Consider the following 72,089-nt stretch of genomic DNA (forward strand, 5'->3'; position numbering starts at 1 on the left):
TTCAATTCATAATATTTCATTTCATTTGTCAAGAGTCTCTCTGTTAAAGGGCATTGCAATCAACTCATCTCTGTCGAATTCCTTATCCTCACCGCCAACTTTATAAAACTCGTGATACAGGACAGGGTATATGCGTCATTGGCATTTTTCAGGAACAATAAAGCTACCTTGGCGTGTTTAAACTTAGCTCTTTTCAAGATTCCCACAAGGAACTTGCGCCTAGGTAATGTATAAAATGAGCATAACAAAACAAAATGAAGGGTATCCTGCAGAGACCTATTGTCGCAGCTGCAGGTACCCTTCTGCTCATCCGTTAAGGAAAAACCGGGGGGATCAGACAATAAATGATGCAAAATGTTAAACCTAAAACGGGTCATTTAAAATCGGTCTTGTGCGTTATGGGTCAGTGAGAGATAGGGTTTCATTCCACTTTCAATTTTCACTAGTCTATAAGCAACAACTGTGGATTTAGGCTCTTCAGTGGCCGCCCTGCTTACAGTTGTCCATTCCCCGTACATTTTCTTGACTCTTGTTTTATCCTGAGGGGTAATGGTTTCAGGCTTAGTGAAGAGGTTCTTACAACCGATGTCCTCTAATGTGCACTTTACATATTTTAGCCATGAGATAGAACTCCCTTTGTCTCTATTCAGACAATCTGTGATTATTTGTCTACTAAGGCCTGCCTCAGGGTTAGACCAGATCTTCACCCAGGCCAAAAGTGGCCTGACCTTGATTTGATCTTCGATATAGGGTTCTCCCAGTTCGTCATGTGTGATATAGGCAGATGTACCATGTGGGACTTTCAGTATCCTTCTAAAACATTTATTTTCCTCTGCCTGAACCTGATGTATATTTACGAAACCCCAAACCTCAGCCCCGTAGGCAACCTTAGCGCAGCATATTGATCTATACAGATTCATCACTTGCTCGGAGGTCCATCTTCCCAGCCTTCACCCATAACTCATTATTGCCCCGGTTGAGGCCCTCAGTTTTGAACAGTGTTTATCCACCAGGAGTCTAAACTTCAAAAGCCCATCAAATAATACACCCAAATAGGAGAAGGACTGAATCAGTCCAATTTTGTGGGTACCTATCTTATAAGAAAATTTCCTATCTGGTCTGGCCCCCGCAAGCATGACATAGGATTTGTCTAGATTTGCTGATAAATCAAGTGTGGTCATAAAACTTACAAATCCGTCAATCAGCCTCTGTAACCCCCGCGGTGTCCGGGCTAGCAACACCGCGTCGTCTGCATAAAGCAGGACGGGGACTGAACGGGTGCCTACTTGAGGTGAGTCTACTCGAAGTTTGCTTAGTTCACTATCTAGATTGTTAATATAAAGTGAAAACAAAAAAGGAGCTAAAATGCTGCCCTGCCGCACACCACTGGTACATGGGAATGATGAGGTCCTACTTCCGTCTTGGTTAAGACGGACGGACGCAGTGGTATTCCAGTACAGGGCTTTAAGGATGTTAACTAAATCCTAGTCCACCCATAGGCCTATCATCAGAGCCCATAGCTTCTCTCTGTTCACGTGATCAAAAGCCGCAGAGAGATCCATGAACCCCAAGTAGACCACCTCTTTACTGGCTATGGTGTACTTGGCGACCAGCAGGTAGAGGTTCAGGCATTGGTCCGTAGTTGACCTTCCCTCCCTAAATCCATATTGTGTATCCGTTATTAGCTGGTGGGTATCTGCCCATTCAGTCAGACGATTTAAGACAACACGGCCAAGCACCTTCGCCGTGACATCAATCAAAGATATCGGGCGATAGCATTGGGGGTCATCCTGATTTCCTTTTTTAAATATCGGGACTATTGTTGCAGAGGACCAAGAGCGCAGCAGACCCACCACCACTGCCGCGTTCAGGACCCTCGTGAGAATGGGGGCCCACAACTCCACTTTACGAAGGTATAGGCTGGGAAGTATGCCATCAGGGCCGGGCGCCTTATTTTTAATTAGTCCCAAGATGGCCCCTTCTACTTCTGCCAGGGTGATCTCTGGCCTTGCAATACATTTTAACCTCTGCCTTTCATCCTTATTAATTTCACCCGTATGATTATATAAGTTTTAAAAATGGGAATACCACTGCTCTGGCAAAATATTGTTTAAAATCTGTGGGGCATTTGAGTCCTGGAAACACGGTTTATTTATAATTTTCCAGAACTCAATCAAGTCTCTTCTGTCCGCCGCCTCCCTTAGGTCCTCCCAGGCTTCATTTGGAGGCTAATTTTATGGGTTTTTATTGCCTTCTTATATGTCAGCCTGCATTGGGCGATATATATCTTATCCCTAGGAAGCAATTTTAGGCTAGATTTAAGCTCTTTATGTGCCTTCGAACATTCTTTGTCAAACCATCTAGGGGTGGTAGTTAATATCTTAGTCTTAGTGGTCTTTAGTAGTCCTTCAATGAGGTGCGCCATCTCTTCAAATGCAGTTACTACCGCAGCCCCCTCGATATTGGAGTCGAGGCATATATTGAGTGCGTCTGCCCCTGTGGTTATTAAGGTTTTATAAAACCGATCCCTATCTATTTTGGACCATCTCAGTTTCCTTCCCTGGTCTGTTGTCTTTTCTACCGAACCCACCCCTTGTGCTCCACTTTTAATAGTTGGACCTTTTAGCACTAAGACCAGGGGATTATGGTCGCTAAATATGCTCCATTCTATATCAGCCTTGTTAACCCAAGCTATAAGTATAGACGACACCATGATATAATCAATGTAGGATCGACAACCTCTGCCCTTAAAGGTGAGATTAAGCTCCCCGCCGCTACCTAGTCCTACCAGGTCCATAGTGTGGACCAAATTGTGGCCTTTCAGCACCCTATCTAAGTCTGCCCCGCCAGGTGAATGCAGGAAGTGTGGCCCTTTCTCCACTGTGCAACGCGACCAGTCCTTATTAAGTGGTCTTAGGTTCGCACACAGTTGACAATTGAAATCTCCTACTAGAACTACAGACGATGCTGCTACCGACTTCGCAGCCGACAACTGAGCATTTAGGCGAGAGTCCAATTCTTTTATTGTATTACCCTTCCCATTGGCTCCCACCGCCTTGTACCAGTTAATCAGGGTGATGTTTACACCTTTTGAGCGGAATCCCAAAGCCTGCATACTATGAGATGTCCAATTGAGGTTAGACCAAACCCCTTCTATAAGAAGATCCACGTATACGATCAATCCTCCCATGGCTCTCCCTGAAGCCGACTTTTGGGCAGGGACTGAGAAGCACTTAAACCCCTCCAAGGAGAAATCGTTACAATCAATCATCCAGGTCTCCTGAAGACATATAACATTAAACCCGGTAATATAGTGCCTCCATTCCTGCTCCTCATATTTGGCAGGGAGTCCTGCTACATTCCAGGATATTATTTTTAAGCCATCCTGCCTACTAGTTCTTCTTGCCCTGGTCATGAGGGGGTGAGTAGTTACATTACCCTTGTGGTATTGGGTTCAAATCAGGCCTACATACTCTGCTAAACTCTCGAACACCTTAGTATAGAAGTTGGCACGGACACTGGAAAAGGTAAAAGACAATTTTATTAAGACCCCATGGGGTGGTGATACATTCCTACAGCACCCTTCGGTAATGTAAGAAGTAGCACACCGAACATCGGTGCGCGACCTCTTTTATATAGTTTAATAGCAATAAAAAGATAGGCGGTTACAAGTTACACATTTTAGGTACATATAAGGTCATTTTTGGAACACAGCCAACATGTGGGAGGAGTTTCAACAGCACTGGTCAGTTAGCGTGAACATTCCTGAAGAGTGACCAATTGGTGCGAAATGCGCGTGTGCGCTTGACCAGTACTAAAAATAGCCTGTTGCCGAGCAAACTAGTGACCATGGGTATCGAGAAAGGACGAAAGGGCACACTGACCACGAGGCAGCATGTTCATTAAAACGGAAGTCAGAGGAATTCAAAATGGCCCCCGTTCGTTTTGGTCAAGTTAACAGAAAAGACCGTGTAGCTGTGCTAAACGCTAACTCAGGAGCTGCCAAAACACGACAGACGGCCCTTTTAGCGTTTAGCAAAAGCTACCTCATAGTGGACATAGTCAGAACGTTCATCCTCAATGTTAATAGCCATAATTTTTAATACTTCATCATTGCTCAGTTTCTCTTGCTTGACAATAGTTCGTTTGGACGGAATGCAGGCTGTGATACATATAGAACATAATGTAGGGCCACATTGAATACATAGACAAAGGAAAAATAGTACTCCAATAAAAACACAGAGAATCGTTAACAATTTCCAGCCCCAAGTACTAAGCAGGGTCCAGAACCAACCAGAAAAGGTCCATGTTCCATTCTCTGGGTGGATCTCAGCAGCTATCTTGTGTAATTTTGTAATCGAATCATATACAGAAGGTGAGTTATCTGGTACGTACACGCAACAACTACTTCCGATGACGCGGCATGCTCCACCTCTATCAGCTAGTATCACATCTAGAACCATTCTATTCTGGAGCGCTACAATTCTGGTAATTTGCAATTCCTCAGTAATATTCCCTAAAGCAGAAGCAGTTTCGTTGGCAACGGCTTCCACCACACGTGTAAGCCGCCTTATCTTTCTACTATTCAGTGCAGCTCCTACGAATGAAAATAACCCCAAATTGAAATCTACATATTGTTGCAAAGTGGTATCAGTCTGGTCTATTTCATCAAGGTCTATTGATCGTTTCGCTCTATTCAATATGAAATCATGGTACAAAACATAATCATTGTGATACATGGGAGGAGCAATAAACACAGGTGGTAATACAAATGCTATATAACACGTTCCCAACCATCCCAATGGTAGACGATGGTATCCTTTATTTCCACAAACGAAATATGTGTTATGCGAAGCTACAAATGCAATTCCAGTTGGTGTATCAAAGGTAAGTGTAATATTACATTCACTGCGACCTACGGGGATTGTACCTTTATTTCTAATACACAAATCTGCTTTTGTATCGATGACGGTTATTATATGCATGTTCGTAACATTTATAAATCTTTGATTCGTATACACACGAGGTGTAGAAACATTGTCCGGACGATATTCTTCCCATTCAAATTTAGTTCCTTCAGCGTGTGGATAGCCATCTTTATCGTTATAGCATATTTTATTCAACCGAAAAAGTAATCCACCTTTCGTTGGCCATCGCAAAGTAAAAAGAAGAGTGTACCAAGCATAACAAGAACCATTATGAGAAAACGGGAGAGGAATGAGTGGTGTTCCTCCCTTCTTCTGATGTCCGGGCAACATTCCACATACCCAACAATTGGACGTATTGGTCATGTTATGAGTATGATGCAAAATCTTAATAAAACTGTTGTTCAAATAAGTCTGCCTATGTCTTTCTTCGTGGAAAGGCAGAGTAAAATGAAAATGTTCAGATGGACTCGGAGTGGTGGGCAGTAAATGTTCTCGTACAGGAAACAACAGTTCTATAGTCCAAGCTAATACTGCGATCACCACTACGGTCAAGACAAACAAAACAGCACCAAGAATTCTCCCTTTTCGTGTCGAAGGAGATGCCATGGTTCATAAAACAATACTCTTCAAAAAGCAACACTAAGCGAGAAAAAAAACGATGGTTCTGAACCGAGGCTGCCGTTGATTTGTTCTCCGGGATTCAAGACGGGTGTCGCTACACTGGGCAGAACTGATCCCCCCCCCTTGATATTCCCGGCTTCCGTTTTACAAACCTCAGAGCGGTTACCAACCAGTTTCAAAAAGAACACAAAAGGAAGCTTATTTCCTGGGGCGTAGATTATATTTCACTTTATCAGAAACAACGTGGTCCGGGAAGGCTCCCTCCAATTCATCGGGCGTGACAGCTGGGCTCTTTTCTGTATCCAAAATCTTTCTGTAGTCGGATAGCACCACAGGGCTCACCAGATCCGGAGAGACACGTCGGCAGTGCGTTGAATGAATCCACCGCTTCTTGTTGGTGACTCTCACAGCAGTTCGCGTAGCCAGCAGCACTTGCTCAGGGCCATGCCATCTCGGTTCCAAACTGCTGGATCGCTCAAAGATTTTGACCATCACGTGGTCCCCAGGACGGAGATCGTGAGCCTCACCAGCGGAGTTATCAGGGAGCGCCTCTCGAACCTGTTGATGAATAGAAAGCAAATCATTTGTTAATCGTGCCAGATAATCGTTCATCATTATACAAGGCATATCATGTATCAAACGAGGTTTTGGAACTCCCCAGATATTCATAGGCCTTCCAAACACCACTTCGTAGGGTGTGAGGCCAGATCGAGAATGTGGCACTGATCGAATGGACAGCAATGCCAAAGGCAAAGCGTCCGGCCATTTCAGAGATGTAGATGCCACTATCTTTGCTAGCTTCAGCTTCAGAGTTGCATTGTATCGTTCTACTAAACCTGCTGATTGCGGATGAAAGACAGCATGGAATCGTTGCTTGATTCCCAGTCCTTTCAGGACATATTCCACTACTTTTCCAATGAAATGAGGGCCATTATCACTCCACATAAGTTTACAAACACCGTAGCGCGGGAAGTACTCCTTCAGTAACACCTTAGCTGTTGTCAACGCTGTATTGTCTTTCGTAGGGTAAGCCTCAATCCATTTGCTGAAGGCACACACCACTACTAGAACATACTTGAGATTATTACAGCGTTCCAGCTGGATGTAATCCATTTGTAGTACTTCGAATGGTGCAGTAGGTGGAACAAACCCACCTTTAGGAGTATAAGTCCCTTGTCCAGGATTATGCTGCAAACATATCAGACAGGTCTGCACTACTCTCTTAGCCGTGCTAGCAATGTCAGCATTTTCCCAAACTCGTGTAAGCAATTTAGTAATTGCGAGAGCTCCAATGTGTGCCAGTCCATGTGTCATTTGCACCATTGTTTGTAAATAGGCCATGGGTAGTTTCCATCTCTCCATATCTTTACTACGCCAGCAACCCTCATCATCCAATACTCCCTCGGTGGCCCATTTCACAAGTTCTGCTTCTGATGCTGACTTCTGTATATCGAGTATTTCTTCTCTAGCATCATGCCACCGCTCAGCTTGTGACTTCACCACATACATGGGGAAATTATTTTGTAGCATAGCGGTCTCTCTTGCAATGCGATCTGCAAAAGCATTGCCCTGTCCTATTTTGTCCGTCACCTTTTTATGTGCACTGCACTTGACTATTGCAACTTTCTTTGGGCATAACAGTGCATTCAGGAGATCGCGTACCAACTCTCCATGCATGATGTGTACTCCGTGTGAAGTCAGGAATCCTCGTTCCTTCCAAAGTAGGCCAAAATCATGCACTACTCCAAAAGCGTAACGACTATCCGTGTAAATGTTCACACATAACCCAGCACTTAACTCACATGCCTTCGTTAAGGCTATCAACTCAGCCGCTTGAGCCGATTTTTGGGGTATCCGTGCTGCTTCTACCACAGTCTTAAGTGTCGTGATCGCATAAGCTGCGGAAGTCGTACCATCTGGTAGCCTCACACATGACCCATCAACCCACAGTTCCCCATCCACATCTGGAAATGGCGTATCCTGTAAATCGATACGACCCTTTGTCTGTTCCTCAGTCAGAAAAACACAATCATGTTGTTCTTCCTTCTGGGTCTCAGCAACAGGATCCGGCAGTAAAGTAGCAGGATTTAGTGCTGCACATCGTTTTAGTGTGATGTGCGGCGCCAACAACGTTAGCTCATATCCTGTCAGACGGGCACTGGTTAGATGCTGTGTTTTTGTTTGATTTAGTAACGCATCTACCGCATGGGGAACTAGCACCAACAATTTGTGTGACAAAACTATTCCCTCACTTTGTCGTATCGCAACTGCTGTTGCTGCAACTGCTCGAAAACATCCAGGCAATCCTCGAGCCACAGGGTCGAGTACCGCCGAGAAGTATGCACAAGGCCTCTGTTTGTCTCCGTGTGTCTGCACTAACATTGACAATGCGCACCCATCCTTCTCGTGTACATATAATGTAAAAATTTTCATGTAATCAGGTGTACCTAACACTGGTGCAGAACAAAGAGCTTGTCTCAATTGCTCAAAAGCATTCTGACATTCATCCGTCCATTCAATGGGAATCGGTGTATCTTTAGACAACAATGCTAACAATGGTTTAACAACATGTGAAAAACCCAGTATCCATTGCCTACAAAAAGACGTCAAACCTATAAAGGCGCGAACATCTTTCTGAGTGCGAGGGACTGGAGTATCTAGGATTGCTTGAATTCGATCTGGTGTCAATGCACGGCCCTCCTTAGACAAAAGATGACCGAGGTAGGTCACCTTGGGTCTACAATATTGCAGCTTTTTCTTCGAAACTTTATGATTATGGTTGGCCAGGAAGGAAAGCAAGGAAAAGGTACTCTTCTCACATTGTTCTGGCGTGTCTGCAGCAAGTAAGATATCGTCTACATATTGAATGAGAACCACTCCCTCTTGTAAGTCAAAAGAATCAAGCTGTCTTTTTAATGCTTGACTATAAATGCTAGGACTTTCAGTATAGCCTTGAGGAATTCGACAGAATCTGTACGATTTATTATTTAATGTAAAGCCGAATAGATATCGACTGTCAGGATGTACAGGGATCGAAAAGAAGGCATTCTTCAAATCGATAACTGTAAAAGTAGTTGCCGTCGATGGAACCAACGTAAGCAACGTGGTGATGTCAGACACCACTGGGTACTGAGGCACTACTATCTTGTTTATTTCCCTCAAATCAATAATGAAACGATAAACCTTAGTATCTGTGTCTCTCTTAAGGATCGGTAAAATTGGGCTATTGCAAACATTGTAAGAAACTTCCTCAACTACTCCTGCAGAAATCAAATCATTGACAATGTGTATTAATGCAAGTTCCCCTTCTCTAGAAATCTTATATTGTGGGACACGTGGTAAAGATACTCCCTCCTTTACAGTAATTCGTACTGGAGGGATTAACATCTGCCCCACATCCGTGTCAGAAGTGGCCCATAACGTATTTGGTAAGGAGGCCAATACTTCAGATTCATGGAGAAAACACACTCGCTCAAAGTCTGGGTAATTCTCATTCAGCACAACTCGCACTCCTTCTGGGGCACAGCGAATAGTAGCTCGAAAGTGTTTTAACATATCGAGTCCAATAATATTATCGGGTGTATTTGGGGACAACAAAAAGGGACAAGGGGCAGCAAATTTATCAACATGAAATGCAACAGGTTGAGACAGTGGGCTAGAAGTAGGTGTTCCATCGAACCCTATTGCTGTAATTACCTCGCCAGACAGGGGAGCCCTTGGAACCAAGTGTTTGGACAAAGCGCTACGAGTAGCTCCTGTATCGACCAGAAATTTATCAGTAGAACCCAAAACATGTGCTTCTATGTATGGACCCCTCTGATCGACTGGTACCTCAACCGATTCCACACCCCATCCTACGCAATCCTATGCATAATGCTCATCCCGTGGTTCAGCAGGATCACCCTCATTTATCTGATATTGATTGCGGTTATCAAACGTATTATAATCTGACTGACCACGACCCCTTGCTCCATATCCTCCACGGTCATTCATGCCATAACCTCCTCGATCATTCGTGCCATAACCTCCTCTTGACCCTCCATAATAATTCCTAGATCTCCCACTTCCTCGTCCCCTCAAATTACGCTGCTCTCGAAACACCGGACAGTCTGCAATCCAATGCCCAAACTGTTTGCAGTATGCACATTGATTCACAGAAATGTCAGAACGAGGGGGAGGAGCATTACTGTATGATCCTCGCCCTCCTCTATTGTTCCCTCTCGTAGCCTGAACCTGAGCTAACATTACCTTCGTCTTCAAATCCTTCGCCTTCTTATCACTACTTTCTTTCGCCTCTAATTCCTGTCTTTCATAATATTGAGCCATAGTCAATAAAGAAGCAGGGGTTGCTGTGGTCCATGAACTTTCACTCGCTTTTAATCGTTTTGCAATCTCCGGTAGGAGATTAGCTACATACTTATCAACGAATAGATGCCTGCCAGTATCTTCTGTCAATAATTGACCACTGTAATCATGGAACGCTTCCTCGAAGCGAGAGAAAAAATCAGAAACTGATTCATCCGCTTTCTGCTTACACGAGGCTAATATAGTCCAATCAATCTTTTTAGCGGGAGCAAGAGTCTTTAATTTTGTTAGTATGGCACCTGGAAGATCTAATATTAATTGACACGGTTTACATGCTGGTTCTCTATCTAAATCAGCCTGAACAATATCTTTCCAAGTGGCCCCGAGAGTCGTCTGGTCATCAAACCTACGAATTACTCTCCACATATCAGGGGGCAATATCAACCCGAAAAATAGATCAATATCAACTAACGTCATGATACATGAAGAAATTGCACTTTCAACATTTTCATAAAAAGCCGCAGGGTTTTTACGGGGATCAGGTAACGCATTCTTAAGCGCCATAACATCTGCTCTATTCCAAGGCGTATAAACCCAATTATATACAAAATACCCTTTCGCGTCTTTGGAGCTTTTATCATCATCTGTGCCATCCCCTTTATGAGGGACATATAAAGGCGCAGTTTCTCGCATAGGTCTAACATTAATCGCAGCGATCTTATCTGTTGCAAAGATAGGGCATTCTTTGGATATCCCCGTCGCTCCGGACGTAGACGAATTCTTCAATTTTTCCAACTCCCGTAGCCGTGTCGTCTCACTACGCAGTTCAAGCAAACGCTTGAAGAAGTCGTCCGCATCTGAAAGAACAAAAAGACCTTTACGAAAATTCTCACGAGCCTTAGATATCTCCTTAGGTTCTAACTCGAGAGAATATTTTCTATATCGCTCAACAACTTCATCTCCAAAATGATCTAAAAAATACAGTCGTTCCTTATCAGACCACTGTTCCATTTGTTTAGTAACATCAGAAACAGTAACAGTATTACTATTTAGCTTTCGCGCAATCGAGCGCAATTCCGTAGCTCGTTCCGTATATAACCTGGTACGCTGTGTTCGATCACTATCCTCGTCCGAGTCCTCGTTCGGAGCCGTAGGTGCGACGTACGGAGGCGGACAACGATCTAGTAATGAAAAATCATCTGTTTCATTAGTAAGGACTGGATAGAGAGGACGCCTGATAGGGAATTGACCATTAACCTGTAGATTACGTTCTCGTCTCTCCCTCTCTTTCTTTTCCTGTAATTCCTTCTCCTGTAGCTGTAAAGCTTTGTCATGTGCAGCCTTCCGCTGCACTTTCTCCGCCAAGGCTTCCTCACGCTTCGCTCGTTCACGCACCTCTTTCTCCCACGTACGCACACAATCAAACATATCTTGTCTAGACCTTCGCTGAAACAAGCACTGCTCTACATATTGTACCTTTCGAAGGTCAAACGACCCATATAGTGGCCACTGTAATTCACGATCAGTCTTAGTATACTTATGCCATAATGTACTATACATTATAGGTGGAATACCGTATTTAACATACATTTCACGATTTGGAGTCCCCTCTGGGGGAGCCGGCTGTTTTTCACTCAATCGATAATTGGTACCATTTTCAGAACAGCACATCCTACGGAGTGTGCTAAAAACAGGCATGTTTCAAAAAGTACCACGAAACCGCGATACTACAAAATGACACCTAACACGGTGCACTATTCAAATCAAATAAATCAGAGAAATATCCCTACATGCCTGCCTATGTGAGGTGCACTTCACATATTCAAATTCAAAATTCAAAGATTCAAAACGTTAGCTAACAGATTCAAATTCAAAATTCAAAGTTTCAAAAAGAACACAGTAAGTGTCAGTAGACTACCTCACCACTCAAAAGCTTACCAATTTTCTTTTCAAACGTCCAAAGTCCAACTGCCAAGTTCTGTGGTCGAATCAGCCAAAACGGCACATCACGACAATCCAAGATCAGAATCTCAGTCGAGGACCGGCGCCACCTGGAAGGTCAGATCGGAAGGAAGGGAAAACACACCGTGGGTGCCGAGACTCGGGTCACTCAATGGCAGCGATCGCGTCCATGGCGAGTTTCCTAACCTTCGTCACGACCTCTCCTTCGGGCCTCCGAGTCGCCGATGAGTCCCTTCGTGGTCGCCAATTGTGGTATTGGGTTCAAATCAGGCCTACATACTCTGCTAAACTCTCGAACACCTTAGTATAGAAGTTGGCACGGACACTGGAAAAGGTAAAAGACAATTTTATTAAGACCCCATGGGGTGGTGATACATTCCTACAGCACCCTTCGGTAATGTAAGAAGTAGCACACCGAACATCGGTGCGCGACCTCTTTTATATAGTTTAATAGCAATAAAAAGATAGGCGGTTACAAGTTACACATTTTAGGTACATATAAGGTCATTTTTGGAACACAGCCAACATGTGGGAGGAGTTTCAACAGCACTGGTCAGTTAGCGTGAACATTCCTGAAGAGTGACCAATTGGTGCGAAATGCGCATGTGCGCTTGACCAGTACTAAAAATAGCCTGTTGCCGAGCAAACTAGTGACCATGGGTATCGAGAAAGGACGAAAGGGCACACTGACCACGAGGCAGCATGTTCATTAAAACGGAAGTCAGAGGGATTCAAAATGGCCCCCGTTCGTTTTGGTCAAGTTAACAGAAAAGACCGTGTAGCTGTGCTAAACGCTAACTCAGGAGCTGCCAAAACACGACACCCTCAGTTACCAGAGTTTCATTTGGGTCGGCTAAGATATATGATTTTATTAATTGGGTGCCTAAAGCACTGCTACCTGGCCCCGTTATCTCTGTCTCGACTTCAGTATTTGCCTGTGAGCTTTCTGCAATAGTTACCCCCTTATCCTCCTCTCTCTGTGGTAACTCGCACCACGGTGTTTGAGTCAGGGGAGCCTTATCCTGATCAGAACTCTTATCCCAGTCTTGGTTATGCCAGGGGTTTATATCTATCCCTAGTCAGTCCAGTTCTTCTAAGGTCGACAAGGGGTCAAATCTATTCTGGAGGTCAATCCCTCCCTGGTTCCTCATGGCTACATATTGAGGTCTACGACCATTTCCAACCAGGTTCCACTCCCACCATCTCTGACCATCCATGGCGCGCCCCCAGTTGGAGGCCCCCCTGGGAAAGAAGAAGCTCAGGGGCATAGACCTGATATTACTCGAGTCTGTGGATGGACCCCACCTTAATATCTGGTCAACAACCTGCGTATTTCGAAAGTTCACCACCACACAATCCCCAGTGTTATCCTTGGACCTGGTTCCCACCCAGTTCACCCGTCGTACCATTAGTATTTCCCCCTGTTCCTTGCCTACTAGTGGCCTACATTTATTTAACCAAAACATGGTTTTATTTTTAAGCTCGCCATAGGACTCCGACAGATCTGATCTCAGCACTGGAACTCCTGTGAGAATAATTACATAAGGGGCTGCGTCAGGTGGTAGATTAAGGGTTACTGACGTGTTGGAATGCACCTTAGTAGCGTAATTCTCTGATTGACACTGATTCACAGGGGAGGGCGAAGCTTGTCTATGGACCATGGCTCGGTGTATGCCTATCGGCGCTCCCTGAGGGACTTCCCTGCTAGTAGCGGGCAGCCTTGGGGGGCCTGTATCAAGCCTACTGATTGTGTGTTCGAGGGGATCAAGGGGTGTATGATAGTGTTACTTTGTTCATTTGGTGGGTGCTTATGGATGGTGTATCTGAGCTAATGCTGGTGCCATCTCCCAGTAAGATGTTACCCAAGGGGGGGATTGGAACAACCGACAGACCCCTTTGTTTTGACCAGGAATATTACTTTGTCCAACCTACTGAGGATCAGTTTGGTTTGATTGGTGATGAGTTGCTCAAATTGGTTCTGTAGGTTAGATATTATTTGGGCTACCCACATTGGGGGCACTTGTGTATATAATTCGACCCCTCCAGGCGGCCTTACTTCTGTGGTGGAGGTGTCTAACGGAACATTATTCAAAGTGACCCTCTTTCGCCTGTTTTTTTTATCAATAGTTTTCCTGGTCTAGCCCTTTTGTGGTGTTTCCCCCCTTGGTGATGTCTCCTGTACCAGTAAGGACCCTTCTTGAGCACAAGGGATATCAAATATCCCGAGGTCCGGAGAAGCCAGTGATGGAGATAATTGGCCTTCTAGATCCTGCTGTGGAGTTTCTGAAACAGGGTGGGGGGTTAATAAGAGACATCTCTCAGTGCGCTCAATCTCAGTTGCTACTTCCCCTAATGCTTTACGCAACATTCTATCGATAGCAGTAGGATTATCCCGGATCAATGTCAGGATTCCTTTAAATTTGCTACTTTTTGGTAAATCCGTGGGGTACACTTAGGGAGCTTTGAAGACCTGGTTTGAACCGCGCTTGCCATGTCACTGCGTTAATCAAATTTATCGAGTGGGGCAACAGGAGGTAACCCAGGTTCCCAACACTGTAGACTGCTAAATATCCAGCAATTACATCCGCCTGCTAACACTCCTGAGCGTCTCTAGTCCCAGTGGTGACTCACTCGATCACCCGTTAGTTAGGTAGACAAGATTGCTCCTTGTATTAACCAGCTATTTGTTCAGTGATGTTCCCAGTCACTTCCAGTTCGGTGATTATTAAGGAGAGGGCCCGTCCCGTCCTCCTCCGTCCCCGGACGGCCACAGACGGTCCTGCCCCCTTGGCTTCTCCCGACATTGCCCGTGCGCGTCCCACGGGGTGGGAGGCATTCCCTGCTGTTATGGCGCCTCCAGGTGCGTCGATGGCGTAACCGCCGCAGCGCCAGACCCCCGGGGCAGCTGGGAGTTGGAGTTTCCCTGCTACGTGGAGCCGTTTCCCTCACGGCGGTGCGGCAAGGAGGTAGGTGCAGGTGATAGCCGTTTCCCTCACGGCTTTGCTGCTGACCCCCCAGTCAGTCAAATATACACAATACATGGCCAATTTTAAAATACAAACATTACATTAGTGCATGTACTGTTTCCTAATAAAGTGCAACTTAAAATGAAATGGTAGCACATACAAAATAGCAAACTAAAAAATATTAAACCTTACTTATCATTTACCCCCACACTGTGATTTAGGGGTGTTACTATCACTTTAACTAGAGCAGATGCAGGCACATAGACAGGTTCACGCTGACCATAGAGTACGCAACTAACCTAGACTTTGCACATGAAATTAAAAGCTAATAGCTTTACCATATGTCCCTGTAACAGAAGTCAGTAAACATTATGATATGCTAATCAAACCCCCATTACCAACAACATGATACAAAACAAGATTCACTAATGGATTTTTTAAGACACTTGAGTTGATCATCTGGCTCAATCACACCACAGATACCTATCATGAATTCCACTCCATGGTGAAAATTATATTACAGCACCATGTCGCAAGAAGGAAAGACAAATAATGCAGTTGAAGGGTGGCACAATTACTTCCAAGGAACACTTAGAAGAAGACACCCAACTACTATTGTATCAAAAGATACAGATTCAGATTGATAATTAATATGTACTAAAATGAACAGGTAAAAATAAATGAATGAACCCTTAAAAATAATCAATACTAGTTTAAATACACAACACATACTAACCAGCAAATTACATTTGCTTACACTATAAAAATCACATTTATACTCTTTTGTAAAGAGTACAGTGCCAGAGGCCAAGGCTGCCCTGTTTGGATTTGGTAGAGATAGAACAACTTTAACGGAAGCTGAGGCCACTTTCCTCTCTATCTCTTGCTTGGTAGCCCGTTCTTTAATCCTTCAAAATTGGAAATCCAGGGATGTTCCCACTTACGATAAATGGTTGAATAATATGAAACGGACGCGGGCTTTCGAAGAAGCTTATGCGAGAAGGGTGGGATCTTTCAGGAAATTCAATAAGAACTGGAAGTTTTTAAGCAATTTGGTAAACCCGATAGAGGGATAATATTACCCGGTATTTTGAATCCAACAGCTGTTTTGCCATTTTGATAATGTCTGGAGGAATTAGAAATATTCTTTGTTAAGCATTTGAGCACTTTAGTGTTACAATTTAGAAATTCTGCATCTTTTGCACTAGCACTTCCACTATCTTATTGCACTTTTTGCACTTTGCTATTCTACAATTATCAGTCAATTTATTCTAGATACCTGTGACAGCCTTTTTCTTAAAAAGAATTTCCTGTGTCATTGTTTTTAACTTGGAAAGAAGAAGCTATTGTTTTTATGTTAAAGATGCCTAATGTTTGCTGAAATGTTATTGTTATTGCACTCAATACTGTGCTCAATAAAAATCATATTTATAGACAATAATTACACAAATATAAAGTAAAACAAATAGCATTGCCCACCTAATAACACAAAAAAATCTTCCCACAGACATCAGTGTCAAAATATATTTTATGTTTTAATGTTTGTAAAATGATAAGCAGCATGCTAAAATGTTTTTAAAAATGTGTTATAAAAGATCATAAATATTTTGATTAAAGTAAATCATTTTAAATGTATGTTGACAAAACTATAAAACAAAATTATAATTACTTTATAGAATATTATATAATTCAAATGTAATGCAAGTAATTTTTCTTAAAAATTACTGCAAAACATGTAAAACAAATTTGAATAAATACAAACACAAATGTATGTACACTACAACTACTCATTATATATTATTGTAATTAATCTGGTGTTTACAAATCACCTTTTGTTGGAAATAAAAACATTAAAAAACATATAATTATGAAAAACTAAATGTACACTAAACAAAAACACAGTTTACTCTCCCTAAATCAAAGACTTGTACTATAATATCATTTGTTTATAATTTTACAACAAATATATTATTAAAGTCAATTGAAACTATCAATTAGAATAGAAAAATCAAAAGACAAAAATTCATATTGACAATTAAAATGTAATATAATTAATATATAAAAGTATAATCATAAACTATGCGTGATAACTAACATTATTTTCAACAATAAAAAAAAAATGTTGCACCACTTACAAAAAGATTATCATTGACCACCAAATACCATACCTACAATAGCACATATGTCTTTCTAGCTAAAGTCATGGTTTTGTGAAATGACAACCCAAAAAATACAATCCTCAAAAAACCAATAAAAAAGAGCCCAGAAAATCAAAAAATAACCTCCAATATAAGTCGATCGATCTGCAAAAATCATTAAAAACACAAAAAAAGGAAAACATAATCACTCCAGAAAACTGAAAAATCAAGGAAAAAATAAAAAGATAATGTTAACTATAAAAATAACCAACTGTTTGAAACTATAAACCCAACTAATAGCCCAATATGACAAAAAAAGACAACAAAATCAAAGAAAATGTAAAACAAAGGCTCATACATTCATACATTGAAAAAAATGCTTAAATTCCTTAAAACTTTTTGTTAATAAAATGTTTTTTTTTTAATGATGTTTGTAAAATTATAAATAAAATGTTTTGAAAATAAGGCCCTCATTACTATGGCGATCAGACTAGCGCCAGCCGCGATTGGCGCGGGCAGGTGTCAGCCTGACAATGAGTCGGCGGACCCACCTGCCCGAGTGGGATAGGACCACCAGCACAGTGATTGGAATGAGTCTTATTGTACTGGGGCTTGCGCTGCTGCCTAGGAAAAGAGCCGCAGCACAAGCCGTAGTACAAACAGGCACTTTTCCATGCACATCTGTAGTAGGCACCATGTGGAGCCTGGCACACAGGGCATGGATGTTTGGGGGTACCACAGTTGGAATCAAAACTGCGCACCATTGATATTCAGCACCTCGACCTTCTATAGCGCAGGTCACGGACTTCTCAGCAAACTTTAGACCTGGGCACTTATTGTTCAACAAGTTACACACTCCTGAGCTTGAAAAGGCAAAAATAGTCCACCATGCAAGGGGTAGTGAGGGAAGGCATTGCTGCCTTGCAGTGGCAGCTACTCGAGGGATTTATGTGGGTGGTGAGGCGGGCGGGGAGTGTCAGGGTGGGTGGTAGTAAACTCTGGCATACGGCCGAATGGAGTTAAGTAAATAAATAAATAAATTACATTGCTTGCGCTGCAACGCCAAATGGCGATGCAGCGTGCGCAATGTAATTTGTTTTAGTCATTTATTTATTTGCTTAACTCTGTTCGGGCATATGCCGGAGTTTACTACCCCCACCCTGCCCCTCCCCTTCCCCGCAGCACTCTCTTGAGGAGCCGCCACTGCTGCCCTGGCTTGTCCTTTAATAATCATGACTTTTAGATTCATGTTCACATTTTGTAACTTCCAATCCTTACCCAATAACCAGACCCTTAGCAGGAAATAAGAGACTATGGGTGGGGTAAATGGTTGGTCAAGGGGTCCTTCTTGCCATGCCATCAGGAGTAGATGGTGCATAATGATATTTTGGGTAATTGACCATATTGGATATTCAGCTTAATATTGTAAATGTGACTTTATGTTCCAAAGTCAGCACATTTAATGTTAATGCCTGATTTTTCAAGAAAGAGCCATAATATGTTGCTTGGTTTGAATAATCCTACTCTCCTGCTCAAAGCCAATGCCTGACATGCTGGCAGGTCCTTATCACGGATTAGAGCCACGTGTGAAGCTCCCTCACAGTAAACAGAGAGATATTAGCAGCTACTGCCATCGCCGCTCTTGCCTTCATTTTGTGTCCGACTGTGAGAGATTTGATGTGCCGTCTGATTACCTATATTCAGACAGAAGAAAAATGTACGCCACAGAAATGCGATAACTATCCGTTTAGAAACCAAACAATGCCAGCGTCTGATCTCTTGTCAACATCCCTCATATATTTGTCACTGACCCTTGGGAAATTAGGAGAAGACACCTTATGATTGTTTTTTCAAAATTCAAGCCCAGAGAGTGTAGCAAAAAAGCAAATAGGACAGGACATCTTTAAACATGGACAAGCCTTACAGCGTGGGCACAACAAGAAGACTTCCAGAAAAAGACAGTTTTATTAATGCTAACTTGTGCTGATTTTATAAGGAAAAATATTTGTTTTAATCTAGCACTGACATGTTCGTGGTTTGGGGTCGTTCGTTATCCAGCCGTCTCCTCACGAGTGCAACTCGGCTGAACCCTGGCACTGTCCTATGGGGGATCTGCTCTCACCTGCAAAGCTTAAAACATGAAAAATTGAGCATTACCATGCGCCACCGGGTCTAAAGATCAAGGTGAAAGTGTCAGGCTGGGCTTCCAGAATACTTTGATGATGAGGTTGTTACTCTGAACATCCTGAAAATGATCATAGGAAGAATTTGGATTAGGTTCAGGCGATTAATTTAACAACCACATTTTATGTATGTCAAGATGTTGACTTTCGTTTCGTACATTTTGCATCCATTTTTTTTATCGCTTACTCCTTTTCATATAAGTATTTCCGCCGGGACTCTGGCTCGAGCAGAACATACATTGTAGAGACTGTGAAACTGAAACGTGCTTCTATCCAGGAAATCCTTTCCTGCCCAACTTGTCTCCCGTTTATGTCGCAGATGATGTTCGAAAGTCTTCTCTGCTCGTGATATGCAAGAAAATAGTATGTCACGTGGCATATGAAAAGATAACCCTATTAGAGGAGGAAAAAGTATACTTTCCTCGACCCCTGCGGAGTATGATTTTTGTTGCCCGGGTTCAGACTTGAGTTTACTGCTAGCAGAGAGAGAGGTCTTGGGCTTTCAAACGAGCACCTACTCATTTTCTCAAGAGCACTATTTCTTTATGCTAACTGTCATTCCACCTTTTAAACCCATTTGCTTGCAAAATGCATCACTGTGTTTCTAAACCGTACGAGTGCAAAATTCATTAGCGTAATGTGCCTTAATTAGCATGCTAATTAGTTGAGTTTCCACAGTATGGAAACATGAATTCTTACACACAAAGAATTCTTAATTTGAAGCGCCTCCAACGGGACCGGTGCAATAGTTCTCATTCTGTACAAGGCACAAGTCACTGCATGCACTACTTTTCTCTGTGGTATTTACAACACTACGAATCGTTGCAATTTAAACACTAAGGGGCAGATTTATGAAGGCCTTGCGCCGCCGGTGCGTCATTTTTAACATGGGAAAAAGTGACGCACCGGCGGCGCAAGGCCTTCATAAATCTGCCCCTAATATTGCTTAAGAAAATGAAGGATTTAGTGCATTTTTATTTAAATTCTGAGTAGATCGACTTAAGTGGTTTTCTATTGGACAATGTTGTAAGTGAGCAAAATCAACAAACACCACCTTCTCCTGAAGGACGAAAAAGGTCGTGGACGGATAGGGCGGTAACACTTTTTTTATACTCCTGTAGGAAGACGTGCAAAACATAACAGTTTTTTCCCTCAAGCAATTTACTGCCTGCAGAAGGTATTTTACTAGGAGTGAACATTAAATGCAAATTTAACGATTTTCCCATTTAAAAGTGTTTGTGTGTGTGGGGATACTCTGACTATACTACAAAAGTCATTAGATCTACGCGCCAAACACTTCAGCAATACCTACTTTCATTCAATGGTATATGTGCACGGATTGTTTGAAATTGATATACCTACGATTTTAGATGGACACCTGGTATTGCTACTGTAACGCAACATTATGAACAATATCAGCAGAAGATTATGAACCGCTGTATTTTTTTAGTGCAGACATTCCTAAATACATTTTAAAGTTGTTTCTGAGTAACAAATAGGTGTCTCTACATGCAGCTGCTGTATTCCACAGAACAGCGCAGACAAAGTTTTCATTTTATTTTAGCATATAAGAGATAACTTCCTGCCAGCTCTGTTCACTAAAAGCATTCATTGAGATAATAATTTGCATCCCCTAATATAAAGTTTGATCAAACATGCAATAATTTGTAAAATAAATGCATGTATTTGTAAATGCTATCTGCACATCCAAAGGACTTAACATCAGGGTGACCTGCTCTCACGAATGGATAAGCAAAATGACCGAGCCCTGTCACCCCATGAAAAACATTTGGCAGGGAGAGGAGGTAATGTAAACCTTGCCAATTCAGAAGCAGGTACCTGACACACTACATCGCGATAAAGCCTTTCCGTCTCACAGTGAATTCGGTTTTATTGAGGGACTGCTGTAACTGTTTGTCAGGACTTTAGGCCTATGGGAAATGCAGAGGGGCATATTCACAAGGAGCTATCGCTGCCATTCACAAGCAGGTGCTAACAGCCCACAGCACCACTTTCCCGCGATAGCAGCCACAAAAAACATCGCCATCGAGGACCCCCGCAACTATTGCTAATGAGATGCAGAGTAAAAACAGCAACACCACTTTCACAATGAACTGACAGATCCGCGAAGCGAACCGTAAACACGCGATAAGTCGCGTTAGCCACAGGTATTTAACACCTGCCTCAAGCATGTGTAAAGACGAATGATTAGATGCAGTAGGAAACAGATCCCCGCACGGTATACAGTGATAATATCGAGTAAAAAATATAGAATTACATTAATATCGAGTTGAAAATAGAGAATGGGCAGAATATCGAATGGACAGAATATAGACAACAAAAATATCAAATGAAATGGACAAAATATCGAATGGACAGAATATAGACAACAAAAATATTGAATTTGAGGTAAGCAAGTTAATATCGATATACATAAATATAGAAAGTCAAAAAATCGAAGTATTTAATACAGATGTAAAATATATTGATTTTTTAATAATATCGAATTTTTTAAAGTGTTTTTTAAGTTAGTCTTTGTGTGAAAGTGCATATTTATTTTATAATTTATATTAAGTAATGAATTTTATGGTATTTAATTTTTGCGTAATTTAATTCTGTAGCGGGTTGTTGGTTTATAGGGGAATAGGGTGGGAAGTAATTTAATTATAATTGATTAAATGTTTTAATTTATTTATTGGTATTTATCTTGAATTATTTGTTAATTAATTTTTAATTGGTAATTAATTAAATTATAATTGGTAATTATTTTAATTAATTAATTAATTAATTGATAATTATGTTAATTTTATTAATTTGTTTACTGTAGTGGGTTGTGGTTTTATAGGAGAATAGGGTGGGAAGTAATTTAATTGTTATTAATTAAATGTATACATTTATTTATTGGTATTTATTTTTAATTAATTGTTAATTATTTTTTCATTTGCTAAATAATTAATTGTAAATTGCTAATTAATTTGTATTAATAGGTAATGATTATTAATAAATCATTTTTATTTGTATTTATATTTGATTAATTATTATATTATATTAAATTTGTAATTATTTTTAATTAATTTTTACTTTCCCTACTGTTGCACTCACTGGAGTGGGAATAGTAATTTTTACCCCTAAGCTCTCCAATGCTTTCCCTACTGTTGCACTCACTGGAGTGGGAATAGTAATTTTTACCCTCCCACTATTCAACGCCTTCCCTACTGTTGCACTCTCTGGAGTGGGAATAGTAATTTTGACCCCTACGCTATCCAACGCTTTACCTACTGATGCACTCTCTGGAGTGGGAATAGTAATTTTTACCCCTACGCTATCCAACGTTTTCCCTACTGTTGCACTCACTGGAGTGGGAATAGTAATTTTTACCCTCCTGCTATCCAATGCTTTCCCTACTGTTGCACTCTCTGGAGTTGGAATAGTAATTTTTAACCCTACGCTATCCAACGTTTTCCCTACTGTTGCACTCTCTGGAGTGGGAATAGTAATTTTTACCCTCCCGCTATCCAAAGCTTTCCCTACTGTTGCACTCTCTGGAGTGGGAACAGTAATTTTTACCCCTACGCTATCCAACGCTTTCCCTACTGTTGCACTCTCTGGAGTGGGAATAGTCATTTTGACCCATACGCTATCCAACGCTTTCCCTACTGTTGCACTCTCTGGAGTGGGAATAGTATCTTTTTACCCTACCGCTATCCAACACTTTCCCTACTGTTGCACTCCCTGGAGTTGGAATAGTAATTTTTACCCCTACGCTATCCAACGCTTTCCCTACTGTTGCACTCACTAGAGTGGGAATAGTAATTTTTACCCCTACGCTATCCACTGCTTGCCCTACTGTTGCACTCTCTGGAGTGGGAATAGTCATGTCTACCCCTACGCTATCCAACGCTTTCCCTACTGTTGCATTCTCTGGAGTGGTAATAGTAATTTTTACCCCTACGCTATCCAACGCTTTCCCTACTGTTGCACTCACTGGAGTGGGAATAGTAACTTTTTACACTCTCGCTATCCAACACTTTCCCTACTGTTGCACTCCCTGGAGTTGGAATAGTAATTTTTACCCCTACACTATCCAAAGCTTTCCCTACTGTTGCACTCTTTGGAGTGGGAATAGTATTTTTTACCCTCCCGCTATCCAATTCTTTCCCTACTGTTGCACTCTCTGGAGTGGGGATAGTAATTTTGACCCCTACGCTATCCAACGCTTTCCCTACTTTTGCCCTCTCTGGAGTGGGAATAGTAATTTTTACCCCTACGCTATCCAACGCTTTCTCTACGGTTACACTCACTGGAGTGGTAATAATAAATTTGACTCTTTCCGCTATCGTACGGTAACAATATTTTATATTTTTTATTAATATTACGTTCATATATATATATATATATATGTATTAATAAATCAATTTGTATGTTTTTTACTTACATTAATTATTTATTCATTTTAATGTTATTTAAGTATTTTAAGTATGTTTAAGTTAATTATATTTATTATTTCATTAATTTTTAATGACTTTAAAGCTTTTTAAAAAAACGATATTTTGACTATCTATATTTTTTACAACAATATTTTTGCACTTACCTGTTTGGAGATAGGAAGTCGATATTTTTGTATTCTATATTTTTTACTCGATATTTAGGTAGTTCTATATTTGTGTCATCGATATTGTTTCAGTGATCCGCCCCGCACACAGCCACATCCGAAGAACAAACTACTCCATGGAGCTACTCATCATGCAGCTCGGAACCCCAACAGGGCCATAACACCTACCACCCCCAGGACTGCCACCACCCCCTGGACCCAGACCCGCCCCCCCCCCGAACCACCACAGAGGCAGCGCAGAGTAAGACAGCGGACCTACCGAAAACGCACCACTCTCACAGACCTAATGCCAGAGGAAGTCATTGCCTACGACAGGCTCAAAAGGGCAACCATTCACCACATCATGACCCACATTGTCCGCAGGCTTACGGTCCCAACACAGCGTAGAACAACATCCCTCCGCAGACAAAGCTGCTGGCTGTGCTGGAACTGTTGGCCTCTGGTACCTTCCAACCAACAACTGCCAGAGTCGGAGGAGTCTCACAGCCAGCCCTATCAAAGTTCATCACACCTGTCCTGGATGCCATCCTCAGCTTCATACCCCAGTACCTTCACTTCCCCAACACTGCGCATGAACAGCTGGAGACAAAGCAAGGCTTCTAAGCCATTGCCGGATTCTCTGCTGTGTTGGGGGCAATGGACTGCACACATGTCCCACTTGTGCCCCCTGCGGATACTGCACATCACTACCACAACAGAAAGCACATGCATTCCATCAATTTGCAGGCAATAGTGGACCACCGGGGACTCTTCACCAATGTTGTCGCCAACTACCCAGGCAGTGTGCATGATTCTTTCATCTTCCGACAGTCCATCATCAACCAGCGCTTCCAGGATGGCACCTATGGGACGGGACTGCTCGTTGGTAAGTATCAAGTCAACACACCACACATCACAATGCCTACGAAGCACAATACACAACTGTGGGGATGGACATGTGACCAAACCACATTCAACATGTCAAACTACACGAACACCTACCAGACACAACCACAACACTCCATGGTCATCCTGGCCTACCCCTGCACCCTATACAGACTGGTGGTGTGGTTGCCAGCATAAGCTACTCCCTGCGGGCTGGCGAATACTCACCCCACACACAGCCAGCACAGGCCCCACTGGATTGGTGGACCTGCCATCACATTCTGCTGAACCAAATATTGACTCTTTTCTCCCTGCACTGTCACAGGTGATCAAGGATATGCACTCTGCCCTTGGATGATGACCCCCCTCCGAGATCTGAACACACCCGCCCAGAGGCAGTACAATGCAGCCCACATACCTACCAGGGGCATAGTTGAATGCACATTTGGCGTGTTGAGGTCAAGTTTCAGGTGCCTGGACGGCACAGGTGGGAAGCCCCTGCACAGCACAGACATTGTGTGCAAGCTGATCGTCGCATTTTGTGTGTTGCACAACATCTGTGTTCGCACCAGGCCCCCATGGATCACAGTTCCAGAGGCACCGGCCAATGATGGTGGTGATGGGGCAGGTGGCCCACATCCTACTGCAGCAGCTGCAGGAATGGCCCATAGGAATGCCATCATTGCCACTTACTTCTCATGAGCATGTCACATTGTAACCGTCCATGGCAATCATGGGACAGTAGAAAATGTCCAAATGCACTGCATGTATGAATAAAACATTTTTGCAGGTCTCAGCTTGTACTTGTATATTTTGATGCTACATTTCCCTGAGGTTTCAGATGTTATTTGCCAGGTTGCGCACATTTGCTGAACCAGTTTTGTCCTGTGTTCAAATGTGGTGAGGGTGCTGTTTGATCCTGGATGTTGTCACTGCCGGGGTGCTCTACCAATTGTGTGCGTATGCTGCACAGTGGGTGTGTCACTCCTACGGCTCTGCTCTGTCTGCCACTGGTCTCTTTCGTGCGGTGTGCCTGTCGGTTCTGTGCTTCCACAGTGCTTGGATGTGGTGGTGTACATGTTGTCCTCTGCAGTTGGCCAGGGTGCATTTGTCGTACTCCGCTGTTGATGATTTTTGTTCCTTGGCATTTTCTGTGTGCTGTTCTTGTACTATTTTCCCGCATTGCACGTAGGTATTGCTGCCCTCACACTGGTTGTCACTGTTTTCTTATCGCGCTTTTGATCATAGCAGGTTTTGGCGCATTGGGGTTTGTGTTTTTCTCTCCATCGAGGTCATTGTTTCGCGGGCATTGTCCGCGGTGTCGGCAGACTATCCATGCTACCACTCTGTTGTGAATTCCACGTTGTCACAGGGTTATTTTCCCACGATGGGCTGCAATGCAGAAAGTTGCATTACGCTTCTCTTGTGGTAGTTATCACTTGTTCTTGTGAATATGCCCCAGAACCTTTAAAAACGACCCTAATGCAAAGCACCAGTAAAAGTACTGGCAGTCCTATATTATGTATTTGTGTTAGTTATTGTTAGTTATTGAACTGTGGAGCAGGATCCCCAGTTCAAAATGAATGTCCTGCAACTCTGAAAGTTGAAATGAAGAGCACGACTCCTAAGGACAAGTACAGAATAATTTTTAATATGAAATCACTATTGAAAACATGCAATTTTATGCCTAACAAAACAAACGTCGGCAGTTCAATTTTAGAAAACAATTGGAATTGTGAGTGCCTAAAGTAAGTGAAGTGAGCAGGAATATAGGGGTATGCAAATGTCAAATCATTACAGATGGCAGAAAATTGTTTTTTGAGACATCTCTTAACAGTTCCAGATAGTGTGTCCACATATATTTGTCACTCGGAACTGGGCCAACCTTACATAGAGGATGTTATCAAAGTCCAACCAGTATTATTGTGGCATAGGGTTTGGACTACGGAGGAGTGTGCTTTTAACCAATTAATATTGAGAGATGCGATGAATCTAGATAACGCCAGACAAATAAGATGGTTGGCATATGTAAAGATATTTCTTACTGAAATAGGCCATCAAGATTATTTTGATGATCCACCTCTTCTGTCTCATGTGTCCAGAAGAGAATTAAAAAAACTTTGTATGGCATACCTGGATGAACAAAGAACTTGTACTGAGATGAGGAAAAGTACAGTGGTCGTGCACCAACTTATACTGATTACCAATGACACTCAGCCATATGTTAAATTGCACATGAAAGAATTTGAAAAGTTTTTATTGAATCGCTTTAGATTAAATATTTTATTTAGATTTCTTAGTTTCCCCAAAATAAATGATTGGACAAAGGAGCCCAGCAAATGTCCTTGTGATTAACTGTCTAATCAATCGGATATGCACATTTTGTAAGTTCTATGTTGTGCAGAGGAAAAGATGGATTGTGCCGTTATTGAAGACAATGGGTCTTAATCAGTGCGCCCTGCCTTTTTAGCTATCCAGAAACTAGATAACATTTTAACTATTGCTTCCGTCTCTGCCTTTTAAAAAAAAGTTTTTAGACTACGAAAATCAATTCATGCCCCACCGTAATTATTTATTGATTTTATTATGTGTATTGATAATGATGATTGTGTATATATATCTGTCTGTAGTTTTTAACAAATGTACTTTTATGGTTGTTATTCTCATTCAATAACCGAATAAAGATAAATTGAATTGAAGTGAAGTGAGTTAAGGAGGCATAGACACTTGTGGAAATCAGACCATCACATAAGGATCCTGCTTCAGTCATCTACCATTCCTGACCTTAAAAGAGAATGCAATGGATAGTGAGACTGAGGGGCATATGTACAAGCCCCTATCGCCATAGGAACGTCACTTTTTGTGACATTCCCTAGGCGATAGGGGCCTTGCCTTATGTACTTTACGTGTACATAACATGGCTTAACGCTGCCTTGTACATAAGGGACCCTTTCACGCTATGTTTTTAGCAGGGAAAGAGGCATGCAGTGGGTGTTAAACTGAGGGTTCCACCCCAACACCCATTGTATTTGACGCTGCCCCCTATGTACAAGGGTGGCATAAAAGGGAGGCAGCGCCAAAATTAAGACCAGGAAAATCCTGGTCTTAAATTGACAAAATGAGGAGAAATGCATTAGTTCTCCACGTTTTTGCTTTTTCCATGTGTGGTGCCTTGTGCAGCACACATGGAAAAAGCAAAATGCCACTGTTTGTTTATGTACAGGAAGGTGTTCCTTCCTGTACATGAAACAACCCTTTTTAAAAATGCCAATTTGTAACTTTTATGTGTGCTGCATGAAGCAGCACACATTAAAGTTACAAAATGGCATTTTAGGATTGTTTATGTGCAGGAAGGGACACCTTCCTACACATAACCAATCCTCCCATACATGCATACACCCTTGCACTCAGGAGCAAGGGTGCCTGCTTTGGTGCTAAGTTGGCAAACTTAGCGCCATCGCATGGGGAAACGAAAGGCTGCACCACATTTTTGTAAATATGGTACAGCCTTGTGTTTCCAAAGTGGCGGAGCGTGTCGTTAAGCCCAGGAGGCTAACAACACACTGCGCCACTTCATTGTACATATCACCCTGGGTGTCTTGATATTTGCTAGTTAAAAGGTTTGCCTTCACCAACCTATTTTAAGAAAGGGTTCACAATCTATGGTCTCTGTCTACTTTGAGGACAGCCCATTAAACTTTGAACTTGATGAGATTACTCACCCCTTGCCCAGTTTTCCACATCACAACTTTAATTACATCTGCCTGAGTATTCAATTTATCAAACAATGGTTTTGACAGCTCTCAGAAGCTATCACAACTTCCGGGACAAACACACACATAAAGGGCTGTGGAAAGGTAATGAAACAAAATGTTTTTATTTTAATCAATTAACCAATTAAATAGTATATTGCCGAGGAGTACATGATTTAAATTAGGCCACAAATAGCATATCATATAATTAACTGAATTATAATGTAGATTTTCCTAGAATTTTATGAAGCACAGTCTTAATTTTATTAAAGACACAGAGGCGAGTATTATGTCTTCTCTTATCTTGCTTTTAATAAAAGCAGCAGTCAAGAACCACATACAAAACTGCAAGTCTCATGCGGCCAAAGAGAAAACTGGCTAATAGGAAACAATAGAACAAAGAAAAACCAATAGATGAGTATCAAACAGTACAACAGCCATCTTGCCTGCGAACAGCTCCTCTTTTCTGTGTGCGAGAAGTCAACGATAGTCCATAAATAAAGGACATATGGATAGAACCAAAAAAAATGCGAAGGAAAAAGAAAACAGCTCTTGGCAAAAGTATTTGCATGTGAGACCACAAAAAGGAACATCCCAGGAAGAATATCCAGATGAATCCAAAGTAAGAATCGTAGGAGATGGAAACACAGCCTCCGTTTAAACTTTATTGAGAGCTTGCAGGCAAAGATGTAAAGCTCCTACAAGGGGTAGGAACACCAGTTAAAACAGTGTTGATGCTGGAAAATACTTGTATGTAGGTCTTTCATAACATTAAGACTTTCCTTCATAAAATACTAGGAAAAGCTACATTTAATTGCAATACCGGAGGATCCTATTGTGCTAATCCAAAGCAGACTAACAACCACAGAAGCAGGATTGAGAACCGGTTTACAATAAAATGTGCAAAACATATTATAACTAGACCAATCAGCAGATCTGAGAATATCCTCCCTTCGTGAATTGGCTCAGAAAGCAGTAGACGCCATAACACGCCTGAATGAAAGAGCTCCAAAAATGGAGGTATCAATGCAAGCCAAAGACATAACCCATCGGACCCAACAAGCTAGAGTGGGAGAGGAAACAAGATTGTGAGGCTTCGTGAAGGAAATGAGGAGTTGAGACTAAGAGGACATTTTAAGATCAACTGTTCGGGACACATAAACCTTAAGACATTGTCCAAAATGAGTTTTGGTTGAACTGGGAAATAAGGGTAGTAAACAGAGGTTGAGTTTGTTTTAGTACGCCTGACGGAAAAGAAAACACCTGCGGGTGTATACTGGCGAGAGGTTAGAGGTAAAGCCTTGACATCAGAAATACGTTTAATAGAAACAAGACATGATAATATTGTAAGCTTCGCAGAAAGCTTTTTTTGAGATAGAGTTGAATTCTTGAATCTATCAATTAACAACTTCAAAACAACAGTAACATCCCAAAGTTTACTGTATTTAGGAACAGCAGGTTTAGAGAACTTGACTCCCTTTTCAGACGACAAATGAGCGGGTGCTTGTTAGACCTGTCAGCCCTTTGGGTGGTCCCTCCTTATTTTTTTTTTCCTTTTTGCCTCCCATTTTCTTATTGTCCACTACATTTTTGGTGTTGACCCTAGGTCTCTGGGCGCCTCACTATTACCCATTAGTAATGAGGTGCAGGTGCTCCTCTAAAATGGAGGAAGAGTAGGTGTTCCTTCACAAAATGGTGGCCTGTCCAAATCACCTCATGACCTGGGGCCATAGGGTTGCATTGAGGGGTTCCAGAGCCTTCGGGTCCACTCTGGACTCCCTTGACCCAGGCTATAAAAGGTGGAATGTTGGGCAGCCATTTTGTCATTGTGTGAGGAGTGGGGTCAGTCATGAGTTGAGGCTTTGGATAGGAGAGGCTGGCGCATTGAGGGGGGAATTGACTGTCTTCGGGCCTGCTACCATCTTCTATTGACATCCCCTCTGGTCTGATGACCTGGCCCTGCCTTAATCCTTGACCCCGAGGCAAAGCCCCATTTTGGTACTCCCCCTCCTGTGAGGAGAACCCTGGTTCAGACTAGTGAGCCAAGTGGGGGGGTGGAAGCATCTACCAGAAACTAAGGGACCCAAGTCTGTTGACCTAATCCACTTCACCTTGTTGGTTGTCCTAAAATCCTGTAGGGACTGTCCCTTTTAGGCTATTTCCCCCTCGCCTGCTGTGGAACTGATTTCACAGGAGGTTCGTAAAACAGAAGAAACAGACCTCGGGCAGCAGGGCATTTTTTGCACTTTCCTTCACCCGCCGCTTCTGACCTAAAATCTGCTGCGGAGAGGGCGTGTGCAGCCTGAGTTTCCCCGTGCTCTCTGAGGCGCCCGGCATCGGCGTGAGGAGGAAGAGCCGCATCTCCGAGCGTTGCCCAGCAACGGAGGCCCAGTGAAGCCCCGCACGGCGAGTTGACAGTGGGTGAGGTGCCGGAAGGTGAGGGGCGGGCTGAGAGGAGGCCGGGCCAGGGCGGTGCTCTTCCCCGTGTGTAAGACAGAAAATGCGAGGTTCCTGGGAGTAAGTGAAATGCCAGAATCGACTCCCCCCCCCTTTTTCTTAATGCGCCTTCCTCTGGCAGGACTGCAGTGTCCTGCCAGAGCTTCAAACCAGTTTAGTATCCAATGGGGTTGACCCAGTATCCCTATGAACCTGGGCAGTTAATTAGTATTTTAAACAATTGGTTCATTCGGGTGCAAAGTATTTCTTTTACTGTCTCATAAACATATGTAGCGTCCAAACATCTCTTTACTCAAAGGTAATTTCCAGCAAAAACTATTTTAAAAAAAAATTATTATTTTAAAAAACAGAATCCCAAACCATCTATGTATTTATGTATCGTTTTATAAATTGTAGTCATTCATAAATATTTCCAATGTATATCATTTGCAAAAAGGCTGTAAAGAAGTGAACAATAAGTGCAATTTGTGACTTTTAGTGCTCTGTGCTTTCGGCGCAAGTGTAACATACAAACTATACACCCATTATTTACAAGGGGGACACAAAAAAGGTTTAACGTGGCCTATGCTATTTCAAATATCCAACTGTATACTGCAATTGTCAATATTAAATACAGGATTTTCATGCAATAGATCCACTATCTTATTCGTCGACTTTTCGACCCTCTGGAAGCGCACATGTGGCGTCTAGGCGGGTCTTCCTCAGGACTGTGTGGGATGGGGGACAGCCTAAGTGATTTAAAGGAAGATGGCTTTAGGGGTGGATTCTGCTAATAGACACAGGCCGCACATTGCCTATAATAGTTAAAACACTCACCTTCTCACAAACCCAGCCGGGTTTAAGGTGGAGATCGAACTGTGTAAATCTGTTATGTTTAAAAAGAGGAGCCTAATTAGTGCGTAATTTAGAATTTAAGGGCATGTGTTGATAATGGGGCTCTTCTCACATTGCTTACCTGTCGGTGCAGCAGTAACTTGTGCCCCTGACGGTTGTCCTACTTATTGGCTCGCAATTATTAATAAAGGCCAATACTCTCTCCTAGCTGGAAGGAAAGAGATCACGTATTTAATACTAAATCCATAATTTTTAAAAAAACGTATAGTGATGTTATCAACAGCCACATCCCTGGGCTCACCTTAATGAAGGTATAGTGAATCTACCAAGCGGTACTCCGCAGCAATTGTTTATGACCGATGCTGTTTGCGGGTTCTCAGATTCGAAATACAGTCGGTACTGTTTCCCACTGTAAGGGAAAAAGTGTATTACAAGGTTGTTCTATGACGGTTACCTGATAGTTTACCAAATTGTGAAAGACCGATTATACTAAGGACCGTGTCCCAGCCGTGTGAGAGATACCTGGGATATCTGGGCTCACCTTTGCCAACTAATGGGTGCTCAACAACGGATACCGCCCGCCAAAGGAGAATTATCTTCCTGGTCTGCGTGGCTCCTAATTAGTTTTGCTCAGGACGGCTGTAACAACACTGTTATACGTCAGCTGTAGCATGCGCGAGGACGTCGACGGCCAGGCACGTCCGCTACTAGACATGACATCGGTTGCATGGCAACCATGAGAGTTGGAAGCTTTGCAGTTAACCAATCACGCCTTGATGTGTGTAAGCGTCAGAAGTTGTTAGGCAAAACTTCCATAGTGTCAATTGCTATATCCACGAAGCCGACATATTCAACTGAAATGCAGTACGGGACATCACTTGTTGTCGGATGACTGCGAGATAAACGCCATGGTTACAGGATAAAACATGCGACATTCATTGAACATGAAAAAACAATTTACAGTTTCATATATACATCGTGCGTAGTTATGTGGTATTGCAGTGCTCTGTCAGCATTAGACGGTGTATAATAATATTTCAATCATTCATAATACCACCATTGCTAAAGACATATGCAGTTATGTGGTATTGCAGTACTCTGTCAGCAGTTTCATATATACATCGTATGTAATTATGTGGTATTGAGGTGCTCTGTCAGCATATGACGGTGTATAATACTATTTTCAATCATTTATAATACCACCATTCCTAAAGACACATGCAGTTACGTGGTATTGCAGTACTCTGTCAGCATTCAACGGGGTGTATAATAATATTTTATCATTCATAATACCACCATTCCTAAAGACATATAGCATCGTACACCAACCATCTATATGCTAGTCTGTCTGATTTCTAATAACAGACCCTAAACAGGGATTCAACATGGGCATCCTGGGACCATTCAAACACCTACAGTTGTCCCATTTGCCTATTCGTTTCTTCAGTCTCATTCAACCCGTTCTTCAGTGAGTTTAGAGAGTGGATTCAACGGCACTCCTTATATTTTAGAGAATGTGAAATGGAACCCCCTCTTGGGTTAGTATGTATTCTTTCTAACACCCACCACTTTATGTCTTGCGGGGTATGTTTTTGGGTGGAGAAGTGTTCCACCAGGGGTGCTCCTGGTGTTTTGCATTTCACCCTGCTCATGTGCTGTAAAATGCGTGTCTTTATTTTCTGTGTGGTTTGGCCCACATATATTTTGGCACAGGGACACATGATTGCATAAATAAGGTTAGTACTATTGCAATTGCTAAAGTCATGGAGTTTGTATGTCCTGTTTTCATGTGTAAAAGTGTCCCCTTCCTGACAAAAGTCACAGGCCTTCAATGATCGACATTTATAGTGGCCAATAATGGGTGGTAAGTTCAGCATGCTCCGAATGTCTGATTCCTTTTGCGGTTCCAAGTAAGCCTGTACCACTTCGTCCCTCACATTCCTTCCCCGTTTGAATGCAAAGATAGTGAGGCAAGATGGCGGCCGTGGTGCGGGATGTGTGAGCAGCTCTGTCCACTCTCCCGGTTTTCTCTGGTCAAAGCAACGTTATCGGATCGGAGCAGACCACAGCGTCTTTTTTGAAAAGTGCACGGAGAATGGAGACGATTTTCTTCGGCGTTGTGGGAAAGCTGCGTATCAAAGGGAAAGGAAAGAAAGAAAGTAGCGGCATTTTCCTTTTTGGCCGGACTGCCTGTACGGAGTGGCGTTTAGAGGTCCTTTCTGTACCTGAGCGAGGGCGTGAACCTGAGCGAGCCGTGTGTGAGTAACGCTCGGCAGCGGTGTTTGGCAACGTCTGTGAGGCTTGACTGAACAAGCACCGTTTGGAGTGGACTATAACGTTACCCTGGAAGGAACCGGACAATGGAGAATGGAGAATGGAGGCGCCTCGTCCCGGTATAACGGTTAAGCCTTGAATTAAAAGGGAAAGAAAAACAGTATCGTATCTCATTATTACTGCACCTGAGTGAGGGCGTTTCCCACAAGCGAGCCGTGTCTGTGCAGCGTTTGGCAGCAGTGTTCGGTATCTTCGTGGGATCTGGTTGTTGTAGCTGTGCCCTAATGTTTGGACCGCTGTTTCTACTGCATAACAAAGAAAGTCTTCGGTGGCTGCCCATATTTCACTTTTGCCACAGATTTCCGGTGGTCCGTGGTTGTGGGGGTGCCGCAAGATGGGGGAAAATGCCGCCGAAGGGTCCAGCCAAGACGACTGATACGCCGAAAGTTACCACACGGAGCGGGAAGAACAGAGAGCAACCGGCTACCGAAGGCTCTGAGAACCCGGCTGCTGCTTCACCCCCGGATGCCACATTGACTGGTGAGACTCTTGAAAATATTGAAGTTAATAATGCTGCGACAACAAATGTAAAAAAGGCGGAGATAGCTGGGCTAAAATGGGACCTGTAGTGCGCGCAGTTAGGTAAGGAGGCGCTGCCGGCCCAGGTGTACAGACTCTCCCTGCCATGTTCGAGCGGAAGAACGCTCGCAACACTGTATCTGCATCACTGATTGAGGTACCCGAGGGAGATAATGAAAATTCTGTGTCTACAGCAGTGGCCCCCTCAAGTGTTTTGATGCTAGCAGAGGTGCATATGGCTGGAACATTAAGAGAAATGGCTCAATCTAAAGATCTGAATATAGACTCGGGGTTACGTTGTACTGATTGGACTGATCCTGTATATGAGAGGCAAATTATGGAGGCTGGAGCCCTCGTGGGTACAGATGAAGTTATTAGAGAGGACCACGATAATCTATCTGCTGAGAGGGACTCTCCTGACATATGTGATCTGATGCAGGATGGTCTTGTGTTAAATGAAATGGGTGAGCATTTTTATTCGCTGTCTGAGGCCTCTCAGGAAGAGGAGTCGAATGCTACTCATAACTCTGACGTTGACAGTGCAGTGAGTAGCTCCGAAGGTGACTCAAGATCAAGCATGAACTCTCCAAATGTTACTGCTACCACTGTCAAACGGCGAAGGAAGAAGAAAAGATATCAGCAAGGAAATCTTACCCCTTCGGGGGAGAATTTGAATGGGGTAGAAGCTATAACGGGGTGTGAAAAAGGGGCTAATGGTACTCACCAACAGGAAATTGCGATGCAGCTAATAACTGGCCCACCGCAGGAAATCACTTTAGCGACAATATATGAGACTATGATGAATCATAGAAGTGAGAGTAAGGCGGAGAATGCACGTATGCAGGCAACGTGCAGCAAAGTAAAAAATGCTGTGAGACGAGCAATTAAAAATTGGCACTGAAACCGCTGATAGGGTTACGGAAGCAGAGGCCCGTATATCAGTTCTTGAAGATCAAGCGACCATACAAAAAACGGAGCTAGAGGCAATTAAGGCTCATAGGGATGATTTGAGCCATAAGCTGGCTGAAATGGAAAATCAGGCCCGTAGGAATAACCTACGTTTTTTGGGGATCCCAGAAAAGAAAGAAGGGACCGATGCTCGTAAGGTTATTGTGGAACTATTGGAAGAAGCATTTCCTGATCTGACTGCCTGGGATTGGTCTAAGGAGGTCCAAAGGGCTCATCGATTTCCGTTTAAAACTAAAAACCCCCGCCAAGGGGAGCAGATTCTCCCGAGGGCGATATTGGTTTGTCTTAATAACTTTCGAGCTCGTGAGGATATTTCTGCACTTGCACGACCAGACAAGAAACCTTAGCTAAAGATTGTAGCTTCTTCGTCAGACCCGTTTTTTGCCAAGCCACGGTCTCTAAGCGATGGCACCTTCGTCAACTGATCCCAGACTTTCAGAAAAAGGGGGCTGTGGTCTTTCTACAGAACCCGGCTAAATTAAAGGTTGTGTTTAAGGGCCAGACGAAATTCTTTTTGTCTGAAGTACAGGCTAAAGACTTTTTGGACACATTGGGATGATAAAGTGTTGATAAAGTGTTGAGTTATAGGCACCATTTGTGAGATTGGACAAATCTTCTGGTCTGAACTCTCTTTTCTTTTCTATTTTTAGGGGTTACTCTGGCGCTATTGCTCTGGGGGGAGAATTTACTGAGCTTTCCTGCTTTTTTCCAGGGTTTCAGTACCTTTACTTTTCTTCTATTTTTTCTTTTTAATGTCTGTAAAGGGGTTATAAATATGCTTGTGTGTTTTGGTCTTTGGAACTGGGTGAGAGGAGCCCGGTAAACCATTGAAACAGGGACTGATGGTCCCTGGGCCTCAAAGGATGGAGCGGGAGGGGGGGGCGGGTAGGAGTGCTGTAGGGTGGGAGGATAGGGGGGGTCACGGGGGTTTGGTGGTGGGGGGGTGGGGAAAAAATCAGCAGACAGGAGGCAGTTAATGAAGAAAGAAACAAAACAGCAAGAAAGAATGTTAGACATGTCTACAAAGTTGGTACAAATCTTAAGTGATGTCTTGTTGGTTGTGATATGAGCCAACAGCAGAGACAGCTCATAGTTGAAATAATTATCAGACATGTCATCATCTAGGAAAATTAAAATTTGTTCTTTAAATATTTGTGGCCTCAATGATCCTAAAAAGCGACAGGTCCTGGGGAAACTCATGCAGATTTTACAGGTAGACATATTATGTCTACAAGAAACACATATCCCATGGCACAATAGAGGGTATTTCAAATCTATGGGTATGGAATTGGTAGTGTGCTCCAAACAAACGGGTATGAAAAGAGGAGTAGCGATTCTGAAAAGACGAGGGGTTGGACGTATTCTTAAAGTAGCAGCTGATAAATGGGGTCGCTGGGCCATCTCAGTGATTAAAGTAAGCCAAATGAGGTTTACGCTGTGTAATGTGTATGGACCAAATTTAGATGATGCTGAGTTACTTAATTTTTTAAACTTAGAACTTGCACAATGGATTGTGCCTATGGTATTATGTGGAGACATGAATATTAGTCTGGAAGCAACTGCGGATGTTAGATCTAACTATGTTTATAAGGGTAGAAAGAGGCTGGTGTTTAAGTCACTTCAGGCTTTGATTTTGGAGCATGGCTTATATGATGTCTGGAACTCAAAATTTCCAGAGGATGATGGTTTTACTTTTTATTCTGCTCCCCATGCAAAATTTGTACGTTTGGACTATTTTTTTGTTACAAATTTATTTTTGACAAGTGCTAAGATTGAGATTCAACCCAAGCTGGTCTCTGACCATAATCCGATGATACTCGTGCTATATTTTGACCAGGGAGAAAGGGAAGAACCTCAACAGTGGTCGTTTGATAGGAAATTATTGCTGGACGGTGAATACCGTCAAATTATGGCCAACAAGATACAGGAATTTTTTTAGATCAATAAAGGCACTGCCCCCATACCGATTGTTTGGGATACATTTAAATCTGTGATCCGCGGTGAAACTTTAAGTTTTTCTAAATTTAAACGGAAACAGACCCTGTTAAAACACAGACAGGATTTCGATAAGGTGCTAATGGCTGAGAAAAAGCTGGCTGAGGCGATAAGGGTTGGTGTGGAAGTAGCTGTACTCAATCTAATCCAGAAGGAGCTTTCTATTCTTAGGTCTAGGGCTTATGCAACTATAGCTGGTGATATAGCAGCACAATTTGTTTTGCATAAGGAAGAAGCATATGAATTTGGTGACAAAACAAAACGGGCCGAATATTGGCTAAAAGGGTTAGGGAAAAAGCTGCCTATACAGGCAGTAAAAGATCTGCAGGGGGTGATTCAAGAGACTAAGGAAGGCGTGTTGACCGCCTTTCAAGGATACTATCAGGATCTTTATACGGAGGATGTTGGAGAGGTTTCATCTGAGGAATATTTAAATGATGTAATCCCAACCACATTGACTGAAACGCAAAAGAACACCCTACAAGAGCCACCAGGATGGGGGGAAATAGAGAGCGCTATATTAGGACTAGCCCAGGGGGAAGCAATGGGCCTAGATAACATCCCCCTAGAATTTTACCGGTTTTTTAGGGACAGCATGAGAACAGAGTTGGTTGAAATTTGTCAAGAAGCTTTCACAGGGAATCCCCCCCAGTCCTGGTCTAATGCTATAATAGTAGTTTTTAAAAAGAAGGGCAAAAAAGATACAGAGATGGGGTCATACAGACCAATATCATTATTGAAGTCGGATAATAAAATGTATTCAAAGATGATAGATAACAGGCTGAACGATATGATGCCTGGTTTCAATGAGACAACATGGCTTTATACAACATAGGGAAACCACGGACCATATAAGACGAATTATCTCAATGTTGGACTGAGCGCAGGGAGAGAACTCTCCGGTCGATGTGGCCCTGTTGGATGCTGAAAAAGCGTTTGACAGGGTCTCGTGGAGCTTCTTGTGGCAGGTTCTGGTGAAGAAGGGGTTTCCAGATGCTTTAATTAAAGCAATAAAGGCACTATATAAAGAACCAGCTGCATTTATAAGGATAGCTGGGAAACTATCAGGGAAGGTATCGATAGAAAGAGGGACGAGGCAGGGTTGTCCCTGCTCCCCCCTCCTCTTTGCTTTATATATAGATCCTTTTATTTTGTCATTAGAGAGAAATTATGCTATTAAACCTGTTCAGATTCAAAATTCCGAGTTCAAAATTTGTGCATACGCAGATGACATTGCGGCTGTTTCAAACGATATTGCTAGTTCCCTTCCTATTATTATAGAGGCTGCAGAGACGTTTTGGCCGGATCTCTGTTTATAAGTTAAATGTAGCCAAGACCCAAATTATACATTCTGAAGCTGGTCAACCAGAAAATATCAATTGTGATCAAGAGGCCACGTACCTGGGTGTAAAACTTATGGCTAATGTCGATAATATTATTTCAGCTAATTTGGATCCAATAATTGTTTCCTTGAATAAAACATTAGAGAGATTAAACAACCTAAAATTCTCGCTGCTCGGACGTACTAAAATACTGAAAATTCTTATTTTTCCAAAATTTTTATATATATTTCGAGCTATTCCTTTCTTAATACCTTCTCATTATTTTGCCCGAATAGATAGAATGTGCTCAAGATTTCTATGGGGATATCACCAAGCAAGGAGATCTCTTAAAAAATTTACCTTATCAAGGGAGAGAGAGGAGGCTGGGGCATTCCCAACTTTCAATTTTATCATTGGATAGCATTATTCCAACAAATGGGGGTGCTGGTCTTATCAGATGACCCTATTGAAGAATTCTCTGCCCCTTCCATCTATGAGATGCTCTTGGGTGAAGAGGCTAAACAATGTTTGAATAGAATTGTGGAACCAAGTTATTATAAAAAGACTACATTTAAAATATTCTACACTGCTTACTTGGTTTGGAGGATAATTAAGAAAAAATTTGGAATCTCCAGTAAGTTAACATTGTATACACAACTTCAGAAGTGAACTCTCTTCCCTGAAATATTTAAAGATCAGGTGATGCTAAGATGGGAAGAGCAGGGAGTGCGGGACTTGGGAGACTTGTTTCAGGGGAAGAGCTTTGCCTCCTTTGATTTTTTATTGGGCAAGTATAAGCTGCAGCGTGCTGACTTCTTTGAATATCTCCAGCTTCGGAGTTTCGGTGAAGAGAAGCTGTTAACAAATATGTTTTTTTTAGACAAAATAGAGATTATTGATGCAATTAAAGGTAGGCTTAAAATGGGTCCTCTGTACCAACTCCTTTTGGCAACGGAGGAAGATGATCTCTGGGTTATAGAAAAGAAATGGCAAGAGAAGCTGGGTGTAGAGGGAATTACGCTGGAAAGAAGTTTGGACACATGATTAGCAATTGCAATAGTACTAACCTTATTTGTGCAATCATGTGTCCCTGTGCCAAAATATATGTGGGCCAAACCACACAGAAAATAAAGACATGCATTTTACAGCACATGAGCAGGGTGAAATGCAAAACACCAGGAGCACCCCGGTGGAAGACTTCTCCACCCAAAAACATACCCCGCAAGACATAAAGTGGTGGGTGTTAGAAAGAATACATACTAACCCAAGAGGGGGTTCCATTTCACATTCTCTAAAATATAAGGAGTGCTGTTGGATCCACTCTCTAAACTCACTGAAGACCGGGTTGAATGAGACTGAAGAAACGAATAGGCAAATGGGACAACTGTAGGTGTTTGAGTGGTCCCAGGATGCCCATGTTGAATCCCCGTTTAGGGTCTGTTATTAGAGATCAGACAGACTAGCATATAGATGGTTGGTGTACGATGATATACGTATTTAGGAATGGTGGTATTATGAATGATAAAATATTATTATACACACCGTTGAATGTTGACAGAGTACTGCAATACCACGTAACTGCATATGTCTTTAGGAATGGTGGTATTATAAATGATTGAAAATAGTATTATACACCGTCATATGCTGACAGAGCACCTCAATACCACGTAATTACATACGATGTATATACGAAACTGCTGACAGAGTACTGCAATACCACATAACTGCAAATGTCTTTAGCAATGGTGGTATTATGAATGATTGAAATATTATTATACACCGTCTAATGCTGACAGAGCACTGCAATACCACGTAACTACACACGATGTATACATGAAACTGTAAATTGTTTTTTCATGTTCAATGAATGTCACATGTTTTATCCTGTAACCATGGCGTTTATCTCGCAGTCATCCGACAACAAGTGATGTCCCGTACTGCATTTCAGTTGAATATGTCGGCTTCGTGGATATAGCAATTGACACTATGGAAGTTTTGCCTAACAACTTCTGACGCTTACACACATCAAGGCGTGATTGGTTGACTGCAAAGCTTCCAACTCTCATGGTTGCCATGCAACCGACGTCATGTCTAGTAGCGGACGTGCCTGGCCGTCGACGTCCTCGCGCATGCTACAGCTGACGTATAACAGTGTTGTTACAGCCGTCCTGAGCAAAACTAATTAGGAGCCACGCCGACCAGGAAGATAATTCTCCTTTGGCGGGCGGTATCCGTTGTTGAGCAACCATTAGTTGTCAAAGGTGAGCCCAGATATCCCGGGTATCTCTCACACGGCTGGGACACGGTCCTTTGTATAATCGGTCTTTCACAATTTGGTAAACTATCAGGTAACCGTCATAGAACAACCTTGTAATACACTTTTTCCCTTACAGTGGGAAACAGTACCGACTGTATTTCGAATCTGAGAATCCGCAAACAGCATTGGTCCTGAACAATTGCTGCGGAGTACCGTTTGGTAGATTCACTATACCCTCATTAAGGTGAGCACAGGGATGTGGCTGTTGATAACATCACTATACGGTTTTTTAAAAATTATGGATTTAGTATTAAATACGTGATCTCATTCCTTCCAGCTAGGAGAGAGCATTGGCCTTTATTAATAATTGCGAGCCAATAAGTAGGACAACCGTCGGGGGCTCAAGTTACTGCTGCACCGACAGGTAAGCAATGTGAGAAGAGCCCCATTATCAACACATGCCCTTAAATTCTAAATTACGCACTAATTAGGCTCCTCTTTTTAAACAGAACAGATTTACACAGTTCGATCTCCACCTTAAACCCGGCTGGGTTTGTGAGAAGGTGAGTGTTTTAACTATTATAGGCAATTTGCGGCCTGTGTCTATTATCAGAATCCACCCCTAAAGCCATCTTCCTTTAAATCACTTAGGCTGTCCCCCATCCCACACAGTCCTGAGGAAGACACGCCTAAACACCACATGTGCGCTTCCAGAGGGTCGAAACGTCGACGAATAAGATAGTGGATCTATTGCATGAAAATCCTGTATTTAATATTGACAATTGCAGTATACAGTTGGATATTTGAAATAGCATAGGCCACGTTAAACCTTTTTGTGTCCCCCTTGTAAATAATGTGTGTATAGTTTGTATGTTACACTTGCGCCGAAAGCACAGAGCACTAAAAGTCACGAATTGCACTTATTGTTCACTGCTTTACAGCCTTTTTGTAAATGATATACATTGGAAGTATTTATGAATGACTACAATTTATAAAACGATACATAAGTACATAGATGGTTTGGGATTCTGTTTTTTAAAATAATAATTTTTTAAAAATAATTTTTGCTGGAAATTACCTTTGAGTAAAGAGATGTTTGAACGCTACATATGTTTATGAGACAGTAAAAGAAATACTTTGCACCCTAATGAACCAATTGTTTAAAATACTAATTAACTGCCCAGGTTCATAGGGTACTGGGTCAACCCCATTGGATACTAAACTAGTTTGAGTGCAGGTGCATGCCTGCGAGGGTTTACTCTCATTAAGTGTATTTCTGTGGTGATTTGTTCGTATAAGTTTGTCATACTTTGTATTACTTTGTTGATGATGTCAGAGAAAGAAACGTTGGCTTAAAGTGAAGAATATATAGCCAAGTTATAGAAGAACAGGGAGCTTCCAGTTTCCTATTAGGGACGGATAGGTCACCTGCAGATGCTGGATTAAGTGAAAAATTGCAAAACTAGAAAGACTAGAAAAAAGTTATTAAGATCACGAATACATGGACATGTGTTAACTAAATTCTTGGAATCGAATATCATTCCAAGAGGATTGCAGGTACGTAATGAACCCGCAATTTTTGTAGACGTGCCCAAGTTCAGGGAAGGGTTCAGTTACGTGGCTAACAACTGCTCCAGGCACTGGATGGTGCTTGGGGTTGAGACTGCAATAGAATATGTGAAGAAACTGATGCAAGAAATTGAAGAACTAAAAAGAGAGATACTGGGTGATTCTGCACTAACAAATGCAAAAGAAGCTTTGGAACGTGCAGACAAAGCATTAATAGAATTTAACACCATCACATTGAATAGGAAGTTGGATAAACTGAGCAAGGACGTGCGCAATTACGTTAAGAAAGTAATGTACCCTTATCTCAGTGATAACTATTATCAGCAGGACAGCCAGGGTACCTTTACAAACAGGGGAAGACAAGGTCCAAGAAGGTTCTACACATTCCCCAACTCTTCAGTCGGTAGTAAAACCGACTCTGATACTGACAGACCATCCACCAGTAATCAATCTAACCAGGGCCCTTTTTTAGGGGACAGCTACGACCGAGGGAACAGGGGAGGGGGCGGTGCACAGAATTGGGAAAGACCAAGAAGATGGGGCAGGGGACGGAATATACATCATGGAACGTCCCGGGTAAGATTTTACCAACCAGAGACCCATGGGGAGATATCCACGAGGAAACAGACTTACAGATGGTAGATCAGGGAGTACACACAACAGATCAAACACATAGTTCACAAACAGCGGGACACAGTATGAGTAATCAGACTGAGCAGATTACTAGTCTCACTGTGTAAGTGGCAAGGGACATATCTCAAACCACAGGTGACAATGTCAATCCCACTGCCTCTATCGGTCCAGCATCGCCCAGTATCCAGGACAAAAGTATTGTCGCAGTGAACCAGCTGGAACAGATTAATACTGTGGATATGGTACGAAGTAGACCCACACCTTTGGATGCCATTATAAACTTATCCAACTATGTGATGACTAGTGCAGAGCGTAGTATCCTTGCTAAAGTACTCACGTGTGTACCAACAGTGATACCGGACTCCTTCAAGATGCAATTAGAACTTCAAAGGTTCTTTCTGAAAATCCGGCTGAAATATTTCTTTTCCAAAAATACATACAGCCCAAGTAATGTGGCAACGCCATTCAAGCCACCTTCAGAGTTTACGCCTGCGTCTTTTAAGATGAGCGAGAAGATCCTCGCATTTGAGAAAAGTGTAATGGAGGATGTGTTGCAGTTGTTTAAAATCAAGAAATACATCCCTTACAATATCAGCAAAGAAGAGCGTCTGGCCCTCTCCACTCTGGGGCAGAATAAGTCCATTGTTATAAAGGCGGCCGATAAGGGCGGAGCAGACGTGGTACAGAACAGACAAGATTATTCCAATGAAATCAAACAACAGCTAGGATCAGCAGAAAGTTACCAGCGTATCCTTAAAGATCCGATGAGTGAAATAAAGATCCAAATAAAGAATGCCACAGAGTGGGGTATAAATGATGAGTTTTTGAGCAAGAAAGAATCTGAGTTCCTGGATCAAAAGGAACCGCGAACACCAACAATCTATACCTTGCCTAAAGTGCATAAACGACTGGAAAATCCCCCGGGACGACCTATTGTCTCGGGTTGTGGTTCAGTATTAGAGCCACTAAACCAATTTATTGAATATTTCCTTCAGCCGTTTGTCCCACGGACTAAATCTTATGTGCGTGACACTATGCATATTATTCAATTGCTGGAGGATTTCCCATTTGATCAACAGAAGAATATAATGGTGCCGATGGATGTATCATCATTATACACCTCGATTCCCCAAGATAAAGCGATCCAGACGGTGAGAAATGTGTTGGATCAAAGAACAAGACCACACTGGATACCTACATCTTTCCTGATTACGCTGTTGGAAATAGCAATGAAAAAGAACTATTTTGTTTTCGAGAATCAATTCTATTTCCAATGTAAGGGAGTGGCGATGGGGGCTATATATGCCCCGAGTCTAGCAAATATCTTTATGGACAAGTACGAGGAGGATCATCTGTACGCTGACTCAAACCCATACCTCAATAACATTGAGGCATGGAAAAGATACATCGATGATGTTATTATGATCTGGAATGGAGATCAGGGGTCACTTGACGATTTCTTTGCATGGATAAATCAGATGAGTGAATATATACAATTCACGATGTCTAGTAGTACTGTCTCAATAGACTTCCTGGCCTTAACCTTCAGAACTGAAGAAGGCAGGTTATACTGTGATCTATATCGGAAACCATCAGAACGGAACACATTGTTGATGTACGGGTCCCATCACCCACGTAATCTTAGGGACAATCTCCCGCTGGGCCAGTATCTTCGTATAAGAAGAAACTGTAGTCAAAGAAAGGACTTCTTTCGTGAAGCAGAGGAACTGACCAGCCGCCTAAAGGAAAGAGGGTACCCTGGAAGTCTATTAAAGCGTGCAAAGAAAAGAGCATGGTACAGTCCCAGGGAGACCTTATTGGAAGTCAAAGAGAAAAAGGAAAACTCCAACAACATTGTGTGTGTTACTACTTTTAACACTAAAAGTAACGATGTGAAGAAATATGTATCAAAATATTGGAATTTGGTGGCAGGTGAACTGAAAACTACAGAGAAACCTATCTTTGCATTCAAACGGGGAAGGAATGTGAGGGAGGAAGTGGTACAGGCTTACTTGGAACCGCAAAAGCCATCAGACATTCGGAGCATGCTGAACTTACCACCCATTTTTGGCCACTATAAATGTTGATCATGTAAGGCCTGTGACTTTTATCAGGAAGGGGACACTTTTACACATGAAAACAGGACATACAAACTCCATGACTTTAGCAATTGCAATAGTACTAACCTTATTTATGAAATCATGTGTCCCTGTGCCAAAATATATGTGGGCCAAACCACACAGAAAATAAAGACACGCATTTTACAGCACATGAGCAGGGTGAAATGCAAAACACCAGGAGCACCCCTGGTGGAACACTTCTCCACCCAAAAACATAGCCCGCAAGACATAAAGTGGTGGGTGTTAGAAAGAATACATACTAACCCAAGAGGGCGTTCCATTTCAAATTCTCTAAAATATAAGGAGTGCCGTTGGATCCACTCTCTAAACTCACTGAAGAACGGGTTGAATGAGACTGAAGAAACAAATAGGCAAATGGGACAACTGTAGGTGTTTGAGTGGTCCCAGGATGCCCATGTTGAATCCCCGTTTAGGGTCTGTTATTAGAGATCAGACAGACTAGCATATAGATGGTTGGTGTACGATGATATATGTTTTTAGGAATGGTGGTATTATGAATGATAAAATATTATTCTACACTCCGTTGAATGCTGACAGAGTACTGCAATACCACGTAACTGCATATGTCTTTAGGAATTGTGGTATTATAAATGATTGAAAATAGTATTATACACCGTCATATGCTGACAGAGCACCTCAATTCCACGTAATTACATACGATGTATATATGAAACTGCTGACAGAGTACTGCAATACCACATAACTGCATATGTCTTTAGCAATGGTGGTTATATGAATGATTGAAAGATTATTATACACCGTCAAATGCTGACAGAGCACTGCAATACCACGTAACTGCACACGATGTATATATGAAACTGTAAATTGTTTTTTCATGTTCAATGAATGTCGCATGTTTTATCCTGTAACCATGGCGTTTATCTCGCAGTCATCCGACAACAAGTGATGTCCCGTACTGCATTTAAGTTGAATATGTCGGCTTCGTGGATATAGCAATTGACACTATGGAAGTTTTGCCTAAGAACTTCTGACGCTTACACACCGTTGGTTGACTGCAAAGCTTCCAACTCTCAAGGTTGCCACGCAACCGACGTCATGTCTAGTAGCGGACGTGCCTGGCCGTCGACGTCCTTGCGCATGCTACAGCTGACGTATAACAGCGTTGTTACAGCCGTCCTGAGAAAAACTAATTAGGAGCCACGCAGACCAGGAAGATAATTCTCCTTCGGGGGGCGGTATACGTTGTTGAGCACCCATTAGTTGGCAAAGGTGAGCCCAGATATCCCGGGTATCTCTCACACGGCTGGGACACGATCCTTAGTATAATCGGTCTTTCACAATTTGGTAAACTATCAGGTAACCGTCATAGAACAACCTTGTAATACACTTTTTCCCTTACTGTGGGAAACAGTACCGACTGTATTTTGAATCTGAGAACCCGCAAACAGCATCGGTCCTGAACAATTGCTGCGGAGTACCGTTTGGTAGATTCACTATACCTTCATTAAGGTGAGCCCAGGGATGTACTATACTATACGGTTTTTAAAAAATTATGAATTTAGTTTTAAATACGTAATCTCTTTCCTTCCAGCTAGGAGAGAGTATTGGCCTTTATTAATAATTGCGAGCCAATAAGTAGGACAACCCTCGGGGGCACAAGTTACTGCTGCACTGACAGGTAAGCAATGTGAGAAGAGCCCCATTATCAACACATGCCCTTAAATTCTAAATTACGCACTAATTAGGCTCCTCTTTTTAAACAGAACAGATTTACACAGGTCGATCTCCACCTTAAACCCGGCTGGGTTTGTGAGAAGGTGAGTGTTTTAACTATTATAGGCAATTTGCGGCCTGTGTCTATTATCAGAATCCACCCCTAAAGCCATCTTCCTTTAAATCACTTAGGCTGTCCCCCATCCCACACAGTCCTGAGGAAGACCCGCCTAGACGCCACATGTGCGCTTCCAGAGGGTCGAAACGTCGACGAATAAGATAGTGGATCTATTGCATGAAAATCCTGTATTTAATATTGACAATTGCAGTATACAGTTGGATATTTGAAATAGCATAGGCCACGTTAAACCTTTTTAGTGTCCCCCTTGTAAATAATGTGTGTATAGTTTGTATGTTACACATTTGCCGAAAGCACAGAGCACTAAAAGTCACGAATTGCACTTATTGTTCACTTCTTTACAGCCTTTTTGCAAATGATATACGTTGGAAGTATTTATGAATGACTACAATTTATAAAACAATACATAAATACATAGGTGGTTTGGGATTCTGTTTTTTAAAATAATAATTTGTTTTAAAATAATTTTTGCTGGAAATTACCTTTGAGTAAAGAGATGTTTGAACGCTACATATGTTTATGAGACAGTAAAAGAAATACTTTGCACCCGAATGAACCAATTGTTTAAAATACTAAGGAGTGCTTCAAACAGCAGAAAGGTTCGTTCGAGGAAACTAAAAGAGCCGAAAATCATCGGACTTGTGTTACAGTAAGCCGGGACCTTTCAGGTGGAGGGAGGAGATTCCATTATTGAAACCTTTGCTGGGAGGTATCCTCGGACCAAATAGCTTCAAAGGGGGGGGCTTGTTGATTAAGGAGCAACAAGCCCATTTCTAATACGTTCTCCACACCAACAGGAGCGCATAATTGGAAAAATTAATTACAAGGAGTGTACTGGTTATTCACAGCCTTCTTACACAAAGTTAAGTCGATCTAATAGGGACTGAGTACTGCTTAAAGAGGGATTGAATAATTCTAATGTAAGGCCGGTTTACTCTAGAGAAAGAACCTGACTTCTTGAGATGTTAACACATTCAATGCTTCTAAAATGATTTGCTTGATTCACCTTTGACCTTCCAGGCAAATGATTGTTGATTCTGCTTAGAAGTGTAAATATTGAAGAGCTGCTTCCAGGACATGTATTTCATTCACTGTAATTCTGAATTATCTGAAACAGTAATGTAACTCTCTTACCTTTTTGCGCAGGATTATTGCTGATAAGAAAAGTCTGCTAATGAAATTAGTTCTTTGCTATACTTCAGGAATGTATGAAAGCATGCAAATTAACAGTGTTGTTTAAAATGCAGAGTTGACAAACTGTGTAGTAACTGAATGAAATAATTACAAGGACAGATAAAACTTTTCTACCTTCTTTTTCTAAATACGGTGTGGTGTAATTTATTTTTAAGTGGAGGCACGCTGTGCTACTGTATTGAGTGTGACACAAGTGCGACAATTTGCCTTGGAGATAGGCCTTACCACTTTGAGCCAGGCTACCCTAAGTGGTCCTGTAAACCCTTGGTCCAACAGTGCTCTCCCACTGTTTTATTGTTTTTTTATTATGCATAGTTATTAAAAACCATTGCACAGTTATGTGCTATCAGAATAAAAAAGTAATTATGGTTCAACAGTAATACATTGATGCATGACAAAAGTGCTGTTCACTGCTTACATACAAGTTTACAAGACTGATAAAACCATTCAATGAATGCCAAAGGTATGACAGTAAAAACTATTAAAAAAACAGGAGCCTTAAAAAGTATACACTGCAGTACTACATGACTGTTATGATAATGGTTAATGTGGCCTGCAGTGGGCATCTATTGAATAAGGCAATAGTGCTAGACAACCACAGGGCAGAGTGCAGAGAGTGCTTTCATATCAGGAGGAGGCTCCTGATGGCTGAGCGACTGTACAGAATTTCCCATTTCCCTGGGCTCTTTTTTAAGTTATTAAAAATTAAGTGATGAGGAAGCAGCTTCCAGTTGGCATATCGGCTTCTTCATTGTCCACTTAATGCTAAAGCGGCTTGTGCGTTCCTATGATGTTGAATATTTTTTTGTTCCGCCAGTGTGAGAAATTTGACCACTCTACAGTTCAGTTGTGTGGCCCCTGAATCGAAACACGCCAGAACCGCTTGCCGCCTGATGCGTATCCCTAAATGCTTGAGTGGGAACTTTAGCAGCTGTGTCCTCTCTCGCTGCAGTGCCGTGCATGTGCAGATATAGTACAGCATGTCTCCTGGGCCTGTGTTGCACAGACTTCACATGCTTGATGAGCATGCCCTCTGCCATGGTGGAACGTGTTCGGTGCACAGTAGAATGCCCAACCGGTGCTTTAAAAACGTTATCTTGAGAGTCTTTGGGTAACCCAGATTGAAGTATTTTTGGGGTGCAGATGATTTGTAGGAGTTCAGGGTCATCCAGGCATGAGATCTGTCTAATAACAAACCCTTGTCATCCAGCAGTAAAATTTGTTTTACTGACTTCCAGAACAATTTTTTTGAAGGATGTGTGTTGTAGCCGGGTGTTCCAGAGATTAGTGAGCCCTGTGATTTCAAGGGATTCTTGAAGGTATCATCTGCCCGGAGAGGTATCTCTATGCTGGAGTTCGTGCCATAGCAGCTGGTTTAAAGTGGTTGAGGCAGAGAATCTTATAGTGTTCCAGCAGATGCCGTAAGTGCCATGCCTGGCCAGTGACTGTTTCACTAAGCCGAACTCCTGCCTTATCTGAGCTGGTGAAGTATATTTTGGGAGGCTGAGCATGGTTCTATATGCCATTATCTGGGAGCTGTCCAGTTGCTTGGCTTCCCTCCCCCGCATTGCTTCGCTGACATAAGTTAATGTGGGGAGTAGCTTGGCCTGTGCTACCTTCAGGAGTGGGCATAGTGAGGGCCCATCAGTTTTGAAGACAGGTTTTTCAACGTTATTACTATGACCAGGCTTCCCCTTCTGATCTCTTCTTTCTGGCACGTAAAAGACTCTTCCTTATCAAAAATGACCAAGAGGTATTTGTAATCAGTGGTGGGTTCAATAAGAGCACCTCCCAGGTGCCACCTCTTCTGCCGCCTTCTTCTGTTGTTTACAGTCATAGTCCAAGTTTTCTTGAAGTTTATTTTTAGACTATTCTCTGAGGCTTACCTCTGCATTTCATCGAGTAGATATTGAAGACCGACATATGTATGGCTGAGTAGCACTACATCATAAGCATTCATAAGGTTTGTCAGTGGTTTTCCTCCAAGCCTGGGTGCTTGTGCATTGCTGATGTTGACAGCTTGAGGGAGGTCGGCCATATAGAGGTTGAACAGAGTGGGCGCTAGCACACAGCTTTTCTTAAGGCCTTTGGTTGTAGTAACTTTTCCAGAGGGATAAGTTTCCCCTTCCAGTTTCGCCTGGACCCAGGTGACAGTGTGTAGAAGCAGCAGGATGTCCAAGATGTCCTGAGGGATTCCCCAGCGTGCTAGCTTCACCCAAAAGTTCCCACCTCTCAGCGTTATTGAATGCCGCACTAAAGTCAATAAAGCATAGATGTAGTTGCAGGTTGGCTCATCGATAAGAAGAGAGAGTACAAGGATGTTTATTGTTGTACCTGTCATTTTGCAGAAGCCAATCTGGTTTGGCTGGAATATTTTGTTGGAGTTTGCCCAGGCTATGAGATCCTCCAAGATGGTACCTGCAAAATACTTTGCCTCATTGTCAATCAGGGCCACTAGGCGATAGTTGCTAGGCCGGGCCTTGTCGCTGCTCTTGTAGATTGGCCCGATCGCTGAGCCTCTCCATGATTCAGGTATTCTGCCTTTTGACCGGATCTCCAAAAATAGAGGTTGTACGTAGTTAGCCCAGTCAGCCAGTTTGTGTTTTAACATGGCTGGTGGGATTCCATTCAGGCCCTGAGCCCCCTTTCTTCTCCCTTTTGTGATTTGCCATTGGGAGTGGGTCGCCTGGCTTGCGCCCTGATAATTTTGCTGGATCAGGCATGTTCAATGCCCACAATGTCTCGGAGCATGCTTCTGGGCGATCTTGTGGTATCCGTTCATTTAGATCAATTGAGCATGAGTTCCCGTCTCTGTTGTTAAAGTGCTCACGTAGAAATTTGAACCATATTTCATCTGAAATGTGGGGCGAGATTCCCTCATGGTGCGGGCGGATTATAGCATTCACTATTTTCCAGAAACGAGCGCTGTGATTAGCATCATGGAGCAGCTGTACCCAGATATCGTCTTCTTGCTCTTTCTTGATTTCCCAGTTTAGTTTCTTCAGAAGCTTCCATCGGCTCAGCAAAAATGTGCGGGCGCTTAAGTCCCCTGGATGTCTCCTCAAGTGCCTTAGGGTAGAGTTTATTGATTTCTTGAGTGTTTTTTGTTGGCCCCCTTGAACTTTGGGGATTCTGTTTCTCGGGCCAGTTATCCAGCACATGTCTGCTTTGAGCAGTGTTCTGCCCCGGAGACTTAAGAGCTTTGCAGTATAGTGTTCCCAGTGTTCTATTCTGTCAGTTGTACCTGGTACTGTTGATTGGAGCTGCCGCGCTGTTGTTTTGCCCTGAATTGAGAGGACCAGAGCGGACTGTGGAGGGACTCCAGGTCCCAGGGAGCAACAGGACACGCCACACCTGCTGCATATCGCCCACATCAGCACTTATTTACCAGCTTGCCGCTCCTGCTTTGTGGGAGTCGCCGAGCTGTTGTTTTGCCCTGAATTGAGAGGTCCAGAGCAAACTGTGGAGGGACTCCAGGTCCCAGTGGGCAACAGGACACGCCACACCTGCCGCATATCGCCTTTTGGCTATTAAAGAACATCGTCACTTCCGCTGCGCGGAACGCGCCCGGGCACGTGACGGGCGAAGCCCGGGCCAAGGGCGGGCCAATCTGAGCCCATCCGAGACAGGAGGAGACTGGGCTGGGCCACCCCCTGAACATTGCCATCCTCGTAAGACTCTATATTTAATTGTTATGATTGAATGATTGAACATTTTGTTTGCCTTGCGAGGGGGATAATTATTGGCAACGAAATACAGCATAGTACACAGGGGTTATGGCAGCGCGTACAGGAAAAGGGAGAAAAGTAGGGACTGGTGGGATAGGTGGGAGTGTTCCCGGGACATTGGACCAATTTATAACTAGGGCCCCATCAGTCTAGGAGCACGAAATTGAACTGACTGAACGCCGCCTTTCTTTAGAACCCATGGATTTGAAATGATAATCACTGGGGGGTTTAGCATTAGCCATCTCTCCAGACCAGGTAATTAATCATATATCTAATTCTGATATCAACCTGGGAGATAGTAATGATCAACATCTACAGGAGCAATTAAATCAATCAGTGACTAAAGAGACAAGTGTTACTGCTTTGTCTAGTGAATTATCCTTAGATAAAACACCTAATGCACTTGAGTCGCGTTCCTCTACTAGGTCCGCATCTAGGACTAATCCTAATTTACAATCGTTAAAACAACCATTAGGATCTGGACCCATTGTAAAGAGGAAACGCGGAGGGGGTATACAAAAGGGTGGGTGTATAAAGAAATCGAAAGCATCAAAAACAACTAAGAATGCAGTAACCCCGATACTGGTGTATCTATTATGTCACCTGTCCCGAACTCTATTCCCTCACCAAAGGTACTCCCTGTAAAAACGGCCGATCCCTCTCTGATTACGGCTCAAAGCGTAGAGGGTCTTATGGGGAAAATTGAGCAATTAATTAAGTCTCTTTTTCTACCATTGTTGGAGAGATCTAAAAGGTTTAATGAAAGATTAGGAGTACTTGAACAAACTACCGCAGCTAATTCTGCTATACTGAAAAAACTAGCAGAGATTAAATCATCTCAAAGTGTAGCAGAAAGTACCACAATAGGAGAACCAACAAGCACAATCACCCAACTCCCTACCCTGTTTACAACTAATATATCACCTCAATTATTAAATGGATCTATACAAGGTGATGTAACATCAGAAAACAAGATAAAGGCTCCTGAAAGGGGGGTGGACGACAAAGGGGTAGTGGGATAGGGGCTGCAAAGGGAACAGGGGAAGTTGGACAGGTTGGGAAAAACATACCTTCAGTCAGGGAAACATCAAATATTGATAAATAAAAAAGTACCCTCCCACGTATAGATCTTCCTCCGGATTCCTACCCTTATCTTGTTGTTTTATCTGGGGTCCCGGAGCTGGGCAATGATAAAACAGAAACTTATTACGAACTAAAAAATAAGGTAACCTTCTGGTTCGACCCCATATACATGGAGAAATTCTGAATGTTCGTAGAGTGAGCTGGGTGAGTCATAGAAGAAAGGACCTACCCAGGGATTGTGTTATTGTTAATTTCAGGGACAGACGTGTAGTCCAAAATATATGCGATTGCTACCATCAAAGAGGAGTGGGTGGTATTCAAACTTTTGACTTAAGTTACTTTTACCCTCCCTCTGTTTTTGCCCCATCAAATTTCCTTCCCTTTGAGACACAGCGAGGAGGCCCTATGAATTTGCATAAAGAGCACTTTAATATTCCTACATTTAACCGTTTTGATATGCTATATGGGCTTGAGGGGGTGGACTGACTGAGTATAGGGAATGTTACTGCTAAACCAGCGTCTAATTCTCTAAATGTGACTCTAGTGGTTGAAGATACTCCTGCAAGAGCAATATCTTTACAAGTAGATCCAAGGGTATGTTCTGGGTCACTTAACCCTGGAAAGATAGGTGCTTTAGTAGGAAATGACACAGTAGAAAATACAATGAAGGGAAATACTGGTATTGTAGGACATGACTTGGGAAGTATACATGAAGAGAGGATTATGGCAAACAAGGGCAATTGGTTGATTATGTTCTGGAATGTCTCAGGTTTAAGAACAAAGGTGACCAACCAAACCTGGGTTAAACTTATAAATGAATATGATATAGTGAGTTTACACGCGACCTGGGCAGAAGAAGCGCATCATTTGTGCAGTTTTAAAGGAATATTTTCGCCAGCAATAGGCTCAGTACATGGCAGGGCCAAAGGGGGATGTGTACTTATGTATCGAACCTTTTCAAATGTGAAAAAATAGAGATACCCCGGAATAATAGATGTTATCCTATGGTTAGGATACATATTGACAAAATGCTTTGTTTGATTATTGTTAACTTTTATAACAATGTTCCTGCGGATGAAATTGAAGTGATTTTGAAAACCTTGAATATAGACAATAAAAGTTTGTTAGGAGGGATAACTGAAGAGACCGTAGTCATTTGGGGAGGCAAATTTAATTGTTCATCATGTAAGAAAGGAGAACAGGGGATATGTGGTCTAATGTTGGATAAAGAAACTAACCTAATGCATTTTGATCATATTGTATGTGGGGACCTCTTGAATGACATTATTTTTTCCTGCGATTTGGGCTTTGCCAATAGAAGTGTCAACCTGAGGTCCCATTCCGCCCCACATTTATTGGTAGAGGAGTTTTTACAACAATCTATTTCATATTGATATCGAATGGTTATAGAGACTATGTGAAAAATGTTAATACTCTTGACAATCCATTAAGTGACCATTTCCCTCTAAGTGTTGACGTTTTAAACCCCCATTATGACTTGGATAGGGATCGTATATCAAGGCAGTATTTGGGTAATATTGCCGTAAATAGACAAAACGGGTACTCGCTAAAATTGACAAAGGTAGTTCCTGATGATTTCCTAAGTAACCTAATTAAGAAGTATGAATTTAGGGGGCGTGGCTTGGATGCCGCGGTGTCATGGCGGACCCGGCGTGAGCTCTGCGATTCGGCGGAGCATCTGGCAGAATTTGACCCGTTTCCATGCCGCTTTCCCTGGCTGTATAGCTGTAATCCGCTATCGGAACATGCGGTGATTGGATTGACAGCATTTAGACGATTTTCAACCGCCTGGGTGCGAAATATTTATCGCGGTGAGTTTTCTCACAGAACGGATGCGAGCAGCCGCCATTTTAGGCCACCTGACACGCATCTTCATCTGCAGCCTCGTACTTTCTGCAACAATCAGCGTTCATACCGCTGCACCGTTTTCATCTTCTCATGTCTCCTGAATTCCTTCATCTTTTTGGGGCCGACCTAGTACTGTAGAAGTTTACTATGTAATAGGTGCGTTTTACCGCTATTTTTATTGCGGTAAAACGCAATCGCGCCTTTATGTTTCTTTTTCTCTACATCTCCCCTCACCGCATGCTTGAAAAATACCATTTTTCCGCACACTCCAGCGGACTTACCATGTTCCTGTTATGCTTTTTCATGTATTCCTGCTGCCCATATTGAAATGTAAGGATTTCTTGCATCGCATGGATTATTTTGTTGACCATTTCCAGTCAAATATATTATTTTGCTGACCATTTCCAGTCAAATATACCATTTTGACTCTCTACAGCTTTACTTGCTGGTTTTTCTACACTGTTCGTACCGTTTTTTCTTTTCTGTTTGTGAGATATGTGCGGCCGCTTCTTTTAGCCGCTGAGCGCATGTTTCCACCTTCTATGTCAGTGTAATTTTATTACTATTGTCTATCTCCAGGCTTTCTTATTCTGGTGCACCTTGATATATATTTTCACATAATTTTTGTTGTATCCTCTCTGCACTGTCACGATGGCCAGTGAACCTCACTCTGTTAGAGCATCTGTGACGGGCACCAAGCCAAAAAGACATAAAAATGACCCACCGTCTCCAATTCACACTTCTCCTAAACCGGTATTGCATTTGATTTTGGAAGAAATACGTGGTCTCCAACCATTTATGTCTTCAACTAATGAGAAACTGAAACAAATGGAGGAGAGATGGATAGGTATGGAGGGCAAGGTGCTGCAATTAGAACAACGTGTCAGTGACATTCAGGATGCCTCTACTAAAATACCAATGCTGGAACAGGAAATTCACAAGTTGAAGCTGCATACTGAGGACCTTGAAAATAGAAATCGTAGAAATAACCTGCGCCTTTATGGCCTGCCAGAGAATGTTGAGGGGCCTAATATGGTTGTGTTTCTTCAGATATTCCCTACTGAGCTACTCGGTCTTTCGCCCTCCTCTACTCCGCTCAACATACAAAGATCTCATCGATTGGGTCACCCTGTTACTAATTCTGCAAGACCCAGAGGTATCATCATGCTCTTCCTAGAATTTACTGAACTAATGACTATCTTAAAAGCTGCCAAACTCAAGCGTCATCTTATTTGGTCTGGCCTTAACATCTACATCTCGCAAAATATTTCCAATGCTACGAATGCTCGCCGAAAGGAGTTTTTGAACCTACGTCCTCAAATGAGACATCTAAACCTACAGTATGGCATCCTACATCCTTGTTTGTGCAAGGTCACTCATAATGGACGCTCACGTACCTTTGATGATCCTGAAAATCTTAAACTTTTTTTGCAAAGTTTTCCTTCTACTGGAATGGATACGAGTGCTTGATTGTTTCCCTGGTTACTAAGTTTATCATATTCATATTTAGAGATGGTCTTGTCAGAGCATTAATACATCCTTTTATTCAGCTTAGATGTTCACTGTATCTCTTTTTCTACTTTCTTTCCTTTCTTTCTTTACATTTTTTTTCTTTTTTATCTATGTTTCTGCTTACCATATTTCATATTTTTCTTTTTCTATTTCTTTCTCTCTGCCAGTGGTCTGCTTTGCCGTTCGTCACCATGCTCCATCTTCACTGTATCCCTTTTGGCATACAGGTCTGGCTTTGTTGCCTTGATCTGTTTACCTTCCTCTCCTCTTTTACTTTCTTCTCAGCCCTTTCTTCTCTTATTCTCTCTACTTCTTTTTGCACTATTCATTATTGGTCATTCTGTCTTTCTATTTGTTCTTTGTTCATATGGTTCATTGTGATGGAGTTCATCTGTTTTGATGTTGTGGATCTTCAGGATGTTTTATTTCTTTGTAACTTATTTGTTTTTTGTGTTTTATTTTGTAGCCTCCTTCCTGCGGTGTTTCTCCTCCATGTGTTTTTCACCAGCCCAACCCTCCATCATGTGTAACCTTGTCTTGTCGAACGTCCATGGTCTTGGGAACCCTATCAAGCGTCAAAAGGTATTGTCGCATTTATCTAAACTTAACTCTCAAATCGCTTTTCTTCAAGAGACTCATTGCTCTGATGTGGAGTCATTAAAGTTAAAAAGGCATTGGGTGGGTCAGGTTGTTTTTTCCCCTGCTCCTAATAAGAAAGGTGGTGTTGCTATTTTATTTCACAAAGCTTAGTCAGTTCAAATTCTATCTACTGAAATTGATGCTGATGGACGTTGGGTAATGGCTAAGATTGTAGTCCACAACAAGACTTTAGTTTTGCTGAATATCTATGGTCTTGTTCGCCCGGATCCTAAATTTTGGACAGATATCAAAATTCTTTTATCCTCTATTGACTGATCCAATATTGTTGTGGCTGGGGATTTTAATCAATGGTTAGATCCATATTCTGATAGATTATCTAAGTGTAAATTTCAACCCGACAAAACACATAGATCTTTCCAATCGGTCATTACCTCTCGTCCATTATATGATGTTTGGAAAACTTGTAATCCTGACTCCTTTGAATACACATTTTTCTCCATATGCACCCTAGCAGATCCAGAATTGACTACATCTTAGTTAGTAAATCTTTGTTTCCCTCGATACAGAAATCGGAAATTGGTTCTATTTTTCTATAAGATCACACACCTGTTTATGCTGTATTTGATTTCTCCCTTACTTCCTCCAAATTCAGTCGCTGGAAATGTAATCCCTTCTTGTTGTTTGACCCAATTTTTATCAAAGATGTCACTACCTTTATTAATTATTTTTTATTCTTTTAACGTTCCTTCTGACACCTCATTTCCAAATACGTGGGATGCTTTTAAAGCTGCCCTGCGTGCCTTTGTCATATCCTTTGTTTCCAAGAAGAAAAAGATTGCTAAAACTAAATATGAAGATCAATTACAAAACATCAAAAGACTAGAACATACATATTTTACTTCTAAGGATCCCACTGCCCTTCATGCCTTAATTGCAGCAAAAACGGAACTGAACAAGCTGGCAACTATTAACGCTTGTAACATTTTGCTTAAAATTAAGTCTAAATATCATGGCGGTCAAAATAAAGCAGGCAAGACGTTAGCAAATTATTTAGAAATCAAATCTGAACGTAAAACCATTGGTCCCGTACTGAATGAAACAACTAACAAACTAGTGTCATCTGATGAAGATATTGCAGACGTTTTTCATGATTACTATCGATCTCTTTATTCAGATGATACTTTTCCACCCTCTCAGAATGTGGATTCTTTTTTTTCCGGTCTACCTCCTCCACCAGCCCTTCGTGATGAATTTGCAGACTTAGAAAAAGATATTACTATTCAGGAAGTAACTTCTGCCATTCATGCTTTAAAGAAATCAAAAGCCCCTGGTCCCGATGGCCTCCCTGTAGAATTTTATTCTACTTTTCCTTCTATTTTTGCTCCTAAACTTTTACAACTTTTCAATTCTTTTATAGCTGACGCTAGAGCGACAGGGTCCTTTATGGACGCATTAATTAATATTATCCCTAAACCTGATACTCCTACTGTAAACATTACCATCCTATTTCTTTAATTAATTATGATTGCAAAATTTTTGCTAAAATCCTTGCATCTCGCCTTGACAATGTTATCCCCCTTTTGATTAAAACGGATCAGGTTGGATTTGTAAAAGGCAGACTAGCATCAGACAATGCACGTATGTTTGCTAACATTATTTCCCTTAGTAAGAAAATTAAAGACCCCCTTGCTGCTCTTTCTTTAGATGCAGAGAAAGCATTTGACCAAATTAATTATCAATTTATGTTTCAGACTCTCCAGTGGTTTGGTTTTGGTCCATCTTTTATTTCTTATATTAAACTGTTATATTCTTGTCCCCGTGCCAGCATTTTTGTTAATAATCAGTTTTCTAGGTTTTTCCTTATCTCGAGGTACGAGGCAGGGGTGCCCCCTTTCTCCGTTATTATTTATCCTATGCCTTGAACCATTCCTAGAGCGTATATGCAATAATCCCATGATTACAGGCTTTACATTTTCCTCTGTTGAAAGTAAAATATCTGCCTATGCAGATGATATTTTGGTTTATTTGTCCAACCCCGTTGATTCATTGCCTCATTTTATGAATGAAGTCCAACTCTATTCCTCTATATCTGGTTACAAACTTAATTTGTCTAAAACTGATGTTCTACCATTAAATTCTGTTTGTTGTCAGTTTATGTTTAGCAATACAAAATTTACCTGGTGTCCCTCCAAGATTAAATATTTGGGCATTTGGTTCTCATCAACCTTAACAGATACGCTCAAATTCACCTTTAACAATCTCACTAAGAAAGTACAATCCCTCCTACTCCTTTGGTCTCCATTATTTCTTTCATGGTGGGGCAGATTGGGCACTATTAAAATGATGATTACTCCCCATGTATTGTATACTGTTTCCATGCTTCCTATCCAAATCCCCAATGTGTATTTTTCCAGAATAAACTCTATTTGTACGAAATTCCTTTGGTATAATAAGCACCCCCGTATTGCTCTGCTCAAACTTACCCGTCCTAAAAATGAAGGTGGTGTCCGATTCCCTAACTTTAAAGCTTATCATTCAGGTCTCTTAATTAAACAATTGTTTTCATTAGCTTATGATTTTTTGGAATTGCCAATCCGTAAATGGGTCCTTTTTGAACGATCACTTTTAAAGGATTTTCCTTTTAAACATGTTGCTTACATGTCCAATTGCTCTTTTTTGTCTAATTATCCCATTATAAAATATTCTCAACTTCTCATCTCCAATATCTTTTCTAAAGATGTAACTCCGTTGCAATGTTTCTTATCCTCCATTGTTTGGTATAATAAATTTCTTAAATACAAAGGTAAATCTTTTTATTACAAATACTGGAAGGAGAAGGATATATTTTTCCTTTATCAATTTCTACATAACTTTTCTATTATTCCCTTCCAAGACTTGCAACTCCGTTATCAATTACCGGATGCTTTTTTCAATGAATACACTATCATTACCACGGCTATTCAATCTCATTTAGTTACTTTTTCACTCCCAATTGATTTTCCTTCCATAATACCCTGTCCCCTCTATATCCTTTTTTTCTACTCACAGGTCTAAGGCTGCTCATGTGTATAGCATATTGTTATCTAATGTTCAGACTCGTTTAAAATCCACTGTTGAAGTTGCTTGGGAAAATTATTTATCTGTTTCTCTCTCTATTATTATGTGGGAAAAACTATGGTCTAAGTTATTTAAAGTTTCTGCAGCTGCACGTATAACTCAATCTTTATATTTTGTATATCATAGAGCAATTATTACTCCTGTTAGCATTTGCTAGTTTTCACCAACGTCCTCTCCTCTATGTTGGTCATGTTCTACTGTTACTGGAACGTTAAAACATTTATTATATGAGTGTGCTGCTGTTTTTTCCTTTTGGAATTCTATCTGGAAGGTTTGCATGTTAATATTTATGTTTAAAACTACTCGATCATTTATACATGTTTTCCTAGGATCGTTGTCACCTGATATAGATATAGCATCATCTGATTCTAGACTGTTTGACCTTTTTGTCGCTTTAGCTTTTAAGGTCATTTTATCTTCTTGGAAAGATAATTCCAAGCTTTGATTGCATACTTGGTGGAATTTTATTTGTGATGAACATAGAATTGCTACTGTCTGCTCTTCTATCTCTCAAAAAATCAAATCTGAACTCCTATGGCTTCCTTTCACTTCTTATCTTTCCTCTAATAATCCTATTGGGTGATTCTTTTCACTTCTCTTCTTTTTTCTTTTTTCTTTCTTTTCTTCTTCTCTTTCTTCTTTTTCTTTCTCTTCTTTCTTCTCTCTTCTATCTTTCCTTTCTCCTTCCCCATCCCCTTTATCCCTCTTGAGTATAATTTATCACATATTATTTTGCCTGATTGTATTATTCTATTCACTTTTATATTGTGTTCATTTGTGGCTTTTGTCTCACATTTTGCAAAATTTTCAATAAAAATTTCTTTAAAAAAAGAAAAGAAAAGAAGTGTGAATTTAGTATAAATGTCTGTTTGGATGAAAAATCAGAAAATTCTGCGATTATTAATAACTTTATGATAATTGCCTCACAAATTAAGTCTAGCCTATGGGTAGAAATAAAAAACCCTAAAGAAAAAGTAGCAAGCTGGTTTGATACAGCCTGCACTAAGGCTTATTCTAACCTTAAGCTCGCCCTAAATGTTCCAGATAAGGACCGGACTTTGATCAGGGAATTGCGAAAGGTTTATAAGGAAACTTTAAAAAAGAGAAAGGATGCCCGGAAAAATGGTAGCATGGGACTCTTTGTGTGAGGCTTCTTTAAGCCGAGATACTGCAGCTTTCTGGAAAGCTGTAAATGCCCCTTCTTTTAATCATAGGACTAAGGCGAGGGTAGACATAGCCATTGCCGAGAACGAATGGGTAAAGTTCTATGAAGATCTATATAATGCACCAATTTTATTGGAGCAAACACCCATCGAGTATGTAGAGGAGGAAATGACTGTGCATAACAATAAGAAATTGAATTTGGGTATCACCCTGAAAGAAGTGACCTTGGGAATTAAAGCTAGCTTGGGAGGAAAGGCCCCAGGCCCTGATGGGGTTCCGGATGACCTTTATGAAAATAACATGGCCTTATGGGGCCCACTCCTTACGCAACTTTTTAATGCTTCTTGTACGAATGGCCTGGTATAGTCATGGTTTGAGTCTATTATTATACCTATTTTTAAAAAGGGCGATAGAACTAGTTGCGCGTGCATTCGCCCAATATCATTACTGAACTCAACCGTTAAGATCCTTGGCCGCGTGATTTTAAATAGATTGCAAACATGGGCAGACAAGCACTCAATAATTAGTGACCTTCAATATGGATTTACCCATAGTAAGCTTTGGCTGATACTAGAAAGATTGGGGGTCGAGGAAAATATAATTTTTTTCCTCAGGGACCTTTATGAAGGGGCAAGGGCAACTGTAAGATTTGGCAAGAATGGAGAGTGCACTAAGCCTTTTAGTATTGCAAGAGGAGTGCGGCAAGAATGTGTCCTCGCCCCCTTCTTGTTTACTATTTACATCAATGACCTGGAAAGAACATTGCTGCAGGATAGCCGAGACATGCCTTTGGCATCTAATCGATCTGTACCAGCAATATTGTATGCAGATGATGCAGTCTTGATGGCTAGGACACCCCAGGCTATGCAAAAAATGGGAACATCTTTCTCCCATTTCATGACCAATTTGGATCTAAGAATTAATTGTATGAAAACCTTCTGTATGAACTGTAGTTCAGGGGCAGATAAAAAGAAGAAAATAATGTAAATTGATTCAAAACCTTTGGATTTTACCCCAACCTTTCCTTATTTAGGTATTTTGTTTGATCAATCTGGTCTATGGAATATAGCAATAAAGACAAGGAGATCGCTATTTTCTAAGTCTATAATGGCTCTGATAACTTTTAGTAGAAAAATGGGCAGAAAACCGATCAGGGAACTCTTATGTGTTTATAACGCAACTTGTGTTGCAATTGCTATATACGGTGTGGGTATCTGGGGATACGCAAATGTGAAATCGTTCCCGGTGACTGAAAACTGTTTTATGCGACATCTTCTAGCAGTCCCGGACAGTTTATCCACCTATATTTGCCACACTGAACTTGGACATCCGTACCTAGAAGATGTCATTAAGGTGCAACCGGTTCTTCTGTGGCATAGAATATGGACCACTGAGGAGTCCACTATTTACCGTTTCATTTTGAGGGATGCGTTGAGCCTCTATAATGTTAATAGAATGAAATGGTTATGCTCTGTAAAGATGTTCCTTATAAAAATAGGCCACCAAGATTATTATGAAGACCCCTTACTGATGTGTCAGATCCCTAGGAAAGAACTGAAAAATCTCTGCATGAGGTACTTGGGGGTTCTTAGAACTAAATTGGAATTTACAAAAAACACAGTGGTTTCCCATCAGTTATTAATGACTAAGAGTGACATCCAACCGTATATTAAGTTACAGATGAGAGACTTTGAAAGGTTTTTACTAATACGTTTCAGATTAAATATTTTATTTAGACTATTAAGTTTTCCTAATATGAATGATTGAATAAGGCAACTTAATAAATGTCCATGTGACGATTTGTCCAATCAATCAGATATGCATATCCTGTTATTTTGCAAATTCTACACAATTCCTAGGAAAAGATGGATCCAGCCAATATTGAAGTACATGGATTTTAGACAGTGTTGTCCTGTTTTTTAGCTATCCAGAAGTTAGATAATATATTTACTGTTGCATCTGTCTGCGTTTAAAAAAAATGTTTTTAAGTCACGAAATTCACTACATGCATGAAATTTAATAAGCCTATTTTGCTGTAATTTGATTGTTTTTATATTTTAAATGGATATGAATTTATTGTACTTTTATGGTTGTTTTTGTATAATAACCAAATAAAGTTATTGAACTAAACTGATTGAAAAAACTTGGTTGCTCTTTGTGACAGAGAATCCGTATTTGTTACTGCACATTTGATCCTCCTTAAATTTGAAGTGTAGGTCGGCACCAAAGTTAGTTCTTGCTGGATGGCGAAGGTTGCGGTGGCTGACAGTAGGATTTCCTGTGGACGATGGTTACTGTCACCCAATCTGAACCCATGAATGAAGGGAAACAATAATAGGCTTTTGAGCGTGTAATCTAAAATTTAACAAAATGAATTAGTGTAATGTGAGGGAACAGGGGGAGAATCCTCAGGGAATCTGCCATTTAAAGCCCTTAGATTTAGATGGTCTAGGACTTCCAAGAGACGGTTGCTTTTTCAGGTCTTGCTTACGGTTGATGGAGCAGATTGTGGCGGGATATTGCAGAGTGAAGTGAGTAAGGCAGTCTCTTCACCACCTGATGTGCCAATAAGATGTTGATTATAGTCCCCGGTTACATTGAAATATGAGGTTTCCATTTCAGCTATGAAACTGGATACTTTGGCTGTTAAGTTCTCTGAATCTTTGGCTTTCCATTTTTGGTTGACCTAAATGTTGACTAGGACCACCTGATCTTGCCCTCCATGGAGTGAGAGGACAACCTTCACTGCAAAGGTAACCGGTGCAAGGGGGCGACCAGAGCCACTGAGGTGACTCTCGTTGTGGAGACGTAGGTTGCCAGTCCTCCTCAGTGGTGTCCATATTTGTTGCTCGTTGTGGCCGATGTGAAGAAACACATATAGCCTTTGATATGATGCGGTGATGTGAGCCATGTTTTCTGCAGCATGATTATGACGAACAGTTTGAGATATTGTAAGAAGTTCTGATCCTTGATTTTGGGCGACAAGCTGTTTATATTGCACGAGCAGAAGCGGAGAGGGTTTGCATCTGTTCTATCCCTAAGACCGTTTTGAGTTAAGCCTCATTGCCTTCCTGCGGAGATAGTTATTGTCTGGGTGTTTAAGCTGAAGGCAGGCGGTCTGCTTCACGTGACCGGTTCTGCACAGGAGCTGTTTTATCTCTCCGTCATCAGGTTGGCCCTCTGCTGAGGTGATTGGCCTAGCACCCCTCTAAGCACTGAGATTGGACCCCCCTGGGGTTTTATCTCTGCTGACCCCAATGTGGGTGTCAAAAAAGGCAATGAATACGCCAGAGTTATATGCAGGGCAATATCTATCCCCCAAGCTTTGAAGATGCCCTGTTCAGCTAGCTCCTTCTGGGCAACTTTTGCTGATTTCCAAGTGGCCTTAGTGGCCTTTGGCATTGAAGGGTCTGAGGGAGGACTGAATTCAATCGAGAGTATGTCGGTTGAGCTCACATCAGTGAGGGTTGAATCTCTTGCAGCAGCCTTAGAATATTCCCACTGTTCAGGGTGTCCTGAAGTCCTTTTGATGTGAACATGGGGTAAAGGAGATTGGCATGAGTGGCCATATGCGTGCCTCCCTTCGAAAGAGTTTTCCGCTGGACATTGTTGACTTTTGCTGGGGTGCCAGGAAGCTGGCTACTTTGTTGTAATGCCTTTGGCAGAGGTTCCCAGCCATTGCTCAGCAAACTTGCAGTTATTTTTCTTGGCTCTATATCGAGTGTTGTTTGCCCAGAGCCTGCCTATGTCGAGAGATGCTTAGGGCGATGCAGTGCATTCTGTTCAAGCAGAGCTTCGTAATTCTCACTCTGATCTACCAGGTGCCTTCCAGACATGAGGATGGTCGATAAGGGCAGGTTTTCCGGATTGTGCACTGCTGTCCAGGGCTGTCCAATTTTTCTGTTGAGGAATTCAGCGCTGATCTCCTTGCTTATAACCTTTTGTGGCTTAGAATTCTGGGGCTGCCCCCAGCGACACTGATCTTGGCCTATCCATTAATGTAGATTGTCGTGGTTGCTCTGAACCTCCATTTGGTTATGATCATTTAGGCCTTAGTTGGCTGCTGCTCTGGGTTGCCTTCTAATTTTGAGATGAAGTTAGGTTCACATTTCCATTGTCTCTTTTGATTGGCTTGAGCTCCTCTTCCGGATTTTGTAAAAAAGTGGGACTTCCTTGGTCCTGATAGGTATTTGGCAGGAGGTCTCTGGTTTGGATATTGGCTGAACCTGGTTTAGTGGGTAGCTGTGTGTGTTGACGGGAGAATATTGGGTAGAAGATTGTGGGCTTCCCAGCAAATTTCTGATTGCGCGCTTTCCTTCTCAGTTGGCGTCGCTGTTTGGCCTTTGCTTCAAGGCGTGTGTTCCTTCTTGGGGCTCTGACGTCGTCTTTGTGAGTCCATGGTGGCCCAGCAGATTCCTTGGTGTCAGATCCAGGCTGCTGGTTTTGGTGGTTCAGTGTCCCGCTGTTGCCTGATGCCACTTAGCGGTTCTCATCTCCCTTAGTAGGTTGTGTAACAATGAGGGCAGGGTGGAAGGTTTATCAACCATGTAGCTACAGCCACAGTTGAGTTGGAACTCAGATTGAGCCCTCATAAGTAGGCCATTGAGGGCCCCCAGTTTCTCATTGATGCCTGCGGAGAACAGAGCCAAGGTGTTCAAGCGTGAGAGTTGGCTATCCATCTTTTCAGACTGATATTGGAGGGCCTCGGCAGCTTGTTGAATCATGTTTAGGAGGGAGTCCCAGGTATTTCTGACTTGATCTTTAGGTAGCGTCCCCCTTATAGGTTTGTCTGTGGAATCCTCCCCAAGTGCTTGGCTAGGGCTTATGGAGCGAAGTTGAGGGTCCGTGGCTGTGGTAGCGCTCTGTTGCGGGTCAGGTGAATAAGCGGCAAGCATATCTTCCCTTTCTTGTGCGTTCAAATAGGATAGAACTGCCTTCTCCCCTCTTGGTGAATCAGGTCAGTGGACCCCCCTGTTTCTTCAGAAGCTCTCGGCGGGATGGGTGATGCCCAAAGTTGTGGACGTGGAGAATCTGGGGTTGATACATATGTGTCTGCCAGCCACAGCAAGGCTGCCGGCACTGTATTCCTGCATGTTGGTAATCGGCTGAAACTGCTTTCCCGGTCTCGTTCTGCCTGTTGGATCCTCTCTGAACATGTTGGGCAGGGGGCGCTGTTCTCCTTGTGTGTCAGGCAAGGACAAACCTCTAAGATGCATTTTGGGGTGCGTTCTGAGGCAGATACTGGTCGATTTAGCAGCTTGGTACTTTTGTGGTGATGATCCTCTTGTGTGGGACCCAGGGGGCTGGCAGCCTTTGGGGGTGAGCGCTCATGAGATATTGCCCACTCGCTGTGGCCTGCAGTGGGGCCTATTCCAGTGCTAATTCTGATTCTGAGTCTAAGTCGTTGGCTGCCCATGGCTTATTTTGACCTTGGTATATTTGTGCTTGTATTTGTCGTAAGTTGATCAAGCTTCAGGTTCTTTGGGGATTTGAGGGACTGGAAAGGGGCTGATTTTTGTCAACTGTGCTGGGACGGGCCTTTGGGGGCCACAGCTCACTCTGGAGAAGGCCTTGGGCCCATGGGAGATGTAGGCATTCTTGTGACTCAGTTGGTGGGTGGCATTGCTCAAATAAATTGCAGAATTTTGTGTAGATGTTTGCTTGGGTTAGTACAATTCAACCGCTTGGCAAATCTTTTGAGGCAGAGTCTGTTTTGATTAATGCGGCGCTGGCGCTGGCTTGAGCAGGGCAGGATGATTTTTTATTTTCCCTCTCTTCGCCCCTGGCATTGGGGAAGTGGCCACTCTGGCTTTTCCTGACCTCATCTGTGCCTGCTTGTGGACTGCTGGTTGGACTGGGTAGGACTCGGTAGGAAGAAGAGCGTGGCTGCGGGCTCCGGGCTTGAGCCCCGGTCGAATGAGTAGTTAGTCTAGTATTTGGTTCTATAGACTGATGTCAAACGCACTGTTTGCCTGTTGCTGCGTAGTCAAGTATCCACGTCCCCACTGAGCGAAGGGACCTCAAAAGTGGTGCGAAGTGCTAAGGGGTTGTAATGACTGGCAGACCGCCATTAAAGAACATTAGGTTATTCTGCTTCCTGACCACCAATGGCCACAATTGGTCCCCTTGTGTTGGGTTACACCCAATTGCCTGTGGTACAGGTCTGCAGGTATTTGAATGTTAAATGTTAAATGTTGTATACTTGTAAAGCGCACAGCTGCCCCAGCAAAGGGGCGTCCCGGCGCTGTATACCGCTGGGGAACCCGTCCTGGCTTTCCCTGTGGGATGGTCCCTACTGGGAATCCCCAAGGTGGAGCCAGGCATCCCCGGCATTGATGGGGCCGTTGTGGAGATTAGGCAAGCTAATGCCCAGAGTTGCCGAGTGGGACACCAGGTTAGAGTAGGCACCGAGGTGAGAATTGTCGAGTCCGCTGACCCTGGTCCACGACCCTGCCGTGTCGGGAATTGAACCCTGGTCCCGGGCCAACTTCTGCTCCCGGGTCTGCCACCTCTAACCAGTGAGCCACACCACTCCACTTGTTTGGTATTTGTCTGGTCTGGCCTGGTCGCGTGGAGTTGAGTGGAATGTTGCTGAATGTGGGCATCAGCAGGTCCTCAGCTGCCTAATGGTGTTCCAGGGGCTGTCATGGCACACCTGAGCTGCCGACAGCCCAGGGAATGGGGGGTTTTAGAGGGACCAGAAAAACCAGAAAGGACAGAAGAGCTTGGCAGATTGGCAAATTGCGGATGGCAGGGGGGCAGATGACTGCGGGTAGCTCCTGCTGCTAGATGCCTCTAGAAGCTGTGGATTGGGCCTCCCCCAGCTGGTCACCCCCTACCTGTGGCACGGAGTGGCACTCTGCAGCTGTTTGATGGCAGCGGGGACCCCATCTGGCCTCTGGCTCCCTCTGGCTCCCACGTGGCAGTGTGGCGTAGCACCCAAACAAGCGGTGGCACTTGTGGTGGAAGCCACAGGCTGCACCCAACTTAGTTGGGCCGCCTCCGCAGGTTCCCCTGGCACGTGCTCAGCAACCACCTCTAATGACAGCTGCACTTGTCACCTTAGGGCTGCCTGTCGCAGTTGGCGGGCTCGTTCACCACCTTGCCACCTTGTCTTGCTTATCTTGCTTCTCGCATCTTGGTGTCCCCTCAAGGGGGACTGAGGAGAGGTTCGGCTGAGCAGTGGAATCCGCGTTATGTTATGGTGACTTGTAGAGCACACAACTGCCCCAGCAAAGGGGTGTCCTGGTGCTGGAAACAGAAAACTGCAAAGCTGGTAGCAGAGCAAGACCTCTTATAACGGAGGGAAGAGAAATGTTTTCACAGCTTTACAGAAAGGCAGGTAGGACTTTATACTGTGGATAGAAATGGGAGGCATTAGCGTGGAGTAGAGTGGCAGCGGCAGGCTGCTTCGCTGCTCGCGGTGGTTGTGTAGTTGTTCAGCTGCAGGACTGAAGGCTATCTGGAAACTCCAGCGTGGAACGAGACAGAGCACCTGTGAAGGGATGTGTAGTTGGAATCTAACATTTTGTGCTAAGAGTTTTCCATTGAAGGAAGAATGGTTTATAGAAATAGCTGATCTGTGCAAATTAATAATGTAGTAGTACTTGCCTCCCAAAGCTTCGGCTGCCGGAAAGTTTACAATATCAACTATATCTGCTGAAAAGGGATTAACAGAATCCCAAACACAAGCTTGCTCAAAGACACCAAGCTGATTTGTAAGCCTTGTCGACACCAGGGCACAGGATTTGTAGCTAGAGATTGAAGCTTCTGTCAAAATTAAAGAGCCAGATTGGTAGATCCTGCAATTTTCCAAGTGGAAAGAGCGTTGTCTAAAACTAGGTTGTGAGGATGACTGAAAAGATCTAAGAGAAGACTGAAGAGAGATGGATGAAGGACCAGAAAGTCTATTGATAACTTCAAAAGAGGAGGGAACCAACTTGGGATTGCCAGAATTCAACTACTGGAACAAGGAATGCCCTTTGATGCCTGGCCTGGGCCAGAATCCTGTTGATCATTATGAAAGGGGGAAAAGCTTAATTGAGGAAAGGTGTCCAGAGATAATATTTGACGGCTTGACATAGATGTCTTTGGTTTTGTCTTTGCACTTTGAAGACATCTTTACATTCCCCTCCTTGCTCAGAGGCCTGTCAGGATCCAAATCTTTGTCCATGTGTGAGGATACCTCACCAGTCACCAGTGCAGATTTTGGGAAAGTAGGAACAGAGTGCGCCTTCTAAGACATTGAGGTTAAAACTGAAGTGGCTCTTCTTTTTCTGCTATCCCCTCAGAATGGATCAGTAAAGTCTTTGGCATATTTGCGTCAGAATTTTCAATATTTTTCGACATTTTGCTCATAGAAGCTGACACAGCCCTTTCCACTGCTGAGTTAATAAACTTGTTCAGCAGAGTCAGCGCGGAACAGCGCAACTCCACCCTCAACTTTGACAACCCCAGCTCCACAACTGATGCCAACATCGCAGCCAGAGGACTCCACACTTGGATCTCCAGCTGCACAGACAAGCTCGCCCGCTACTCAACTGCAACAGACAGCACCACAGGAAAGCCACCTGGTTCACCGCCAACCTCCAAGAAGTCAGACCCACCTGCAGAAGTCTCGAGAAGAACTGACGAAACAACAAGACGCCGGAAAGCCACACCACCTACAAAGAAGCCATGATGGAAAACCACCAACACATCAGAACCACCAAAAGAACTTTCAACCACAACAAAATCCTCGCCAGAAGCTATTCAGCATCATCTAGGAATTCACCAGGAATATGGCAACCACAGCGCCCTCCAGCGACACATTCCAGCCCTCCATCACCTCCTGGACACCGGTCTCAACCGAAGAGACTGCCTCTACCGTGAAAGGCATCCACTCGGGCCCCCACATCCCCTGCCCACCGCACATCTACCACAGAGCCGCCACCACACCAGAGTTAGGAGACACCATTAACACCACCTTCATGACCGGCACCTTCCCCAACGACTGGAACCATGCACAAGTCCGACCCCTGCTTAAAAAATCCCGAGCAGAACCCATGGACCTCAAAAAGTACCATCTCTCTCCTCCCCTTCACAGCAAAAGTCGCAGAGAAGACCATCAACTCAAAGCTAAAGTTCATAGAAGACAACGCCATCCTCGACACCTCCCAAGCCAGATTCTGCAGCACCAACAGCACCAAAACTGCCCTACTCGACCAAGGCCACACCACAGCTCTGATCCTACTCGACCTGTCAGCAGCTTTTGACACCGTCTCCCACTGCACACTCGCCTCCAAACTACACGATGCCGGCATACAAGGAACCACCCTTGACTGGATCCACTTGTTCCTCACCGGCAGTAGCCAATGAATCAGACTGCCACCCTTCCTCTCCAAACCCATGGAAATCAATTGTGCAGTACCCCAGAGATCATCACTCAGCCCAACCCTCTTCAACATCTAGATAAGCCCCCTCACCACCATTGTCAGACAGCACGGCCTCAGCATAGTATCCTATGCCAACAACACCCAGCTCATCCTTATCCTCACCAAGGATGCCACCACCACCAGACTCAACTTTCAGGAAGGATGCAGGCCTTCGCATCCTGGATGAGAAACTGCTGCCTGAAGCTCAACTCGTAGAAGACAGAAGTCCTCATACTCAGAACCACCCAAGCAGCATGAAAGAACACCTGGTGGCCCACCACACTCGGCAGCCCCCTGACCCCCGGGAACCACACCACAATGCCAATGTCCTCTCACTGATGCATCAAGCCTTGGTGAGATATTCTTCTAGTCCATTCAAATCCTTACAATCTGATAACAAACAGTGATTAACTACTTCCAGCAAGCTTTTTTAATACTGTATATTGACAAAAACAACCTTGAGATACAAGATTATCGAGGACACAATATCAAGGACACAATAACGAAAGGAAAGTGCATAAGGGAAGTTTAGCTTTACTGTTTCTAGCTCCACCTCTACGCATACATTGAAAACCTTTACACCACATAGGTATACAGATATGTACCACATAGGTATAGACATATGTAGAGTTAGGTATAGAAAATCTATACTTTAATATTCAATATTCTTTTTTTATATTTTGTCCTCGATAATCAGTTCCAACTATATTGAGGATTTGATATGTAGAGTGTAGTCCCAGGAAGCACATATTACAGTCAAACCGATCTTTCAAAGTACATTTTTTACTAATGTTAACATATTGGGCTGTCTATTCAAGCTACCAAAAGAGAAAGAAAATGTGCAAAAAAATCCTTTTTTAGCTGGACCAAAATGCAGTTTCCTTCAGGTCTGTGCTAACTCTGAATGAAAAAATAAATTTCTACAACTCTGCACTCAACATGTAGTTAAAAATTGAAGCTCTTCAGCTCTGGGGATGCCAAGGCTCCAGAGAGAGTTCTGATTGTTATGTTTTGAGCCTGAGTGTTGAAGTTTGTTTAGCAGTAGGGGTTTTCTCCTGTGTCTTCCAATATTCCATTATGTATGTAATGAACTATCGCTTTTTTCAGAGCAACATGCTCCAGGAATTGATTAGGCTACCACCGAAAATGCGGCAGACTTGAAGAGTTGCAAATTTTTCATTGAGCCCTGAAACATTTAGCAAATAAATATTAACTCTGGGGTAATATGACCAAAC

Source organism: Lissotriton helveticus, chromosome 3_1 (genome assembly GCF_964261635.1).
Source record: "Lissotriton helveticus chromosome 3_1, aLisHel1.1, whole genome shotgun sequence".
NCBI lineage: Eukaryota > Metazoa > Chordata > Amphibia > Caudata > Salamandridae > Lissotriton > Lissotriton helveticus.